The sequence below is a fragment of the Talpa europaea genome (genome assembly GCF_964194135.1).
Source record: "Talpa europaea genome assembly, chromosome: 2".
Lineage (NCBI taxonomy): Eukaryota > Metazoa > Chordata > Mammalia > Eulipotyphla > Talpidae > Talpa > Talpa europaea.
This window is the reverse complement of record NC_140068.1, coordinates 126,884,246-126,956,334: the sequence shown is the minus strand read 5'-3', so window position 1 is coordinate 126,956,334 and position 72,089 is coordinate 126,884,246. Positions and strand designations below refer to the sequence as shown.

Genomic DNA, 72,089 nt, shown 5'->3' with positions numbered 1-72,089 from the left:
TGGTCATCCTACCAAAACCAATTTACAGATTCAATGCCATTCCAATAAAAATCTCAATAAAAATCTTCAAAGAAATGGAACAAATATTGATGAAATTCATATGGAACCACAAAGAAACCCCAAATAGCGAAAGCTCTCCTGACTAGAGGGGAGGAGAATGGAGGCATCACACTCCCAGACTCCAAACTATACTACAAAGTGTTACAATAAAAGCAGCATAGCATTGAAACAACAACAAACACACACACACACACCCCGATAGAATCAAAAGGAAAGCCCAGTAATAAAACTACACTAATCTATAACAAAAGGACAAAGAATATACACTGGAGTAAGGAAAGCCTCGTCAACAAACGGTGCTGGGAAAACTCGACTGCCACATGCAAAAGAATGAAATGAGATTACTATTTCACACCACACAAAAAAATCAACTCAAAATGGATGAGACTTGAATGTTAGTCCTGAAACCGTAAAACTATATAGAAGAAACATTGGCAAAACACTCTGTGACGTAAACTTCAGAAACATCTTTGAGGACTTCTCTCCAAAAACATGGAAAACAAAAGAGAAGAGGAACAGCTGGGACTACATCAAACTAAACGTTTCTGTGCAGCAAAAGAGACAGCAACTAAAATGAGGAGTCACCTATTTAATGGGAGAAAATATTTGCACATCCTACAACTGATGAGGAACTGATATAAAATATCTACAAAGAGCTTACACAACTCAAAAAAACAAAGCAAACAACCATTCAATAAATGGGCAGAAGAGCTAAAAAGACACTTCTCCAAAGAGGAAATACAAATGGCCAACAGGAATAAGAAAAAATGTTCAACATCATTTATAATCAGGGAAATGGAAATCAAAACCACTGTGAGATACCACCTCACACCTGTGAGAAAGGTCCATATTTAAAAAAACAAAACAAAACCTGAAACAACAAATGGTGATGAGGATGTGGAGAAAAAGGTATCTTCTTACACTGCTGGTGGGAATATAACTGGTCCAACCACTACAGAAAGCTGTGTGGACATTCCTCAAATTATTAAACATGGATCTACCATATGACCCAGCAATTCCACTCCCAGGAATCTACCCAAAACACAAAAATTCTAACTCAAAACTAAGCCTGCACCCTTATGTTTATCGCAGCACTATTTACAATGGCTGAGATATGAAAATTACCCAAATGTTCCAAAACAAAGAACTGGATCAAAAAGTTATAGCATATTTATACAATGGAATACTACTCAACTATCAAAAAAGATGAACTCATGCCATTTGTGGCAATGAGGGTGGAGCTAGAAGGGATTATGCTAAGCAAAATAAGTCAGAAGGAAAAAAGATAAATATCATTTGGCTTCACTTGTATGTGGAATACAGAGAAATGGAACAAAGTGTCAGGAAAACAACAGAACTTACAAGCTGGCCATAAATCTAAGGCAATCAGCAGGGTTGGGGGAGAGAGGGTCAAAACAGGGGAAGCAAGCGCACAGGGGAGTGTGATGATGGATCACAGTGGTGGGGAAACTATGGGGACTACACCTGAGAGGAAAAATCAAATACTGTACAAAAATTAATGGTTTAAGAAAATAAATAAATAAATATTTTATCATTTTTTTTAAAAAACGTGCAATTTGTCATTCTAAGACAGACCACCAGCCTCTGCAGATTCTTGCATTTGGGAGGGCCCCTGGCAGGTAGTAGGTTTGTTTGGCATTAAAGTCCTTCTGGCCCCAGTCTTATGTCCAAGTTCTGATCATTCTGCCCCACTGGAAGGCCTGGTGCAGCTGCCACCTATGGGACTCTGGGAACTCCCCCCCTAGGTCAATATTGAAGATCAAAAGTCGATGTGTCCAGTATCACCAGGCCTTTAACTTAAGAGTCAGGAGCCCTGAGGGCATCTCTTAGGCCCAGGAAGGGGGCAAAGAGAGAGGACACCAGGTTCTGGCCCCCATGTACGGAGAGGGGGGGAGGGGCCACTCTCTAGGCTCCAAAAGCTGGGTGGCCTCGCCCTGGGTACTTGCCCTGGAGCATGGGGATGGGGAGATACTTTCCCTTTAAGGGAGAAGTGAGTCAGCAGTCAAGGCCCCTTCCGGTTGATCTTGTGGCCTCCTCAGACTCCAGGCTCCTCCTACCTCCTGCCTCTGTGCTCCAGAACAAGGAGTCCAAGGCCTGGGCCACTCCTCTTGGTGCAGGGGTTCCTGGTGCCAGGACAGTGTCCAGGTGCTGAGGGCTGTGAGCTGTGATGGCCTCAGACTGGGCTGTGAGGTCCCAGCACAGGGAGGGCTGCCCCCAGGAGGAGACACAGTCCTTGTGCTCCCCCTCTCTGGGCTCCTTGCTTCTCCCTGTCACCCCAGCAAAGGGCACTTTGCTCTGGAAGAGGAGGCCCCTAGATGACCCCCTCTATCTTCTTTTCCCTTTCTTCCCTGTGTGTTTGAATTATACCTTATGTCTCTGCCTGGAGAAGGCCTTACACTTAAGTACAGTTTCCCAGCTGATCACAGAGTAACATCTGTGTGGTGACAGCCCAACTGAAAACAGACTATCCCAACCCCAGCCAGAGCCCCTGGGCCTCTCCCACACAGACCATCCCCGCTGCCCAGTGTCCACCAAGCTGACCCTTCTCTGCCCCCACCATCTGGCTCCTCCCCCTCTACTCCTATTGGCCTCCCTCCCCTAAAGCCCCTATTTCCTCCCTCTTCTCCAGGAGCCTCCCCTCTTTCTAGCCCATGACCCTGAGGGTCTCTCCTCCTGCCCCTCTTCCAGCCCATCCTGGGGATGGAGGGATTAGTGTTGATTCCCTGGAGAAGGAACCTCCATCCCTGGAGTCAGCAGCTGGAACAAGTGACAGGGACTCTGGGTCAAGGTGTCATCCCAGGAGACTGAGGGCACCTGGCATGCTGTGGGGCCCACCCTGGTCATTATCCAGCTGTTACGGCCTGGGGATCTGCTCCTGCCTGAACCAAAGTCTGTGGTGATTAGTGGACAGGGGCCATCATGTCAGCGTGTATTAGGAAACAGGTCAGACTGAGAACCGTAAGCTGTATGGGGCTCCCCCTCCTGTGCACAGCCCTGTCCTTCTGGGAGACCCTGAGAACCTAGGAGATCACAGGGTTCTCGCCCTCTGCCCTCAGCCCTGTGGCCACACGGGGGCGCTGCGGCGCTGTCCTAGTCAGGCAGCCAGGGGAGAGGCTGGGTGTGTGTGACTCAGGCTGAGAGGGTGAGCTGGGGCTGAGCATCCCTGGGGGAGGGGGTGAGCTGCCCTGTGAGCAGCCCTGGCACCAGGCTGGGGTGGGGGGGAGTGGGGGAGAGGAGAGGAGGCTCTGGAGCTGCCCTGTGTCTGAGGCGCCATCTTCTCTCCCCACAGCTTCCCTCTGCAGCCCCTTGATGACCACACCCTGGAGACCGCAAAGCAGATGCTTTTCCCTTCCACTCCCTGTGCCTTTCCTGAGGCCTGTTTTAATGTTTTTATTTTAAATAATTTAATTTATATAAAAATTGGTACAAGATTCCTGTGTATCCCACACGCCTTTTCTCTGTTAACGTGGATCTCTCTGTCTTGTCTGTACAGCCAATGGAGCAATAGTCACATGTTATGAATAATCCCCATACCTGACTTGGGTGTCGTTAGTGTTTCTTTTGGCTTCTCCAGGCTCCCATCCTGATACCACATTAAGTCCCAGTCACGTCTCTGAGGCTCCTCTGGCTGAGTCAGTCTCTCAGACTCTCCCTAGTTTTGATGGTCTTGACAAGTTGAGTTTGGCTGCCTGGGGTGATGCGGTTGGGAAAAAAACTGAAACATGAAGGGTCATTCTCAGCACAGAGCCCTGGAAAGTCACTTGCACGTGATCCTCACTGGTGATGTCACCTTCCCTCCCTGACTAAGGTTGGGTTTCCCCTGCCACTGGAGGAGGGCCCCACATGGCGCGCAGACCTCTCCTGCCGCCCGCTGCTCCCCTCAGCAGTGTACTTCGGTCCTTCTGCCTGCTCTGCTCCCCGCTCTGGCTCCGGTGAATTCTCTCACCCTCCCGTGCTTCTGACTGTACCCAGTGCATGTATAAACAAAAAACAAACAAATAAATAAATAAATGAAAACATGCCTCTATATAAAAAAAAATATTTTAATTTTGTTAGTGAATGTCATTCTTCTTGTGGTAGTCACTGAAAATATGCCAGGTAAATTTATGTTTCACCCAACAAAAATTTTGAAAGCAGATTAACATTCAAAAATCAACAAATGCTTCCTTCTCAGAGTATTGCCATTATTGACTACACTGGGAACAATAATAGAGCAAATTAAATTTGATTTCATTTCCAAGATTAGAAAGGCACGAGAATTAAACTACTTGAAGGAGTCACTGATTATTGAATCTTATGCATTCTGATAAGGTATTTTTCTCAAGCCAGGAAAATATGCATACAAATTTGACACTGAGACTTCAAGAAAACACAGATGACCTGGGTAGTTCTATCAGCACCTCAGTAAGTGAGCTGGAAACACCAAGTTTATAGCTCACAGGGACCCCTTAGGTTGAAGGACTAAATCTCTCCAAGGGCAACATCAAAGAATATACTAAACATGAGGAGGGTTGGTTGCCGATGAGAGAAAATCTCCCACAAGTCATATTCTTTTTGTAGTGTATGGGCCTCTTTAACAGAAACTTGATCTGAAATAAAGTAAGTTGGGAGCTGGGTGTTGCCATGATTGAGGTTTCACAGGTTTCACAGGTTTCACAGGTTTCAAAGGCAGGAATGCACTGGAGTTCTGGAAGGAAGTGGAACCTGCAACTAAGCTGACAGATTCCAGGAAGTGCTCTTGGTCCAAATCTGCTTCCCCTTTTTGCATTTCCTCCTGTCTTCTTTCTCCCTGAAGTTTGCCTCTCTCTTGTCTTCACATCACAAAGTGGCCTATAGTGGAAGGCCACATGAAGTGGCAAACTTTATTCTTGTACATAATGTTGAAATTCCTGGATGAGACCATAGTTGGTCAGTTAGTTCATGTTGCCTGAACTTCAACAGTCAGCAGTATTTATGCATACAAGAACTGGGGTACAGGCCAGGGGTGCAGGGTTGGGGGGTGAGAGGATTCACCAGAGACAGAGTGGGGAACAGAACAGGCAGATCAACGGAAATACACTGCTGAGGGGAGCAGTGGGCGAGTCAGGAAAGGGATGCTGTGCTACGTGGGTTGCTCCCTGGCCTGGGATCAAACTCGTGCTTCAGTGGCTGAGGATAGCCTCATAGGTTGCGTCTTAACCCCTTGTGCCACCAGGGAGGCCCCTGAAATATTCAGTTTTGAAACCTACCCTAAATTTCCCAGTGGTCAGTGTTATAACTAAGTATACAAAGTACAAAAAATATGTCTAATATAACAAAAAAAACTAAAAATAAATTTGTTCTACCCTTGCTTCCTTGCTTGCTCAACAGTCAAATTACATTTTTGATAAAGGATTGTGAAATGTGAAATTTCCATAGAAGAGTCATGAGTTTGTTCAATACTCTAGAAATAGATGTTTACTAGATATGCAATTTCGCCATAGCTTGCCGTTAAAATTTATTTCTTTGGGAAATGAAATATCAAATGTCATGAGAATAAGTTGAAGTGAAAGCTAATATGGTCACATTACATTCAAACAAAAATAATAAAATTGCAGGGAATCATAAAAAAGAGAAGCACGTGTAAAATAGTATTAGGTGAAAAAGGCATTATACAAATTTTATGATATCATTTGTAGAAGCTTAAAAACATCATCTCAATTTCAGTGATTCCTGAGTTGTATGATAATGGACAATGCACTTTTTCTTTAATACTGGAACTGTTATTAATGACTACTGCTATTTAATAATTTAAAAAGTTTTTTTTTTAATAAAGAGAAGGTGCTATCCCTGTAGTAGGAATAGTGCTGGAATAGTGGAAATGCTGTCTTGATTGCTGACACGAATCAGTAGTGATACATTACTAATGTGTCACTAGAAAAGGGTAAGAGCAGAGTGTGGTGCTGGATGAGAGCAATGCTGAAGAATATTCAGGCTCCTTTTAAATAAACTTTCCAGTTGAATATCTGATTGTTCCCATACCTTTCATTGAAAAGGTTTTCCTTGACCCAATGCATTACTTTGCTGTGTTTGTTAAAAATTAAGTGATTGCCCAAGTGTATCTATTTCTGGACACTCTAATCTGTTCTGTTGATGCCTGTCAGGACTTAGGCCAGGATCACACTGTCCTGATTAATGCAGCTTTAGTAAATGTTGAATTCAGGTACTGTAAATTTTGCAATTTGTTCTTTCTTAAAAGGAAAAGGTATATATGTCCATTTATTTGTGTATTCTGCAACCAACCTAAGAGAGGAAATGTTTGGAGGCTTTACAAGTAGCTGAGTGATTGAAACTGTTCCCGGTTTTGCTGCTGTCACAGCCTGGCAGGGAAGGCGAGACCTGGAGCCGGGCGCCTCTCTAAGCTTTCAGTGTAGCCATTTGCCAGGCCTTTCGGCCGCTGCAGCAGCTGTTTTGAGTGTCGTTTGTCTGGTGCTGTGCTGGGACATCTCAGCAGCTCCGTTGAGCATCTCCTGTTGTGTCTTCTGCTCTCTTCGTGAGTTGGATCCCGGCCTATGGTCTGGCGGCCACATGCTCCAGGTCCCCAGTGGCAGGAAGACGCTACTTGGGAACATTTGTGTTTAGAACTTTAAAAGACTGGACACTGCTTCAGGTGAGGTAAATGGCCATTTGTGGTCTCAGTAACTCTTTGTTTTTCCCTGGTTTTTAAATAAACCCCATTATTGTTGTCCTCTGAGGCTGAGTGGTTTTGTAATTGTGTGCACGGGGGAAGAACTCAGACTGGTAAACAATTTGAGCAGTGACCTTGGTCAGCTTTCATGCCTCTTTTGCCCTGTATCATTTTTATTTTGCTCTTTTCCTTCCAGACTTGCCTGGCCGCTTCTGCCCCTCTCCTATGGGTCTCCACCAGAAAGTGCCTTATTCTTGTTGTAAGCCCTCAGGCCTCAGCGGTCCTGCTCTGGGCCAACTCTATTTGGCTGGATATTTACATGCAATGGAATGGTAACTCTGGGTGTTTCATTTAGTAACTAACTATAGTCTTTCTGTTCTCTTTATTGCTCACTAAGTGTGTTGAAGTCCTCTTCTATTGGAGATCTTATGCACTAGAGTAAATAAATAAATAAATAGATTAATTAATTAAATCCCAGTTCCAGGCCATCACCTTCCCTTCCAGGCTCTAACAGCAGAAAAGCTGGGAACAGGTGAAGAAGCTGTGATTGCTTCTCAGCCTTGGACTTGTGCCAGAGACTTGGGGGGCATGGAAGGAGACACTGGGAACAGATGTGGGTGAGACACCTATGGGGAGATTACAGTGGCAACATTTATCTTGATTTTGATTTTGCTCTTTTCCTTCCAGACTTGTCTGGCTCTTTCTGCCCCTTTCCTATGGGTCCCCACCAGAAGGTGCCTTAGACTTTTGACAGATTTGGGGGCCTCAGTGTCCCTGTTTTGGATCAAATTGTTTGGCTGAGGTGACCCACAAGGGGATGGGTAAATTGGGGTGCTTGATTGGGAAACATATTCTCTATTCTGTCCCTTCATTCTCTTTCTTACACAGTGATTGTATTAAAGTCCTTCCCATTAAATGTCTTATGCACTAGAGTATGTTTTGTTTTCATGAGGCAGATGGCAGAACCCATTTAGCGTGGGCAGGTTTGGGAGTCTTGGGTTCTCTCACCCTGCCTGGTAACAGAACCTCCTTTACTGTGGATATCACACTGTTACAGTCCTGCCCCTAGGCAAAAAAAAAAAAAAAAAAAAAAATGAAGATTTCTCAAAATACCGAAAATACACCTTCCATATGGTCAAGTATTCCATTCCTTGGTATATATCCAAAGGAGGTAAAAACACTAATTCCAAAGGATATGCGCCTCCTGTGCTTGTTGCAGCCTGAGCACAATAACCAACTATGGAAACACCTCAGTGCCCAATGACAGATGAGTGGGTTAAGAAGAGGTGGTAGACAGACACAATGGAATACTACTCAGCTGTGAAAAAGTTGAATTTGCAGCAACATTGACAGATGTGGAGGGGATTATGCTAAGTGAAATAAGTTAGAATGAGAAAGTCAACTACTGAGTGATGTCACTCATTAGTGGAATATAACGTAACCAAGCAGGGACAGATGAGACTAAACCAAAACATACTCTAGAAATATGAGGCTATGTGGGAGGGGAGGGTGAGGGTGTGATGTAGGAAACAAAGTGAGAAGAGGGCCCAGTGACGGTGGTGAGGACTGTGGGTGCCCTTAGGTGGGTGTGAAGTGGTAACAAACACTTGAAGAGGTATGATCCTGTGCCTCTGCACACATACAGTATGTAAACCTATGTTACCTCAGTAGAAATAATACAATCATGGCTGGGGGGAGAAACTATCTTGAGCAAAAGAAAAATTGTCTTTTCCATCCATCACTGACCTCAGGACATTGCCTTCGCCTCCTCACTGTCATGCAGGGTGAGGGCCTGGTTTCCCACAAGGGCAGAGGCAGGAGATGCAGGGACTCCTGGGGCTGCTCAGATCCGGCTGAGTAGAGACACTGCAGAGAGGGCGGCTCTGAGGAGACCAGAGACAGAGGGTCAGAGTAACCCCAGTGCTGAGTGAGGGTCTGGTTCTCTAGGGGAGGTGAGTGTGTGTGTGTGTATGTTTGTGTGTGTGTGTAACAGGAGAGACAGGGCACACACCATAAGAAAATAGGGGAGAATTATACATCAAGTCCCAGCATAAATAAATTCAAATCTCAGAGAGGGAGAATGTCAGCACAACACCTCAATCAGTACAGTTCCATGAAGAAGCTGTCTTTGAGCAGGACATGAAGAAGAACTGGCTCTCAGAATAGAAGGAAGTTTAGAAATATGTTGTGGTTGGACTGAGCTGAAGGAGCTGGGTAGGACCCACTTGAGACCCCTGCCAGGATGTGGTTGCACCTGACAGCTCCCTCCCCCTGCCCCCAATGTTCACTTCAAGCTCTTCTTCTTTGGGGTCACTGTAGAAAATACACAGGCCTCAGAGTCAGGGAGGTCTACCCTGGCACCCCCTGTTTCCCAGGGGTCACTGCCTCCGTGGGCTACAGCTACTTTCTCTCTAGACCAGAGCTGGAGGGAGTCACACAGTGTGTGTGCCCTGCTGGCCTGGCCCGGGGACAGGATTAGCCCATGTCACACCAGTTACTGAGCTGAGCCTTCATTTAAGGTGCAGGAAGGGAGGGAGAGATGGGGCAGGGTCCTTCAGCTCTTGGAAGATGTAATATTACCCCAGGGTAACCCTCCATGTGCAGTAGGAAAGGATCTCAGATAAACCCAGGCTGGTTCCCCACCTCCCTCCTCACTATAGTGTCAGGATGAATCTCCTTGTATTCATGGCCACACTGGAGAGGAGCACAGACAGATAAGCATTGTTACTGTGTTTGTTACCAGGATTGGAGGTAAGACTTTTTTTTAACTGTAAAAGTTCTTTTATTTTTATTTTTTAAATTAACTTATTTATATATATTTTACACCATTGTTCCTTTTTAAACAATGTTTGTTTTTTCCTCCTCAGGTGTAGTCCCCATAGAAGTTCCTCCACCAACGCAGCCGTGCACCATGCCCACAGCCCCCTGTGCGCCTCCCTCCCTCCTTCCCATCCCTCTCCCTCAGGCTCCCCTGCGGGATGTCTCTGGTTTATAATTGTCTGTTTTTTTGTTTTGCTTTGTTGTGCTTTATACTGTTATTATTTTCCCCCTACATCTTATTTGTTTCCCCTGTATTCCTCCTATATGTGAAACCATCTGTTGTTTTTCTTTTTCCTTCTGACTTATTTCACTGAGCATAATTCCTTCTAGCTCCTTCCACGTTGCTGCAAATGGGATGCGTTTGTCTTTTTTCATCACTTAGTAATATTCTACGGTTTAAATATACCAAAACCTTTTGACTCATTTGTTGATTTGGGGGCATTGGGTTTGTTTCCATATCTTGGCTACTGTAAATATTGCTGAAATAAACATAGCAGTGCAGTTTTCCTTCTGAATTAGTGTTTTTGTGTCCTTTGAGTAGATTTCTAGGAATGGAATTGCTGGATCATTAGGTAGATCATTATGCTATCATTAGGTAGATCCATTTGTAGTAATTTGAGGGTCCTCCTCACAGCTCTGAATAATGGTTGGACCAGTTTGCATTCCCACCAGCCATGCAGGAGAGTTCCTTTTTCTCCACATTCTCTCCAGCATTTGATGTTTCTGTTTTTTTCATTTTTAATGTGGGCATTCTCACTGGACTGAAGTGTACCCCATCTTCTTGATCCATTCAAGATCCCTTGATTTAAAATATAATGAGAAACTACTTCATACCTGTGAGAATGGCCCATATCAAAAAGACCAGACCTAACAAGAGCTGGTAGGACATGGAGACAAGGGACAGTCCTGCACTATTTTGGGGAATATAGACTGGCTCATCCCTGATGGGAAACAGTATGCAGGTTTCTTAGAAAATTAACTGAGCATCTGCCATAGGACCCAGCAGTCCCATTCCAAGGTATCTACCCTGCCTCAGACGGCCCATGAGAAGTTCTCAGCTATGAACTGGATTTGAAGTCTAAATGAATTAGCAGCAGGGGGAGGCTGGGGAGAACCCTCTAGAGCAGCCCTGCCTCTCACTCTCCCAGCCTGAGCTCTTATTAAAGATATGAACAAAGGGATAAGGAAACAGCGTGCATTTGTGTTTATGCTTATACACATGAATAAGTTACTGCTGGAACAAGTTTTTCTAATTAGTAGGGATCATGCACACAAGTCAGCATGTCCTCAGGGAACAGGAGTTCATTTGGGGAAGAAGTTCTGTTTGCAGAATTTCTAACCTCCTGGCACCTCCTGTGCAGAGTAAGCAGGTGCTCTCAGGGACTCCAGCTTCCCTTAGGGCAGCAGGTGCCAGCACACCCGCAGAGGATGTTACACTACTTCAAAGGAAACCTGTACCCCCCGCCCCCCATCACTGCAACACTATTTATAGTAGCTGAGCTGTGTAAGGGGTTGTACATAGATAATAGAATACTACTCATCAAGAAACATAAACTCATGCCATTTGGGGCAACATGGATGGAGCTAATTGAAATAAGCCTAACGGAGAAAGACAAATGTATCACTTAGATATGGATATAGAGAAATTAAATAAAGGGCTAGATTAAGTCAAACTTAAAAGCTATCCTTGAGTCTCCCAGGTGGTACCTGACTGCTGACTGGGGCTGTGGACCAGCCCAGGCTTCTTGGCTCAGCAGTGCTGGGTGGACTGACCCTCTGTAGTTTGGCATCAAACTCATTTGACGACAAAGCCTGACTTCCGCTGACTGAGTCCCCCATAGTGTCTTGTAGCACCTGTACCACCACTGGGTCCCCAGTCTCTGCTGTTTGCTGGGTCTGAGATGGATCTTATACCTGATGCTGCAGGGTATTCTTTTGTTCGTTTTTTTAAGATTTATTTATTTATTTATTTATTTATTTATATAAGATCTGGGGTGTAGGCCAGAGGTGCAGAGGGTGAGAGGATTCACCAGAGACAGTGTGGGGAGCAGAACAGGCCGATCCACTGAAATCCACTGCTGAGGGGAGCGGTGGGTGAGACAGAAGAGGTCTGCTCTGCCATGCCTGGCAGGGGGTCAAACTCAGTCCCACACAGTGATAACACTGATATTTAACCCTGATGCCACCAGGGAGGCCCAGTTTTTAATTTATTTTTTACATCTTTTGATATTATTTAAAATAACAGAAGGGGGCCAGTTAGTGCTCCTGCTTCTCTGCTTTCATAATATACACACTCCATCCTGCCAGGGGCTCAGGTTGGGTTTACACGTGTGTTTGTCACCTTTGCTCAGTGTCCATCTCACCTGACAGTGCAAGCTCCACATCTCCAGGGTCCTCTCTCTGCTCTCCATTGTGTCTGCAGGGGAGGCAGCTTAGGGAGGCAGAAGCCAGCCAGGGAGAGGGATGTTGGGAAGTGATGAGGAGGCAAAGGCAGAGAACACTTGGGAGATGCTCCCTGGTTCCCTGAGAAAAGCATTTCTCGAAGTGTGGTTGTGGAATCCTTGAAGTCACCCAGAACTTTCCACAAGGTCCATGAGGTTAAAACTATTTTCAAAACATCGCTTAGACACCATTTGTATTTTCACTATTTTGACATCTGCTGAGGTAAAACTTAGTAAAAATGGAGCTTATATTACTAACTGTAGTAGTAGTTATTCTTCACCACTTCTTACCTCAGAAACACAACTCCAAGCCAGTTTCATTTCAAAGTGTCTTGGCTGAAACATTGAAAATTATCTTCATTATTTTATTATCCTCAAATGCACATTTTACAGCACCTGATGTGATAACACGCAAGTGCACACAGAGCACTTCTGCTGCGTTCTCAACTACCATGTGCCAAGGAACATATTTGCAATACCATCTTCACATGAAGGGCTGAATGACAAAAACTGTGGCTATTTGATTTGGTTAATTAGCAGACATCGTCCTGAAAATGAGTGTGTGCTCCTTTAAGAAAATCAACTGACAAATGATAACTGACAGTAACTTCGCCTTGACAAAATGTAAGTGCTCAGAAAAAAACAGAATACGGAAAATTGTGTCCCATCACTAACTTGACAATTTCCAGTACTACTTTTACTTTTGGGATTTGTGGTGAAAAATAAAATGACTTTTTAAAAATAATTTGATTCCAGTGTAAAGAACACTGAAGAGCTTTTTAACTTAGTGAAACAATATATTACTTAAAAAAAAAATCACACATTAGGGCCTCCCCTGATGGCACAGAGGTTGAGTGCTGGGCTGCGAAGCTGCCCACAGCCTCTGCAGCACTGGTTCATCCCCCTCCGCCACCGAGGTGCGCAGCTCAACCGCTGCGCCACCGGGGAGGCCCAAGTTATTTTTCTTAAAAGCTGAAAGCAATTCCATTAAGATCTGGAACAAGACAAGGATGTCCACTCTCACCATTGCTTTTCAATATAATACTGGAAGTCCTAGCCAGGGCAATAAGACAAGAGAAAGACATCCAAGGAATCCAAATAGGAAAAGAAGAAGTCAAACTATCACTATTTGCAGACGATATGATATTATACATAGAGAACCCCAAAAACTCCACAGAAAAGCTAATTCAACTCATCAATCAGTTCAGTAAAGTGGCAGGATACAAAATCAACACGCAAAAGTCAGTAGCCTTCCTATACACAAACAATAAATCTGAAGAAGAAGAAATCAAAAAGACCATCCCTTTTGTTATTGAAACAAAAAAAATCAAATATTTGGGAATAAATCTAACAAAAGAGGTAAAGGACCTATACAAAGAAAACTATAAAACACTGTTAAAAGAAATAGAAGAAGACACAAAGAAATGGAGAGACATCCCCTGCTCATGGATTGGAAGAATAAACATTATTAAAATGGCCATCCTACCAAAAGCAATATACCGATTCAATGCTATTCCAATCAAAATTTCAATGTCATTCTTCAAAGAAATAGAACAATTATTGATGAAATTCATATGGAATCACAAAAAACCCCGAATAGCCAAAGCTCTCCTGAAAAAAAAAGAAGGGAATGGAGGCATCAGACTCCCAGACTTCAAACTATACTACAAAGCCATAATCATCAAAACTGCATGGTATTGGAACAAGAACAGACATACAGACCAATGGAATCGAATAGAAAATCCAGAAATAAACCCACAGATTTATGGTCAACTAATCTTTGACAAAGGAGCAAAGACTATGCATTGGAGCAAAGAAAGTTTGTTCAATAAATGGTGCTGGGAAAACTGGGTCGCTACATGCAAAAGAATAAAGCTTGACCACCACCTCACACCATACACAAAAATCAACTCAAAATGGATTAAAGAACTAGACATAAGACCTGAAACCATAAAATATATAGAAGGAAATATAGGCAAAACACTACGTGATTTGCACATCAAAGACATCTTTACAGACACATCACCCAAAGCAGTGATAGTGAAGGCAAAGATAAACAGCTGGGACTATATCAAATTAAAGAGCTTTTGCACAGCAAAAGAGACAATAACAAAAACAAAGAGAAACCCCACCAACTGGGAGAACATTTTTGCACCCAACACTAATGATAAAGGACTGATCACAAAAATCTGCAAAGAGCTGATGAGACTCAACAACAACAAAGAAAATAATCCAGTCAAAAAATGGGCAGAAGAGCTTAAAAGAAACTTCTCTGAAGAGGAAATGCAAATGGCCAACAGGCATATGAAAAAATGTTCAACATCACTTGTCATCAGGGAAATGCAAATCAAAACTACCATGAGATACCATCTTACACCAGTGAGAATGGCACATATTAAAAAAACTAGCAACAACAAATGTTGGCGAGGGTGTGGAGAAAAAGGAACTCTTCTGCACTGTTGGTGGGAGTGCAAACTGGTCCAACCACTGTGGAAAGCTGTGTGGAGATTTCTGGACCTACTAAACATAGAGCTTCCATATGACCCAGCAATTCCACTCCTTGGTATTTACCCAAAGGACACAGAAACATCAATTCCAAAGAACACCTGCACCCCTATGTTTATAGCAGCACTGTTTACAATAGCTAAGCTTTGGAAACAACCCAAATGCCCAAAAATAGATGACTGGATCAAGAAGATGTGGTACATATATACCATGGAATATTACTCAGCATTCAAAAAAGATAAACACATGCAATTTGCTGCAACATGGATGGCGCTGGAAGGGATCATGCTCAGCGAAATAAGCCAAAAAGAAAAAGAAAAATACCGGATGGTCTCACTCATAGCAGGAATCTAGAAAACTTAAATAAGGGACCAGGAAAATTAATAACTATAAGAAAGTGAAAATCAAAATCAACAAAAAACTATGAACCAGAGACACTTTTAGGGGGGCGGGGGCGGGAGGGGAGGGATTGGGTTCAGAATGGGGGGCTGCAATTGTATGGGGAATATAACAATAAAATTTATAAAAAAAAAAAACATACATACACAAGGGTACAGATCATAAGTATGCAAAGAAATGTCACAAGTGAAGAAATTTAGGTCCATAAGAGAATATTACCAGGAGCCAGAAATTTCCCTCTGTCCCTCTCCCACTACTGTCCCCTTTCCTCCGCCAAATTAACCACTATCTTGACACCTTAATTTTGTCTTTTTTTAAACTTTATAAATATAGGGAGCATATAGTATCATTAATTTTTCTCATGCTTTATTCATTTAAAATTACATCTTCGAGATGCAAGAATGATGTTACCTGAAGCCTATAGTTTAGCTTTATTGGTATATAGTATTCCATTGTTTACAACCACCACTTAGTCATCCATTTCAATGTGATGGACCTAGTGGCCCCCAGTTTTAGCTATTAACATAAACTAGAGTAACAGGCACCCTCAAACCTTGGTGGTGGGACTATTCAGAGGTTTAACCACTTTGTGAAACAGTTTGGCCTTATCTTTCGAAATTGAACATAGTGTTTCTCATGTTCCAACAATTTCCAGCTATATACCCAAAAGAAATGCCTGTGTTTGCTTATCAAAATAAAGATACAAGAGCATTTCTAACAAAAAAAAAAAAAAAAAAGAACATTTCTATTGGGCCTCCCCGGTGGCGCAGCGGTTGAGCACTGGGTTGCGAAGTTGCGCGCAGCTTCTGCAGCACCGGTTCGATCCCCGGCTGCTCCCCGGCCACCTGAGGAGGGTCCCACATGGCACGCAGACCTCTCCTGCCGCCCGCTGCTCCCCTTAGCAGTGTACTTCAGTCTGCCTGCTCTGCTCCCTGCTCTGGCTCTGGTGAATTCTCTCACCCTCCCGCGCTTCTGACTGTACCCAGTGCTTGTATAAATAAATAAATAAATCTTAAAAAAAAAGAACACTTCTATTAACATGCATTGGATTATTACTATTATTCTAAATAAATAGCTACATGATTAAACTCAGCTTTATTCCAAGTGTGGTAAATATGGGGAGCGATACCTCCTAAACAAGATTACACTTGGCGTCCTCCCTAATTTGTGAGACTGGATGCAGATCCCGGAAGGAAAATGACTGAGAATCGCAGACCCAGCGCTTGGGTCATGGAGACAGGGTGAGGAAGCTTTGGGTGAGGAAATGAGGGGGCAGAGCAAAGCTCCAGGACCCTTAGTCTGGTTCTCATAGTTCCAGGCCCCAGGGCTGTGTCTGTTAGGGGGAAAAGGATGCCCTAAAGCTAATTCCATACAGGCTTTGTGGACTCCACCCCCCACTCCAAATCCCATCACCACCAAAGGGAAGGTGGCTGGGACCTGAGGGTGGGGTTAAGCAGCCAGGTTGGTATAAAGCTAGACACATGGGCTTTGGAGGGGATCCCCATTTTGGCGCTCCGCCAGCTCGCAGCGTCCAGCCAGCTCTGAGAGTGCCTTTGGGTTTCCAGGTCGGCGGATCGGGTAGGACACATTAAAGACTTTATTTCCCTATTTTCTCCCTGAGTTGTACATTTCCTTAATTCCCTTTCCCTTGTAAATAAACCTTTTATTAACCTTTTGTGTGTGCCTGTAGTGGAGTATTAATAAGTCCCTTTTAAGCGCCCGGGTGAGGACCCACAACCAGGCAACCCGTTTTATATCGGGGCTGCCCTGTAACATGTCTAGGGCAGGAAGGTTACTGTTGGGGATACCCCACTGCCCCCTTAGCCTCACTTCTGTCTCCACCACCTGTGCTGGGCCCTGGACACTTGTGACTCCTCCCCAGTTCTCAGGCCCCAGTGCCTGGAGGTTCCCAGAGAACCAGTCAGCATCACTGCCTGCCCAGGTAAGTCTCCACCCACCAGCCTAGAGTCAGAGGCTCCCCAGACCCCAGCAGTGCTGGTCATGGGGCCCTCAACCCTCCTCCTGCTGCTTCTCTCCAGGGCTCTGGCCCAGACAGACACCTGGGCTGGTGAGAGCAGGGTGGAGGGAAAAGGCTTCTGCAGCGGAAACTGCTGCCTTAGGCCCCTCTGTCACCCCGTGGCGCCCCTCAGTCCTGGTCCCTTTCTGACCCCCCACCCTGCCTCCTCCTTTTGTGCCCCCGAGTCTTGCCCCTTCTGGACCCGCTGCCCATTTTCAGTCTCTGGAGCTCCCTCCCTCCTTGACACTTTTGATACCGGAATTGTCAGGCCTAGTCTCCCAGCCAGGAATGGATCCCAGGCTGCAGGGCAGCGCTGAGTCCCAGCCACCAGATCACCACGGGTTGGTGTCTCAGGAAGCCGCAGCAGGAACTTTGCAGACGCTCAGGCAAGCAAGCGAGAAGAGGCAGGTTTGTTTAGAGAAAGAAAAAGTTTATTGAGGAGAAAAAGAGCAGAAATAAAGTGGGACTCCCAGGCCAGGAAACCAGGCCTGGGAGGGGCAAGGAAGCCAAAGTGGAGTCCTGTCTCAGGGAATATAGACCTTCTTTCCCTCATTATTCTAAAGCTCCACCAGTCTCTCTGTGATTGGTTAGTTCTGGCTGTCTCAATTTGCTACTGAGTGGGGGATCTTCACATCCCTTATCTAACAGCTTTCTCTTTCCCCATTTGTTGCATCTTTATCTTTATGGCCCAGTCCTCTGGATGGGCATCCCTGCATTGAAGTTAAACAGCTGCCCTTCTAAGGTGTCCATAAATTAAACCACTCTCCATTTCTCCAATCTCCGCCTCCCTTTACCACCTGAAGGAAACCAGGACCAGCGTTAACAATGTTGTCCTTGATCCTGGGATGTTTGTTTTCCCTAGTGGAATTGGTTATACTCCTCTTGCTGCCCTTATCTCTGAAGCCTTCCTCAATTCTCCGAGGTCCCCTCCTGCAGTGTCCCCCTGTGTCTTATTTTCTTCCCCTGCCCCACCTCCCTGGGACTCAGGACCTGCTCCAGGAGGAGGGTCCACCCGGCTTTCACCCCTCCCCGCCCCAAGACTCCCGCTCTCTGAGGCTTTTAGAAACCGCTGTGTCCCGCCTGGCCTTGGGGAGCCCCGGTGCATCGCGGGGGGCCACGTGGACGACGCGCATTTCGGGGGTTCGACAGAGACACCCGGGCCAGAGCGCGGAGCCGCGGGCGGGGCGGGAGGTCGGGCGAGACGCGGCTCCGCAGACACTGGGCACGGAGGCTCCAAGCGCTCCTGGAGGCCCCGCGCGGCTGCCACAGCCAGAGCCGGGCCGGGGAGCAGCGCGGGCCGGGGCGGGTCACCGCTCCCGCCCCACCCCCCGCCCGTGTCTCGGGGCCCCGTGACCCCCGAGGCCGTGGCCCCTGCCCGGCCCCTTGACCAGGGAGGAGCCCGCGGGACTTTCACCCGCGAGATTTTAAGTTTACATTTTTTCTGCGCTGGAAGTAGGGGTGCGGGTGGGGTGACCAGGGGACTGACCTCAGGGCCGGGCTCAGGGTCTCCCACGATCCAGAGGACTCTCGGCTGCGCCGCGGGGCCCGACGGCGCCTCCCCCGCGGGCACGACCAGCTCCCCACGACGGCGCCGGGGACGCGCCCTGGGCGGGGACCTGCGCGCCTGGACCCGGCGGGCCCGCGGCTCAGCTCCCCGGCGCGAGGGGGAGGGGGAAGGTCGGGCAGAGCAGGACGGGAGCAGCCTGGGGGGCGGGTGCGGGGAGGGGCCCCCAGACTCCTGGGGATGGGGAAGGAGGCGCCGCAGCTCAGAGGTGAGAGGGCTGCGGGGCTTTGATCTCCCTGAGGCGCGCACCCCGCAGGGAAATGGAATCATGGTGAGGAAGCGCCCCCTTCTGGCCAGAGAGGGAGCTGTCGGCCACGTTTTCCAGCTCTGGGATGGAGACTGGCCCAGAGGCTCCTACTTTTTCTGAAGGACAGTTAAGGAATCCAGTTTCTCCTGAGAAAGAGGGGAGACCACCCCTGAAATCACCCTTCGCAGGATCTTTTTGACCGGCAGCCATCGTAGGAACAGAGTTCTTCTCTCGAGATCTTGTTTTTTGGTCAGAGAGCATTTTTGGAGATGTCACTCCTGCCTGTCTGTGTCATCACCCTCCACCCAAGTCAGCAACAAAATGCTCAGAGACCTGCATCCCTCCCTGGGCTCTCACCTGCTATCCCAGACTCCCAGACCAGGCTGGTTTCTGGGATTTGTGCTCCTCCCTCCAAGCACACTGTTCTGTCCACTGCAGGATGGTCACATGAGGCTGCTTCAGTGTCCATGGAGGAAACACAAAGCATGAAATTTCCGATTCTTCCTACTGAGGCCCCCAATCGCCATATGTGACCCATCACCCCATCTCTGAGCATGAGGTCACCCTGAGGTGCTGGGCCCTGGGCTTCTACCCTGCGGACATCACCCTGATCTGGCAGCGAGATGGGGAGGACCTGGCCCAGGAAACGAAGCTGGTGAACACCAGGCCCAGGGGCGGAGGGGGGATGGAAACTTCCAGAAGTGGGCAGCTATAGAGGTGCCTTCTGGAGAGGAGAAGAGATACACGTGCCATGTGCAGCATGAGGGGCTGATTGCACCCCGAGTCCTGAGATGGGGTATTGAGGGGGATGTGGGCACAGAGGCTGACTCAGGTGTATCAGAAGCCCTTCTCAAGACCTTCAGAAGATCAGACTGAGGCCTCAGGTTCAGGGTCTGACCTTCCCTTCCCTTCCAGTGCCACCTCCTCAGTTCTCCATCCTTGCTGTGGTCCTCATTTCCGGCTCTGTTTTCTTTGTTGGTGTGCTCATTGGACACAAGGTGGCTTCATGTGTGAGGGGGTAGAAGAAGCGCTCAGGTAGGGAAGGGAGTGGGGGATCTTGTCCACTGGGGGCTTTCATGTCCCAGGGAGAACTTGCCCTGCCTGGTTAATGGGAAGTACCATCCACACACACGGGTGTTGCCCAGAGGGCATTTGGTCCAGTCCCACTCACCTCCTTTCTTCATTTTTCCCAGTCCTGACCTGGGTCTTTACTCACAGTTCTGGAAACTTCCCTGTTCTGCAGGATTAAAAGATTCCATTAGGTCTTCTGACCTGGCTGCTCCCTGGTCTCACATGATGCTTCTTCCCATGGGAGGACAAGGGGGAAACTACACTCAGGTTGCAAGTAAGTGTGTTCAAGGGTTGGATCTGAGCCCCTGGGGACAATGAAGATGGAGCCCATGGGGGAGTCACTCTCATCAGTTCCTCCTGTGGTCTCAACTCTGACCAAGTTTTGTTGTGTTTTCCCCCAAGCAGCCACAGTCCCAGTGCTCTGAAGTGTATCCCTATAGGTGAGACCCTTGAGGCCTGCCGTGGGGGTGGGGTTTGAGGCAGAGAGCCTGGGTCTAGGTGATGGGGATGCTTTCAGGAAGACATCTTGAGAATGCAGTGGACCATTATATTGTTAAAACTCAGGTAATTCACCTGAATTTCTTCACGATTATTTTTTTTCACAGTGAGAGACAGCCTTGTGTTGGCCTGAGTGTTACAGGATTTCTTTTTGCCCACATTTTCTGGCTTTATGATCTCCTGGTTTAAACCTTCACACCTGCGAGAACGGCCCATATCCAAAAGACCAGAAACTCAAGTGTTGGCAAGGATGTGGAAAAAAGGGGACAGTCCTGCATTGTTTTTGGATAAAGACTGAGCCAGCCCTTCTGGAAACAGTATTGAGGTTTCTTAAAAGAGTAAATGTGGTTCTGCCATTGGACCCAGCAATTCTACACTGAGGATCTCCTCACAGAGGATAAACGCTCTCCTGTGAAGGGACCTGCACTCCCGTCACCACTGCAGCACTATTTACAGTAGCCAACCTATGGACACCACCCGAATGCCCCAGACAGGTGACAAATGAAGAAGAAGCTGGGATTACACGTATACATATATGTACATATACAGGTGACTCCAAAGGAGATGAATGTTGGGGACTGGGGAAGGGAACTGTCAGGGATGAAGATGACACCACATCCTAGCAGAGGCCAGGGCGGAGGGAGGGGTCCTGTCCAGCTCCTCACACCTCAAGCCAACCATGAGATATTTCTAAATCTCCTCCTCTTCTTCAGGTCCAATGCTTTTTAAGTCCTGCTTAGAAGCTGCTTCTTCACAAAACCGAATTTAATGAGATGTTGTATTGATGCTCTTTACTCTGTGAGATTGAATTCATTTATTCTGGGGCTTGATGTTAATTGTTTTTACATCATCTTGTGTTGTGCATCCTGACATTGTTGTTACACACACACACACACACACACACACACTCCCATCTCCTTGGAAACCAGATCCTCACTCAGCACTGGGGTTACTCTGACCCTCTGTCTCTGGTCCCCTCAGAGCCGCCCTCTCTGCAGTGTCTCTACTCAGCGGGGTCTGAGCAGCCCCAGGAGTCCCTGCACCTCCTGCCTCTGTCCTTGTGGGAAACCAGCCCCTCACCCTGCATGACAGTGAGGAGGCGAAGGCAAAGTCCTGAGATCAGTGATGGATGGAGGAGACAATTTACTTTATTCTCTTCTTCCCTCCCCATTGTATTATTCAATTGAGGTAACACTGGTTTACACACTGTATGTGTTCAGAGGCACAGGGTTACACCTCTTCAGATGTTTGTTACCGCATCACACCCACCCTAAGGGCACCCACATTCTTCACTACAGTCCATTGGGCTCTTTTCCTACTTTGTTTCCTGCTCTTACCCCCAGCCCATAGCTTCAATTCTGCAGTCATATATATAGACTATGTTTTGGTTTAGTCTGTCCCTGTTTTGTTTCTTTATATTCCAAATATGAATGAAATCATCCAGTATTTAACTTTCTCCTTCAAACTTATTTCACATAGCATAATTCCATCCACATCTACCCACGTTGTTGCAAATTCAATATTTCAACTTTTTCACAGCCGAATAGTATTCCATTGTATATATAGCTTGTGTTCTTTATCCCCTCATCTGCCATTGGGCATTTAGGTTGTCTCCATAGCTTGGTTATGGTAGACAGCGCTGCAGTGACCATCGGAGGTGCATATTCCTTGGAATTAAGTGTTTTTGCCTTCTTTGGATAAATACCACGGAATGGGATGCTTGACCATGGGACAGGTCTATTTTGAGGAACCTTAATATTTTTTTCCATAGGGGCAGGACCAATGTGCTATCCATAGAAAAGAGAGGTTCCAGGTTACCGCCCTGCCCAAGGAAATATAGAGCTGAGCAGGGATGAGAAGCTAAGGAAGAGGAAGAAGACGTGGAGTAAGATGAGGAAAGAAGACTGGAGGAGGCACATGGAGAAGAGAGACATGTGAAGAAGAAGCCAGGCTTCCTCCTTAGACTTGGACTTGTTCCAGGGAGTTGGGGACATGGAAAGAGACACGTGAAAGAGACACATGAAAGAGACAAAGACGTGGGTGAGGGACCCATGGGGAGGCTGACAATGGCAGCTGTTATCTTGATGTGGATTTTGATTTTGCTCTTATCCTTCCAGACTTTCCTGGCCCCTCCTGCACCTTTCCCATGGGTCTCTACCAGTAGGTGCCTTAGATTTGTGGCAGGCCTTCAGGCCTCAGCTGGGCGTTTACCCATGAGGGGTGGGTGACTTTAGGTGCTTCACGTGGGAAATTTTCTAACTATATTCTTTCTCTTTTCTCTCTCTATTGCACACTGATTCTCTATTATATACTAACTGTATTAAAGTTCTTTTCTATTGAAGGTCTTATGCTTTAGAGTATGTTTTGTCTTTACAGCTGATGGGCAATCCCACGTAGACTGTACAGTTTTGAGGGCCCAGGGAACCCCTCATTCTGCCCACTAACAGGACCAGACATCATTCCCACCCAACATGTGCCAGAGTTCCTTTTCCTCCACACCCTTCAATGGGTCATTCTCACAGATGTGAGGTGGTAACTCATTGTGGTTTTAATTGACATTTTCCTGACAGCACATGACAAACATTTATCCATGTACCTATTGGCCACATGTGTGTCTTCTTTAGAAAAGTACCTATTTAGCTCCTCTGTCCCTGTTTTGAGTTGTTTTCTTGGAGTTTTTTTTTTTTTTAAGATTTATTTATTTATACAAGCATTGGGTACAGTCAGAAGCTCGGGAGGGTGAGAGAATTCACCAGAGCCAGAGTGGAGAGCAGAACAGGCAGAAGGACTGAAGTACACTGCTGAGGGGAGCCGTGGGCGGCAGGAGAGGTCTGCGTGCCATGTGGGACCCTCCTCCGGTGGCCGGGGAGCAGCCGGGGATTGAACCAGCGCCGCAGAGGCTGCGGGCAGCTTCGCAACCCAACGCTCAACCTCTGCGCCACCGGGGAGCCCTGTTTTGGGGTTCTTTGTAGATTTTGGATATTATCTCCTTGTTGGATTGATGATGTACAAATAGTTTCTCCAATTCAATATTCTCTTTTCATTTTAACGATAGTTTCCTTCACTATGTAGAAGCTTTTTAGTCTGATGTGATTCCACTGGTTTCTTCTGCTTTTGCTTCCTTGGAGCACAGAAGACACTATGGGCAGTGAAAATACTCTGCATGATATTCTCATGATGGACACAGGTCATTATACATTTGCCCAACACTCCAAGAATGGACAACACCAGAGTGAACCCAAAGGGAAACCATGACTTTGCAACTATGATGTCCGGATCCATCACTTGTAACCCACGTGTCAGTCTGGTCTTAACACGTGATTTGAACATGATGTGTGAAGAGTTTTATAAGTTGAGGAATGAAGTGTAATTTACTTTAGAAAGCATATTTCATGCTCAAACAAGGACATTTAAATAACACTCAAGGATATGCATTAAGTCATTCCACTCCACCCCCAACACCCCAGTCAGCCAGTATCTGCTCAAATCCAGTTAGCAATTTATCTTTTCTCTTTATATACATTACACATATACATATATATGTACCTATATACATATGCATATACATACATGTATACATATACATACATATATACCTACACACACACATATATATACATCTCCATGCTCCTGTCTGGGCAACAGTGTTTGTTTTCCCATCATAAAGGAGTTCAGGCCACAGAGTTGGGGGAAACATTTGCAAATCATGAATCTGATAAAGGACTTTATCTAGAAATAATGCCCAAAACTCAATGATCAGAAAGAAATAACCCAATTTTAATAAAGACAAAAATAGTGTAATAAATGAACAGCACCTCATCTGTAGAAATGTACAAAACTTCCATACAAACAGCAACTATAGTCATAGGAAAGTAAAAATATGAACAAATGTTCAATATCACAATTAAGAACAGTGACAACCAGGAGAGACTGAAAATGCAAACTCTGCACAATACCAGGTGCTGTCCAGGGTGTGAACAATAGGAGCCTCATCACATTCATCATTTTTTTTTATTTTTTATTTATATAAGAGCTGGGGTACAGGCCAGAGTCACAGAAGGGTGAGAGGGTTCACCAGAGACAGAGCAGGAAGCAGAACAGGCAGACGGACTGAAAGTGGAGCAGGGGAGAGACAGGAGAGGTCTGCCTCACCATGTGGGATTCTCCCTGACTGGCTGGTAATCGAACTGGTGCTGCAGTGGCTGCTGACAGCTTCACAGAGATGCGCTCAACCCGCTGCGCCACCGGGGAGGAGCCCTTATCACATTCATTTTAAAAGATGCTTTAGGGGCTGAGAGACACATCAGAGCCCTGGGCACTGTCACTGCCTGGTTGAGAACAAAATAGAACTTGGTCAGAGATGAGACCACAGGAGGGACTGATGAGGGTGACTCCCCCATGGGCTCCATCTACACTGTCCCCAGGGGCGCAGGGATCACACTGCTGATGCACACTTACCTGCAGCCTGAGTGTAGCTTCCTCCTTGTCCTTCTGTGGGAAGAAACATCATGTTAGACCAGGGAGCAGTCAGGTCAGAAGACCTAATGGAATCTTTTAATCCTGCAGAACAGGGAAGATTCCAGAACTGTGAGTAAAGATCCAGGTCAGGACTGGGAGAAATGAAGAAAGCTGGTGAGGGGGGACTGGACCAAATGCCCTCTGGGCAACACCCATGTGTGTGGATGGTACTTCCCATTAACCAGGCAGGGCGGTTTTCCCTGGGACTTGAAAGCTCTCAGTGGACAAGATGCCCCCACTCCCTTCCCTACCTGAGCACTTCTTCCTCCACATCACAGCTGCAGTCACCACAGCTCCAGTGAGCACAGCTCCAAGGAGAAACAGGCCAGCAATGATGGCCACGGTGGGGATGGAAAACTGAGAAGGGGGCACTGGAAAGGAAGGGAAGAGCATACCCTGAGCCCCAGACCTTATCCTGACCCTCTGAAGGGCTCCAGAAAGACTCCTGATGGCCCTGAGACTAGCCTCAGTGCCCACATCCTCCTCCTTACCCCATATCAGGACCTGGGGCTCCAGCAGGCCTTCATGCTGCACGTGGCACGTGTATCTCTGCTCCTCTCCAGAAGGCACCACCACAGCCGCCCACTTCTGGAAGGTTCCGTCTCCCCCAGGCCTGGTCTCCACCAGCTCCATCTCCTGGGTGAGGTCCTCCCCATCTCGCTGCCAGGTCAGGGTGATGTCCGCAGGGTAGAAACCCAGGGCCCAGCACCTCAGGGTGACCTCATGCTCAGAGGTGGGGTGGTGGGTCACATGTGTCCTTGGGGGATCTGAGGTGGTAAATCAGAAAATTCACTTTGTGTTTCCTGCATGGACACTGAGGAATCCTCATGAGACCATCCTCACAATGGACAAGACAACTGGTGTGGCAGGAAGAAGCATAAAATGTAAAAAATAGGCCAGTCTGGGGGAATTTGTGAGATTCTCCTATTCCTTAGAAAGTTCTAGAATGAGGAAGGAAACCCAGGGTAGGATGAAGCAGAGGGAGTGGAACACAGACTTTTTATTCCTGACCTGGGTGGAAGGTGAATGACACAGAAAAAGCAGGAATCACATAACTGACAATGTTCTCAGACCAGAAACAAGACTGAGAGAGAAACTCGTGGTTCTCAAACAGGCCCCTGGTCAAAAGGACCCGGTGACGTGTGGTGTCAGGGACTGTCTGTCTTTCTCAGGAGAGACGGGATCCCTTCACTGTCCTTCAGGAGAAGCCGGAGTCTCTGGGAGTCTCTCTAGCGCAGAACATGAAACCCAGGGGAGTCCCCCTCTCGGGACTAGAGAGAGGACTCATTTCCTGCAGTGACTCCAGGCAGGGGGGGACCGGGAGGCCTCCAGGCCCCTCTTACCCATGCGCTGAAGAGTCTCCTTCCCGTACTCCAGGAATCTGCGCAGCCACCACAAGTACCAGTCCTCCAAATTGTTCCTGAATTTCTCTGCCTCACCCTGCGCCTCCCACTGGCGCTGGGTGATCTGAGCGGCTGTGTCCAGGGCGGTCCAGGAGTGCAGGTCCTCGTTCAGGGCCAGGTAATCCGCGCCGTTGTAGGCGAACTGACTGTATGCGCGGAGGAGGCGCCCCTCGGGCCCCACGTCGCAGCCAGACATCCACTGGAAGGTGTGAGACCCTGTCCCCGCCCGCGTCACCCCGCGTCACCCCCCCGCACCCCCTCCCGCCGGGAATAAACTAAACAGAATGAAACGGGGTGAAAGTCCCCCGGGCTGTTCCCGGGCAGGTTGCAGAGAAGCCTGGAGGGGGAGACCCTGGGCGACCCCAGTCCGTGGGGATGGGGGTGCTGACCCGGCCCGGCCTCCCGCCAGCTCACCGGTCTCGCTCTGGTTGTAGAGGCCGCGCAGGGAGTCCAGGTGCGCTCGGGACCACAGTGCGCTGTGCCTTGCGATCTGCGACCTCCAGTCCCACACCTCCTGCCCCAGCTGCCCCGCCCAGGGCGCCTGCGGCTCCACTCTCTGGCCTGGAGAGTCGCTGTCGAACAGCCCGAACTGCGTGTCGTCCACGTAGCCCACGATGATGCACCGGGACTCCCCGAGGCCGGGCCGGGACATCGCGGTGGAGAAAAACCTCACGGAGTGGGGGCCTGGGGGCGGGAAGGGGAGACCCGGGCTATTCTTCTCCCCTTCGCGGGCTCGAGTCCCAGGGGGCGCCCACGAGACAGAAAGTGGGTGAAAGACGAGTGAGAGTGAAAAGCGGCTGCGGGACGAAAATGGCCGGGACTCGGGGGCCAGAGGAGGCTGGGGTCTCGGGGGACGGAAAGGGGCCAGGGCGGGGCGGGGCCGAGGTGGGGGGAAAACTAGGGCGGCGGCGAGGTCGCGTCTTTCCCACGCCCGCTTACGCCCTCGCTCCCGCCTCTGGGAGCGCCCTGTCCCCTCCCGACCCGCACTCACCCGCCCGGGTCTCCCTCGGGGCCGCGGCCACCGCGAGCAGGAGCAGGAGGGCTGCGCCCCCCATCCCCCAGGACGCGCCTCCACCCGGGCTGGGGAGACGGAGTCCCGGCGGGCGGGCGAGGGCTTTGGAACGGGAGCCGCGGGGCTGCTGATTGGCTGCTCTGGAGCCCTCCAGGCAATGGGGAGTGAGCCCTGGGGTGAGTCACCAGTATCCAGGCAGGAGGACCCGCCCAGGCTGTGAGCCCAGAAGCGGAACCGAGGGGAGAGGGCGAATCCCCAGCAGTCACCTTCCAGCCCTGCACCCCGCGCTGGGGACTGAGACCCAGACAGCCACACCCCGAGACCGGGACTTTGCCGCCCCCTCCTCTTCTGCTCCGAGACCTTTGCCTCACCGTGTCCCTGAGTCCAGGCCCAGGGACTGGGTCCGCAAGTCTCAGACATTTTTCTTTCAGAAACTCTGTTCAGTCTCACAAATTATTACGGATCCCATGTATAATTTTGTTATGTGGGTTACAGCTTTAAATATTTACTTTACTAGAACAAAACCTTTTTAAAAGATGTTATTGCTTCTTTACTTTAGAATATAAATAACCTGGGGCCTCCCTGGTGGCGCAAGGGGTTAAGCATCAGCACTGTGAAGTGACCTGTAGCTGCAGCAGCACCAGTTCAATCCATGGCCAGGGAGCAACCCACATGGCCCAGCAGACCTCTCCTGCCTCACCTGCTGCTCCCCTCAGCAGTGGATTTCTGTAGATCTGCCTGTTCTGCTCCCCACTCTGTCTTTGGTGAATCCTCTCACCCACCAAACCTCTGGCCTACACCCCAGTTCTTGTATGCATAAATAAATAAATCTTTTTTTAAAAAGAATATTAATAGCCTATGGTATGCTAATGATGGAGTTTTTGGAGTCAGTGGGTTTGGAGTGTGGAGTCCTTGGGTTCACTCTGGGAAAGGTTTCACCAGAGTTCCTGTTTCAGCGACACACGAAGAATTCCCCAGGCGAGTTCCTCCACAAGACAGAGACATTAGTTATATTTAAAAAACAGATTTACTAGACAAGGAACAAAAGAGTAAAGGACACTTGCATAGACACAAACGGGCAGGAAGAGCTGACCCCCCCCCCCACCCCAGAGGGACAGGTTTGCTGAGAGAGGCCTGCATGGCTACAGGTGGATGGCCTTGAGGAGAGCTGCTTCCACTGAGGGAGGTCAATGAAGAGAAGTGCAGGCATGATGCAAGTCATGGCCAGGCAGGAGGCTGCTGCCCTGCAGAGAAGAGAATTGGTGAAAAGATGCACCTGCAGAGTCACAGGTGGGCAGAGGGATTGCTGCCCCCAGCCTGTGCAGAGACTGCACTGACATAGTCTTTTTCTGTTTGGAAGGGGTCACTCCTTGTGAGCCTTCTGGTTAGTTGTTGATGTTGGATAACTATGCAGAATCTGAGAGGGACAGGAGAGTCTACAATGGGCTCAATCTCCATATCTTTACCCTTGGGCCTGTGCTCTACACAGCAGTCTGATACCCACTTGGATTTTCTGCTTTGTAATCTAGGCTTTGGAGCCTAAGGATCTTGGTTTCTAGATCTGTATCAATGGCTGTGTTAATCCCTTCTACCCGCTGCTCCTTGTGTGGGCCAGATTTCTGGTCTTGGGGCATCTCCTTTCCAGTCTTTTTCTGTTGCTCTCCTCCATCTTTCACTAACTTGACAACTTCCAGTACTACTTTTACTTTTGGGATTTGTGGTGAAAAATAAAGTGAAAATTTCTTTTTAATAATTTGATTCCAGTGTAAAGAATACTGAAGATCTTTATAACTTAGTGGAATAATATATTACTTTTAAAAAATCACACATTAGCACAAGACCCAACCAGTATGCAAGAAAGTGATGAGAACATATATTATTGAGCAAATGAATATAATAAAGATTCCAGCAGAATTTCCAGTCTTGCTGCAATTGTAACAGGGTGCTGCCCAGGGAAAGGGGAAGTTTCAGGTTCTCTTGCCCCACTCAAAAGTGGGTGGAGCTAAAGAGAAGAGAAGAAGCTGCAGAGGAGACTGAGGAAGGAAGGAAGCAGGATGGAGCCATAAGAAGACCTGGAGGAGGCACATGGAACAGAGAGACACGTGAAGAAACTATGCTTACCTTTTGGTGCTGAAACTGATGTGGGTGAGAGACCCGTGGAGAGGTGACAATGGCAGCTTTTATCTTGATTTTGAATTTGCTCTTTTCCTCCCAATCTTGTCCAGTTATTTCTGATCCTTTTCTGTGGGTCCCCACTAAAAGATGCTTTAGATTTGTGGCAGGCTTTTGGGCCTTGCTCTGGCCCGAAAGACCATTCGGGTGGTCTTTTACCCACAAGGGGATGGGTAACAAGGGTGCTTGATTTAGAAACTATATTCTTTGTCTTTTCTGTATTGTTTACTAATTGTGTTCAAGTTCCTTCCCATTACGGTCTTACATGTTTTGTGTGGATGCAGTGGATGGCAGAGCCTATTTAGAGCAGGCAGGTTTGCGGGGTCTGGGGTGCTCCTCTCCTTGTCCTGTAACACAATGAACACTCCCATGCAGGCATAATTAACAAGTTTGCTTACTCACAGCTCTTTCCCTTTTAAGATGCATGGCCAGGGCCTCAGCACTCTTATCTACAAGGCTGGGCAGTCAACCCGCTGGCCTCTCTCTTAAAGGGCATCCCCAAATGCCTGCATCTTCACCCCCTTGCCGGGCCTCCCTTGTTGGAGGACTTTGCAGCAAATGGTTGTGCCTGCTGAAAATTATGCTATTGATGGAGGACAGGAATGAAAAAAAATAAATAAATAAACTGAAAAAGGAAGCACCACACTACCAGAAACGTGGCTCTCACAAGAAGATGGGGGTAGAAGAGATTAGCATAACCGTCAACACAGTTATGGAAACTAGGATCCTTAGGCACAGACTCCACCTTGTGAAAACTAAGATCTTCAGGCACCAATGCCTGGATACATAACATCCAAGCAGGTATCAGAGCACACATCCACAGGTAAAGATGTGGAGATTGAGCCCATGGTGGAATCTGCTGTCCCTTTCAGATTCTGCTTAGTTATCCAAAATCAGCCACTAACCCTAAATCTCACAAGGAGCGGCCCCTCCCAAACAGCAGAGGACTATATCAGTGCAGTCTCTGCACAGGCTCAGGGCAGCAAGCCCACTGCCCACCTGTGTCTATGCAGATGCCTCTTTTTACCAACCCTCTCCCTCCGCAGGACAGCAGCTTCCTGCCTGCCTGCCCGTGACCTGCACCCTGCCTGGACTTCTCTGCACTGACCTCCTTCAGCGAAGGCCGCTCTCCTCAAGACTGCCCGCCTGCAACCACGCAGGCCTCTCTCAGAAAACCTGTCCCTTTCGGGGCAGCTATTCCTGTCCGCTTGTGTCTATGCAAGTGTCTTTTACTCTTCTGTCCCTTTCCCTAATAAACCTGTCCTTTAAATATAACTAGTGTCTTTGTCTCGTGGAGAAACTCGCTGGGGACCTCACCACGTGTCGCTGAAAGGGGAGCTCTGGTGAAACCTTTCCCAGAGTGACCCCAAGGACCCTGTACTCCAAACCCACAGACTTCACAAAAACCACGTCACTATCAATGTAACAGATATGGACACAGTTGTGTATAAAAGGAACCCTTGGTCTTTAAACTGGTGCTCTGACTTAGGGGGCTACCCAGGTCTGGGACCTCATGCATGAATAATAAAGCTTCTGACCTCACCATTATGAAGTACCCCTTGTTCTTCCTCTGCCTGGGGAAAAGGCCAGAATTTATTTCTACAACAAGAGGACTATGGAAATGTAACAGAATAAGAAATATTCAATGATATTATTTCAGGTTTCACTTTGCAATTAACCTTGGAGAAAATACCAAACTGTAAAGTTAAAACTGTATAGTTTTAATGTAGTATGAAAGTGGGATATTACAAATTGTCTGAAAACACTACTTCAACATATTTGTGTAAGGCAGTGTCTGCATAGTTATAGTAAGGCAGTGTGTATTTTTTCATAGACTTCAACCAGAACAACAGACTAAACGGAGACGAAAATATGAAGAAAATCCAAAGGTCTTCTAATGAGACAGACAAGAAAGACAATTGCAAAAATGTAAAAGATCCACTCTTCTCATTGGCCTGATTATTTTCAGAAATGTTATTTTTGTTAAGAATACTTTCTCGGGCCTCCCTGGTGGTGCAGCAGTTGAGCGCTGCGTTGCGAAGCTGCCCGCAGTCTCTGCAGCGCTGGTTCAATCCCTGGCTGACTGGTGAGTGTCCCACATGGCATGCAGACCTCTCCTGCCGCCCGCTGCTCCCCTCAGCAGTGTACTTCGGTCCTTCTGCCTGTTCTGTTCCCTGCTCCGGCTCTGGTGAATTCTCTCACCCTCATGCGCTTCTGACTGGATCCAGTGCTTGTATAAATAAATAAATAATTTTTTTTTTTTTTTAGAAGAATACTTTCTCATTTAAAGAAAGTTTGCTGAATAAATGGTGCTGGGAAAACTGGGTCGCTACATGCAAAAGAACGAAGCTTGACTACTACCTCACACCATGCACAAAAACCAATTCAAAATGGATTAAAGAACTAGACATAAGACCTGAAACCATAAAACATATAGAAGGAAATATACACAAAACATTACATGACACGCACCTCAAAGACATCTTTACAGACACATCACCCAAAGCAGTGATAGTGAAGGCAAAGATAAACAGCTGGGACTACATCAAATTAAAGAGCTTCTGCACAGCAAAAGAGACAATAACAAAAACAAAGAGAAACCCCACCGACTGAGAGAACATTTTTGCACCCAACACTAATGATAAAGGACTGATCACAAAAATCTACAAAGAGCTGATGAGACTCAACAAAAACAAAGAAAATAATCCAGTCAAAAAATGGGCAGAAGAGATAAAAAGAAACTTCTCCAAAGAGGAAATGCAAATGGCCAACAGGCATATGAAAAAATGTTCAACATCACTTGTAATCAGGGAAATGCAAATCAAAACTACAATGAGATACCACCTTACACCAGTGAGAATGGCACATATTAAAAAAACTAGCAACAACAAATGTTGGCGAGGCTGTGGAGAAAAAGGAACTCTTCTGCACTGCTGGTGGGAGTGTAAACTGGTCCAAGCACTATGAAGAGCTGTGTGGAGATTTCTTAACCTACTAAACACAGAGCTTCCATACGATCCAGCAATTCCACTCCGAGGTATTTACCCAAAGGACACAGAAACATTAATTCAAAAGGGCACCTGTACCCCTATGTTTATGGCAGCACTATTCCCAATAGCTAAGCTTTGGAAACAACCCAAATGCCCAAAATAGATGACTGGATCAAAAAGATGTGGAATATATACACAATGGATTACTACTCAGCAATCAAAAAAGATAAACTCATGCAATTTGCAGCAACGTGGATGGAGCTGGAAGGGATCATGCTCAGCGAAATAAGCCAGAAAGAAAAAGAAAAATACCATATGGTCTCACTCATAGCAGGAATTTAGAAAACCTAAATAAGAGACCAGGATAAAGACTAATTGCAATAAAGTAAAAAATCAAAATCAACAAGCAACTATAGACCAGAGACACACTACAGTGGGGGCGGGGGGAGAAGAAGAGGGATTACGGTCAGAAAAAGGGCTGGGAATTGTGTGGGGAATATAACCAAAATGAAAATGCATACATTATGCAAAAATGAAAAATGATGTAAGAAGTGTATAAAATAAAGTAATTTATTAAAAAAAAGAATACTTTCTGTCAACATGCATTGGGTTATTCATATTATTCCAAATGAAATAGTTACATGATTAAACACAGCTTTATTCCCAGTGTGGTAATATGGGGAGCGATATCTCATACACAAAAGTATACTTGGTGTCCTCACTTATTTACTGGAAGGAAAATAACTGAGAATCGCAGACCCAGTGCTTGGGTCATGGAGACAGGGTGAGGAAGCTTTGGGTGAGGAGAGGAGGGGCCAGAGCAAAGCCCCAGGGCCCTAGTCTGGTTCTCATAGTTCCAGGCCCCAGGGCTGTCTCTAGGGCAGGAAGGTTACTGTTGGGGATACCCCACTGCCCCCCTTTGCTTCACTTCTGTTTCACCACCTGTGTTGGGCCCTGGACCCTTGTGAATGCTCATCCCCAGTTCTCATTCCCCAGTGCCTCGATGGTTCCCAGGGAAGCCAATCAGCATGGCCCCCAGGTAAGTTTTCACCCACCAGCCTAGAGTCAGAAGCTCCCCAGACCTCAGTAGTGCTGGTCATGGGGCCCCAACCCTTGTCCTGCTGCTTCTCTCCAGGGCTGTGGCCCAAACCTGGGCTGGTGAGAGCAGGGAGGAGGGAAAAGGCTTCTCTGATAGAGGATATTGCTTTAGGCTCCTCTGTCCTCCCATGGTTCCTCTCAATCCTAGTCCCTTTCTGTCCCCCCACCCTAGCGCCCTCTTCTGTCCCCCTGAGTCCCACTCCTTCTCCACCTGATGCCCCTTTTCAAGCTCTCGAGCCTCCTCCCTTCCTGAACACTTTCTCCCCTCATGCCCCATCTCCCTGGGACTCAGGACCAGTGCAGGAAGGAGGTTCAGCCTGACTTTCACCGTCCTGCCCCCAGGCTCCCACTCTTTAAGGCTTTTAGAAATCAAGACCTCCCAGCCCAGCCTCCAGGAGCCCTGGTACATCGCAGTGGGCTACATGGACCACGCACAGTTCAGGTGGTTTGACAGCAACTCTCTAGGTCAGTGCGGAGGTGCTGGAGCCCAGGGTGGAGCAGGTGGAGCAGGAGGACCTGAACAAGGAGACAGAACCAAAGACAATAGGCACAGAGGTTCAAAGCTGCCCTAATGGCTCCTGGAGGACCTGCATGGCTGCTACAACCAGAGCTAGGACAGTGAACAATGCTTGCCCAGGGCCCGGTCACAGCTCCCATTCCCCAGACCTTTGCCCCTAGTCAGGGTTGCAGTGATTCCCAGAGGCTATGGCACCTGCCATAGTGGAGGAGGGAGTTTGGGTAAAGCACGAAATGAACAACCCGGAGGGCAGGTACTTGGAGTGGATCCCAAGTCTCCTGGAGATGGGGAAGGAGGCGCTGCAGCTCAGAGGTAAGAGGGGCTACAGGGCCTTTGATCTCCCTGAGGCTCACACCCCACAGGGAAAATGAATGGTCAGAAATCGCCCCCTTCTGGTCAAAGAGAGAACTGTCTCTCAAGTTTTCAAGCTCTGTATAGAGACTGGCCCAGAGGGTCCTATTGTTTCTGAAGGACAGTTAAGGAATCCAGTTTCTCCTGAGAAAGAGGGGAGACCATCCCTGAAATCGCCCTGCGCAGGACCCTTTTCACCAGCAGCCATCTTAGGAACAATGAGTTTCTCTTTTGAGATCTTGTTTTTTGGTCAGAGAGCATTTTTGGAGATCTCACTCCCACCTGTCTGTGTCATCACCCTCCACCCAAGTCAGCAACAAAATGTTTAGAGACCTGCATCCCACCCTGGGCTCTCACCTGCTATCCCGGACTCCCAGACCAGGCTGGTTTCTGAGGTTTGTGCTTCTTCCCTCCAAGCATGTTTTCCTGTCCATTCTGAGGATGGTCATGAGGCTGCTTCAGTGACCATAGAGGAAATAGAAACCATAAAATGTCCGATTCTAACCACTCAGGCCCCCAAAGGGCATGTGTGACCCAGCACCCCATCTCTGAGCATGACATCACCCTGAGGTGCTGGGCCCTGGGCTTCTACCCTGTGAACATTACCCTGACTTGGCCCAGTACACGGAGCTGGTGGAGACCAGGCTTGGGGGATGGAAACTTCCGGAAGTGGGTGGCTGTGGTGGTGCCTTCTGTAGAGGAGCAGAGATACATGTGTTATGTGCAGCATGAGGGGCTGCTGGAGTCCCTTATCTTGAGATAGGGTAACTAGGGGGACTTGGGCATGGAGCCTATTCTCAGGAGAATCAGAAGCCCTCTGAGAACTTCTAAGGGTCAGACTAAGGACTGGGGTCTCCCCTTACCTTCCCTTCCAGTGCCCCCTCCTCAGCCCTCCATCCCCACTGCGGGCATCACTGCTGGCCTGGTTCTCCTTGGAGCTGTGCTCACTGGAGCTGCGGTGGCTGCAGCTGTGATGTGGAGGAAGAAGCGCTGAGGTGGGGAAGGGAGTGGGGGATCTTGTCCACTGGGGGCTTCCATGTCCCAGGGAGAACTTGCCCTGCCTGGTTAATGGGAAGTACCATCCACACACGTGTGTTGCCCAGAGGGCATTTGGTTCAGTCCCCCCTCACCTCCTTTCTTCATTTTTCCCAGTCCTGACCTGGGTCTTTAGTCACAGTATTCCAGGATTAGAAGATTCCTTAAAGAGTGCGTGGGCTGACTCCTCCCTTGTCTCACATGATGATTCTTCCCACAGGAAGACAAGGAGGAAGCTACACTCAGGTTGCGGGTAAGTGTGGATCAGGGGTTTGATCCCTGAGGCCCTGGGGATAGTGTTGATGAAGCCATTCAGTTTCCATTCATGATGATGATTTTCATGTCTTCAAATCTTAAGGCCACTTATTAATGGCTCAGCTCACCATACAGACATTCACCTCTTTGACTTCAACTGTGGACAATAATTTACATTGTGGGGTAGAAATGGAGGGGCTTTCTTCCTTTGAAGGAAAGAGACCACAGTTATGTGAAGAAGGTGACGAAGGAAAGCACAGCAGCAAGCAGGAAATGGTTGTAAAAATGAGAAATTAGGGCATTGCTGGTGGTGCAGGCAGTTGAGTGCAGTGCTGTGAAGCTGTCCGCACCCTCTGCAGTGGCACGGCAGACCTCTCCTGTCTTGCCCGCTGCTCCCCTCAGCAGTGTATTTCAGTCAGTCTGCCTGTTCTGTTCCCCACTCTGTCCCTGGTGAATCCTCTCACCCTCCTGCACATCTGGCCTGCACCCCAGTTCTTGTATGAATAAATCTTTTAAAAAAAGGAGAGAGAGAGAGAAATGACTCAACGCTGACTTTACGAAGACTGAGCACATTATTTTTTTTTTTTGGTATGTCATGGCGCATTCTGTCCTTGTTGTCTTCCATGGATTTTATGGTTTCTGGTCTTAAGTCCAGCCTATTATCCATTTTGAGTTGAGTTTTGTGTGAGGTGGGAGACAGTGGTCTAGTTTCATTCTTTTGCACGTGGCTGTCCAGTGTCCCCAGCACCGTTTATCGAAGAGCCTTTCCTTGTGATCCCCTCATCTTAACCTTGTCTACATAAACTTCACTGGATGGCACGTTGGAGAAAGGGGTTTACTTCTTCCCATCAGTAGTTGTATTTTAAAATCACAATTCATTTTATGTTCTCCATTGTCTTTCAGCAACCTTAGGTGTTTACCTGGAACTATTTCAAAGCTCTTGAAAGGATCGAAAGATTAGCGGCATATGTCCATTAAAGAGGAAAGTAAATGATGAACCCATCTGGATCAGGACAATTAATATCTGACAAGACAGAACAGGGAACAGTGTGGGCTGACAGAACAGCAGGAACAGGCCCTGAAAGGCTGGGAGAGGCAGTGAGGGGGTGAGTGTCCTTCCTGCAGGGTGTCCAGAATCCCCTAGTGTTGTCCAGGGACACCTGCCCTGTGCTCTGTACCCCCCTCTTTTCCCTCTCCACTTGGAACAAAAGGAAGCATTAATGGGGAGACATGTGTCCTCCTGGGGCAGTTTTGAGTCCCAGTCACTTCCTGCTCCCCTCCCCATGAGGTGGGTGGATTTAGGGCCTGCACTGTGCTGAGAGCTGGGGTGGGGATGGTTTACATCCTGCAGCTGCAGCCCACCCCCCAGGAAGTCTGGCTGGTCATCTACCCTTGGGAGAGGGGGCTTGGTAGTGCCAGAAAGGCACAGAGCTGATTCTGTATGAGCTGAGCAAACGTGTAAAGAAAAGCCCTGGAGCCCTCGGTGGTTTTCTCAGGCTTTTATTGATCTTTTGCATGTAGTGCGACAACCAGGTACACAGCAGACAGGGGTGCTGGGGTGCCAGGAGGCTGGCACTCTTTACTGGGCTCTCTGGCAGTTGTCCCTCTCCTGTGTTCTCTGCTTCTCTCCGCCAATATAAATACTGCAGCCCTGGCCCACAGAAGTAAACAAGCAACTGAATATAACAATGTAACAAAATGCAGGTGTTCCATCAGGCATGGGATGCTTATGGCGGGAGGGCAGAAAAGCCTGACAATCATTTGCCCTGCAGGGTGGGTAACGTTCAGTGTTTTGTTGGGAAACTGTTATCCCATTGTAACAGGATGGTCTCCAGGAAAGGGGGAGCTTCCAGGTTTCCTGCCCCACCCAAAAGGAGGGTGGAGCTGAGCTGGGAGAGAAGAAGCTACAGAGGAGACTGAGGAAGGAGGATGGAGCCAGAGGAGACCTGGAAGAGGCACATGGAGCAGAGAGACATGTGAAGAAACTGCGCTTGCCTTTTGGTCGTGGACTGGGTGACACAGATGTGGGTGAGAGACCCGTGGGGAGGTGACAATGGCAGCTTATCCCTTGATTTTGATTTTGCTCTTTTCCTCCCATACTTGTCTGGTTGTTTCTGATCCTTTTTTGTGGGTCCCCACTGGAGGATGCTTTAGACTTGTGGCAGGCTTTGGGGCCTTGCTCTGGGCCAATCCCATTTGGGTAGACTTTTACCCACGAGGGGATGGATAACTTTGGGTGCTTGATTTAGAAACTATATTCTTTGTCTCTTCTGTATTGTTCCCTAATTGTATTAAATTTACTTTTCATTAAAGTCTCGTATGTTTTGTGTTGATGGGGCAGATGGCAGAACCTATTTAGAGCAGGCAGGTTTGTGGGGTCAGGGTGCCCGTCTCCCTGCCCTGTAACACCATCTTCCCTTCCCCTCTGGCGCTCCTCTGGTGTGTTCTTTCACACTCAGAGTGTGCTCTGCCTTTATGAGGCAGATGGCAGAAGCCATTTGGAGCATACAGATTTGGGTGTCCCGGGTACCCCTCATTCTGCCTGCTGATTGAGGGTGTTTTCTCTGATCAGGACTCATTTCCCTTCTCTACTGCTCTGCCTCCACTGGATCCTCACCCAGAGGCAGAGGTCCCCCAGGAGGAGGACTAAGCCCTCAGTGGGGATCTGACCAGGTTCCTTCTGTCTGAGGCAGGACCTTGTCTTCGGCCCTGGCAGGTCAGGGCTTGGGAGGGACTGACCTTCAGGTGAACTAAAGGAGCAGACAGAGCAGAATAGAACAGGGGCCTGTGGGGGGGACCCACAGGCCTTGGGGACAATATTGTGTGTCCTGATGCTTCTCCATGACACCTGCTCACACTGAGGGGGGCAGGACCACAAGCAGGCGCTGGCCTGTCCTTCATGGGGGGCCTGGGTCTGGGCCTCTGACCTGGGAAGTCACTGGGTGATGAGGAGGAGGGAAGAGCAGTTTGCACCCGGGACCAGGTGCTGGCAATGGAGGGGTCCAGTGTTTTGAGCAGAGTGGGTCTGGGGTGTGGGTTCCACGGGGTGGGAAGGGAAGGGAGGATGTTTTTTTCCAATAAACCTCTTGGTCTCTAGCAGCACAGAGGCTCAGCAGCCCTGAGAGGAGCCAGGTGTGTCCTTGGTCTCAGGGCCTAAGGAGTCACCAGGAAGGGCCCTGCTCCTGCTGGTGGGGGTCCCTGGGCCCTTCTCCCCCCTGAGCCCAGAGCTCCTGGCTGCCCTGCTCCTCTGTGTGGGCCTGGCTGCCTCTTGCCCTGTCTCTCCCCAGACTTGAGGAGATGGCGCCTGCTCCTGTCCCAGCTCTGTGCTCTGCCTCGTCCCCTCCCTGCTGCTCCTCCTCCAGCTGCTCCCCGGGGTCCGAAGGTGAGTGTGATGACCGAAGGGCATGATGGCTCAGAGTAGGATCTCTATGAACCCATGCAGAAGTGTGAAGGAGTCCTCGAGCCCTCAGTGGCTTTTTCAGGCTTTTATTGGGATTTTCAGGCTCTTATTGGGCACACCCCTGCCTGCCATGTGCCTGGGGGCCAGGAGGCTGGCAGGCCTCCTAGCCCCGGGTGAATCTTCACTTTTTTTTTTTTTGCTCCCCCAGCAGTGTATTTCAGTCAATCTGCCACTCTGTCTCTGGTGGATCCTCTTACCCCCCACCCCTTCCCTCATCGCAGGCTTTACCCCAGCCCTTGTATGCATAAATAAATAAATCTTTAAAAAAAAAAAAAAAGAATCTTCACTCTTTCTGGGAGCGCCAGCATTCTCTCATGGTCTCGTTCTCTTCTGGTCGTTTTCCATTCTGCGACGCTGCCCTTATAAGCCCCGTCTCAGCCCTGGTGCACCCACCTATGCATGCCCACACCCTTCTCAGGTGCCCGCCATCAGACATGCATTCAGGACCGCAGGGATCCATCATCAATCCTAATGGCGGAAGAGCAGAAAAGCCTGACAATCATTTACCCTACAGTGTCCTCCCTGTTCTGTGGAAGTGGAAACTGTCCAAAGTAATGTTGAAACTGATGGTGAAGGGGAAAGCAATGAAACAACTGATGCAGTAAAAGGGCCCATCACACCCGCCTGGCACAATTAGCACATTTACCATCTTAGCATTTGCAAGTTCCCCTCTATCATTTTTTTTTTTAAAGATTTTTATTTTATTTATGTAAGAACTGGGGTACAGGCCAGATGAGCGGGAGGGTGAGAGGATTCACCAGAGACAGAGCGCGGAACAGAACAGGCAGACTGACGAAATACACTGCTGAGGGGAGCAGGGGGCGAGACAGGAGAGGTCTGCTTGCCAGGTGGGTTGCTCAGAGGCCGGCGTGGATCGAACTGGCACTGCAGAGGCTGTGGACAGCTTCACAGCGCTGTGCTCAACTGCCTGAGCCACCAGGGAGGCCCTGGTCTCTACCTTAACAGGGCCTCATTCCAAAAGAAAGGAGTCAAGTGGCTGGCTCCTTCCCCCTCCCATAGCACAGATCCTTGTCTAACCACCCCTCCCCCGCCTTTGTCTAAACAGCCCTGTGCTCTACCAAATGGTCTGCGCACTACAAAAAAAAGGAAATCTGTCAAATTTATCAGCGTAACAAATGCTGAAATTTCTGAGTATAAATGGAAATCTTTGTGTATGTTCGTGGCCCAGGTATTAGAAGGGAGACTCTCTTGTTTGGTGCCCACTAGTGTGATAATAATGAAACCTGTACCCACTTGTCCTTGGAGTGCCCTTTGGTCCTTTCTAGCCTGGCAAAATAGTTTTCGAGTAGGTAGGGCCCTGGGGTCTGGAGCTCTTCCTTCAGGAAGGATGGCTATGTGGGGGGACCCTGGCTCTAGAAAAATTGGGGTACTTCCCAGGGGAGAGAGAGGGATCGAAACAGAAGAGGGAAGAACACAAAGGACAATGCTGATGGTGCGTGGGTGAACTGGTGGTGGGAATTTTAAGGGGACTACACCTGAGAGTGTTACAGGGCAGGGAGAGGGGCACCCCAGAACCCCCAAACCTGCCTGCTCTAAATAGGTTCTGCCATCTGCCTCATCAACACAAAACATATAAGACTTTAATGGAAAGGAACTTTAATACAATTAGTAAACAATACAGAAAAGACAAAGACTATAGTTTTTAAATCAAGCACCTAAAGTTACCCGCCCTCTCGTGGGTAAAAGTTCACCCAAACAGGATTGGCCTCGAGCAAGGCCTGAAAGCCTGCCCCAAGTCTAAAGCACCTTCTGGTGGGGACCCACAGAAAAGGATCAGAAACAACCAAACAAGTCTGGGAGGAAAAGAGCAAAATCAAATCAAGACAAAAAACACCATTGCCACCTCCCCATGAGTCACCCACATCTGTTTCAACCAGTCCACGACCAAAAGGCAAGCACAGTTTTTTCACAGTTCTCTCTGCTCCATGTGCCTCTTCCAGGTCTCCTTCTGGCTCTCTGTCCTGCTTCCTTCCTTCTCCAGTTTCCTCCTCCAGCTTCTGCTCCTCCCTGATCAGCAATACCCTACCTTGGGTGGGGCAGGGAACCTGGAACTTCCCCTTTTCGTGGGAACTACCCTGTTACAAGAGGAGAAAGCATACATTCCACAAAAATGAAGAATGATGTGATAGATAGATAGATAGATAGATAGATAGATAGATAGACAGATAGACAGATACATAGATATAAATGATGGGGGTGCTCCCCAAAAACTATTGTGATGACACAGTTAAGAGCAGTCTCTGAGCTGTAACAAGAGGGGGAGGGATGACAATTGCTCAGTCAGGGGTTATGATGTTTCAAAAAGTGAACTAACAAAAATGTGAAAATACCTATCCCCTCATTTTTTACTTTTGATTTATTTGTATCATACACTTGTCAGTTAACTTAGGGGGAAGAAACAGACACCTTATAAGGGAAAACCAATCAGGTTAACTTCAGACTTCTCTGAAGAAACAATAACAACAGTACAAAACACAATAAAGCAAAAACAGACAATTATAAATGAGAGACACACTGGAGGGGAGGAGGAGGGAGAGGGATCAGAAGGAGGAAGTGAGGAGCACAAGGGTCTGTGGTGCTGGTGCACAGATACATTGGTGACAGAAATTCTATGGGGACTACACCCGAGGGTGGGGGAGCAATTATTGTTTAAAAATGAACAATGATGTAAAAAATAAAAATTTTTAAAAATTAAAAAAAAGAAACACTTGTCAGTTACTAATTCATTTAACTCCACCAATATTTATATGTTATGTGCTTGGTGCTGTGTACAAAACAGAGACATTCCTAACTTCAGAGAGCTGCTTTCATGCAGGAGACAGTGAATAATAAAGACAAGAAACCCACCCCATCCTGTAGAGGGGCTGAGAGGAGGGACAGGCAGGGAGCAGGTGGGGCAATAAGAAAGGGGGTTGTGGGGGCAGCTGTGTCCATCAAGGGGGTCAGTGCAGATGGTGGGATGGAAGCAAAGCCCTGGGAAGGGGATGTTTGGGAGTGAGGTTCCCATGGAGGGAACAGCCTGTGGTGGGCTGGCTGGTGCCAGGGGTGCAAGGGCAGAGGGGGTGAGGATCAGCTAGAGCAGAGGGAGAGGGAGGGACACAGGAGTGGGTGTCAGAGGCCTGGGAAGGGGCCACCCTGTGAGGCTGGGGGTAACTGTGGGGATGGGGCGCCCCTGGCAGGCTGTGAGCAGACCAGGGCCTGAATCAGCTCCCAGGTGGCAGAAGAGACTAGCCTGTGTGTCTCCAGGTGAGACAGGAGGGGCTCAGACCAAGCTGGGGCAGCACAGGTGAGAAGTGGCTCTTTGGAGGTTCAGGGGGCTCCTGAGGACAGTACAGTCCTGTCCTGTCTTCCCAGGCCTCATCAGGTGGAGGGCTCTGAGTGGGGAGCAGGCTGGGTGAAGCTTTTTCTTCTTTTTTCAATTGAGGTAACATTAATTTACACACTGCACAGATGTGAGGTGTAGAGCTTCTCAGCAGGCAACTGTATATTTCACACACACCCACCAGCAAAAGTCCAATCACAATCCTTCACCAAGATATTCCCTCTACCCTCCGTCTCCTCTGGTGACTGCCATTTTGTTGTGGTTGTTGATTGCTTTTTTCCCTTCATATTCCACAAATGAGTACAATCCTATGGTATTTGTCTTTCTCAATTTGACATAGCATAATTCCCTGAAATTCTATCCACATTGCTGAAAATGGCGAGATTTCTTCTTTTTGCAGTATCTGAGTACTATTCCATTATGTGTGTGTATGATATATGTAAATCACATTTTGTTAATCCTTTCATCTGTTCTTTAGAACTTGGGTTGTTCCCTATTTTGGCAATTGTAAATAGCACTGCAATGAAAATAGGGGCCCTGTCTCGTTTTGAATAAGTGTTTTCTTATTCATCAGGTCAATATCCAGAGGTGGAAATACTGGATCATATTGCAATTCTTTTTTATTTTTTTGAGAACCACCGTATTGTTTTCCCAAATGGCTGCACCAGTTACATCCAGCCAATAGTGCACAAGGGACCTTTAATCGTTGTTCCTCACAGAATTTATTTCTTGACTTTTGATAATAGACATTTTTACTGGTGTGAGTGGAAATCTAATTGATTTTTTTCAAATGTTGACCCATCCTTGTGTTGCTGAGATAAACCCCACTCAGTCATGACGTGTGATCCTTTTTCATGTATAATTGAATTTGGCTTGCTAAGGTCTTGTTGAGGATGTTTGCATCTATGTTCATCAGGGATTGGTCTGTAGCTTTCTTTTTTGTGTGATGTCCTTCTCTGCTTTTGGCATCAAGGGAATGTTGGGCTCATGAGATGTGATGGCAGCATTCCCTCTTCCACACTGATCACAGCCCTTCAGATCCGCCAATATCTCGTCCCCATAGCAGCCTTGTGGGACCCGGAGCTGGAGCCTCTGAGTGAGGCCCCTCCTACTGCCTCCCCCTCAGAGACTGTGGAGATGCCAGATCTTTGTTTTAGGTGCAAAGTATGAAGTGATTTGGTACAGACCATTAAAAAAATTAAGGCGATAAAGTGATTAGTGGCTATTTTCTCAAAAGAAACAGGTGCTCCAGACTAGCTCACGTGACAGTCAAGGTCCTGATAACTATGAGCTGTCAGGCCAGGATTCCATGTCCCTTGAAGTGTCCTTCAAAATAAATGTGATTGTAAAAACTATTTCTACTGCTTTTAGATTCCATTTAATTTTGCTGTTCATTTATTTTTCACACTATCCCCGAGCAGTGTCTGCAGAGTCATGGCACAGAGGGGCTCTCTGGCTTCCTGCAGATGTGAGCGGGGCTGACTCTGACCCACCTGCAGGGAGTGGAGCCCTGGAGCCCCAGAATCAGCCTCCAGGGTTGGTCTTCCAGGGTGGCCCAGGCCTTGCTCTGCTCTCCTCTTGGAACCCTGAATCTCCCTGGCACCCCAGCATTCATGCACTGAGGGGGGATATTCTGCATTGGGGGCTTCCCTTATACATCTATATCCCCCATCTCTCTGCCATCTGCAGCATTAAAACAAAACATCTAAGTTCCTTTAATGGAAAGGAACTTCACTACAATTAGTGTGCAACAAAGAGAAAGGAAAGAATAAAGTTTCCAAATCAAGCACCAAAGTCACCACCCCCTCGTGGGTAAATGTTCGGCCAAACGGGGTTGGCCCAAAGCAGGGCCTGAAAGCCTGTCACAGTCTAAAGCACCTCCTGGTGTGGATCATAGAAAAGGGTGGACGGGGCTGACAAGTCTGAAAGGAAAAACCAAAATCAAGATAGAAGCTGCCATTGTCACCTCCACATGGATTTCTCACCCACATCTGTGTCACCCAGTCCAAGGCCAAGAAGCAAGTGCAGCTTCTCTGCCCCATGTGCCTCCCCCAGGTCTCCTTCTGCCTCCATCCTGCTTCCTTCCTCCTCAGCCTCCTCTCCAGCTGCTTCTCCCTGCTCAGCTCCACCCTCCTTGGGTGGGGCAGGAGCCTGGATCCTCCCCTGGGGAACCCCCTGTTACAGTCCTCTCCATCACCAGAATGTGCCTGTGTGTGGGTGACACCAGCCCTGCAAGGATGGGCAAGGCCCCAGATGTGCGCAGTCCTCTGGGCAGTTACAGGCCAGCACTGCTGCATCCCCCCAGGTGAGACAGACGCTCCAGCCCCCCAGTGAGAGCCCATGTCACCCACACCGACCTTCCCCCTCAGTGGCCCCTGTGCTGCCCCTTCCCTGCCCGGTCCTCTCTGGCTCCCCCTGCACCCCTTTCCACCTGTGTCCCCTAAAGTCCCCATTTCCATCCTCTGCTCTCTTTTCCAGGAGCCTCCCCATCCTCCTAGCCAGTGCCCTGGGGGCTCTCCTAGGCCCTCCCCTGATCCAAAGGATAGGAAATATCAGGCAATTCCCAGGAGGAGGGGCTTTCGTCCTTGGAAGCGAAGCAGAAACAAATTACAGGGACACTGGAATCTAAGTTTTCATCCCAACAGACTGAGGCAATCTTTATATTTGGGGATTTGCCCAGAACCTAGGAACCAGTTATATCCTGGAGACCACTGGAAACTAAAAATAAGGACACTGATCTTTGCCTTCACTATCACTGCTTTGGGTGATGTGCTTGTAAAGATGTCTTTGATGTGCATATCACGTAGTGTTTCGCCTATATTTCCTTCTATGTATTTTATGGTTTCAGATCTTATGTCTAGTTCTTTAATCCATTTTGAGTTGATTTTTGTGTATGGTGTGAGGTAGTGGTCAAGCTTCATTCTTTTACATGTAGTGACCCAGTTTTCCCAGCACCATTTATTGAACAAAATTTCTTTGCTCCAATGCATATTCTTTGCTCCTTTGTCAAAGATTAGTTGACCATAAATCTGTGGGTTTATTTCTGGATTTTCTATTTGATTCCATTGGTCTGTGTGTCTGTTCTTGTTCCAATACCATGCAGTTTTGATGATTATGGCTTTGCAGTATAGTTTGAAATCTGGGAGTGTGATGCCTCCATTCCCTTCTTCTTTTTTTTTTTTTTTTTCAGAAGAGCTTTGGCTATTCGGGGTTTTTGGTGATTCCATATAAGTCTCATCAATAATTGTTCGATTTCTTTGAAGAATGACATTGAAAATTTTATTGGAATAGCATTGAATCTGTATATTGCTTTTGGTGGGATGGCCATTTTAATAATGTTTATTCTTCCAATCCATGAGTAAGGGACTACATCAAATTAAAGAGCTTCAGCACAGCAAAAGAGACAATAACAAAAACAAAGAGAAATCCCACCGAATGGAGAATATTTTTGCACACAACACTAATGATAAAGGACTGATCACAAAAATCTGCAAAGAGCTAATGATACTCAACAACAACAAAGAAAATAATCCAGTCAAAAAATGGGCAGAAGAGGTAAAAAGAAACTTCTCTGAAGAGGAAATGCAAATGGCCAACAGGCACATGAAAAAATGTTCAACATCACTTGTAATGAGGGAAATGCAAATCAAAACTACCATGAGATACCATCTTACACCAGTGAGAATGGTACATATTAAAAAAACTAGCAACAACAAATGTTGGGGGAGGTTGTGGAGAAAAAGGAACTCTCCTGCACTGCTGGTGGGAGAGCAAACTGGTCCAACCACTATGGAGCTGTGTGGAGATTTCTTGACCTACTAAACATAGAGCTCCCATGTGATCCAGCAATTCCACTCCTAGGTATTTACCCAAAGGATACAGAAACATCAATTCCAAATGGCACCTGCACCCCTAAGTTTATAGCAGCACTGTTTACAATAGCTAAGCTTTGGAAACAACCCAAATGCCCAAAAATAGATGACTGGATCAAGAAGATGTGGTACATATACACCATGGAATATTACTCAGCATTCAAAAAAGATAAACACATGCAATTTGCAGCAACATGGATGGCGCTGGAAGGGATCATGCTCAGCGAAATAAGCCAGAAAGAAAAAGAAAAATACCGCATGGCCTCACTCATAGCAGGAATCTAGAAAACTTAAATAAGGGACCAGGAAAATGAATAACTCTAAGAAAGTGAAAATCAAAATCAACAAACAAGTATGAACCAGAGACACTCTGTGAGGAGTGGGGTGAGGGGAGGGGAGGGATTGGGGTCAAAATAAGGGGGTGGCAATTGTATGGGGAATATAAAAATAAAATTTATAAAAAAAAAAAAAAAAAAGGACTTCTGACCTGACACTGGACTTGGGCGCCCCCTTGTGTGCAGATCCCTGTCCTGCCGCCGGGAGCCCAGGGAGCCTGGGGAGGGCCTGGCTGAGCAGGAGAAAGGGCGGCTCTGGGCTCCTGTGCTCAGCCCTGTGGCCACACGGGGGCGCTGCCGCGCTGCTCCGGATTCTGGTGGAGCCGCCAGGACGGGACGGGGGCTGAGGTGGGCAGAGTTGGGGGTCCTGGGGGGCGGCGTCCTGGGGAGAGATGCTCTGTGAGGAGTCAGAGAAGCAGAGCTCAGAGGAGAGGAGACACCGGAGCCTGCCCTTGTGTGAAGTTTCCGTCTTTTCTCCCAGAACCCCTCTCTCCAGTCCCTGGATGGTGATACCTGGGAGAACTGGAAAAGAAAATTTTTTTCTTCCACAACCTATTCAATATTGAGGGCATTTAAAAAATATATTTAGGGCCTCCCTGGCAGAGCAAGGAGCTAAGACACAGCAGTTTGAAGCTCTCCGCAGCCACTAAGGCATGAATTTGATCCCCAGCCAGGGAGCTGCCCATATGGCACGTCAGACCTCCCCTGTTTTGACCGCTCCTCCCCTCAGCAGTGCATTTCAGTACATCTGCCTGTTCTGCTCCCCACCCTATCTGTGGTGAGTCCTCTCACCTCCACATTTCTGGCCTGCACCCCAGTTCTTGTATGCATAAATAAATCGTTATAAAAAAATAAATTGATCTTAAAAAATAACATTTAAAGAATACTGCTAGATTTATAGAAAAGTTGCAAAGGCAGTACAGGTCTTGTTTATCCCACACCATTTCCATTTTGTTAACATCCTACATGAATACTTTTATTTTTTTACAACTAATGCAGCAATGTTGACATAATTACTAAACGTCATACTTTCATTAATTTTTGCTACTGTCCTTTTGATGCTCCATAATCCCATCCAGTTTGCCTGGATGACAGTTTCTCAGACTTTCCTTGTTTTTATAACATTGACACTGGTGAGTGATGTTTGGGAGAGGTGTTGGGGTCACAGATGGGGGTTCTTGGGTCACCTCTAAGAAAAGCGTCACCAGAGGCCTCCTTTCAGTGGCGTGTGGGCACACACACACACACACAAACACGGAAAAAAGAAGACGATGCTTGTGCAGACACCAGCAGGCAGGAGGAGCTGCCCCTGGAGTGAGCGGGTGTGTGAGGAGAAGCCTGCAGGCCCCAGGCAGAGCCTTGGGAGCAGAGCTGCGTCTTCCTGGGGCAGAAAGCGCACTGAGGTAGTGTTCTAGTTGGGAGGGCTCATTCCTTTGTGGGATTGTCATCTGTTGTTAAATTAATTACTTCTATGGTGTGACTAGGCTGATTTGTCAGGAGCAGCGAGTCTCTGCAATGGCTCCATCCCCACATCCCAGCTCTGGTCTGCGCCTCCTTATACTTCCTGTAGCATCTGATACTTGCTATGGCAGTTGGCCCGAAGCGATTTTCATTTCTATAGTTTGTTTAATAACTGTGCAAATAATCACTTCTACCCCCACCTCTAGTTTCTGGTCATGTGACCCCTCCACCCTAAATTTTCTACTCTTAGCCTCCATCAAGGAAAACTACTCAGGACTATTGTCCCTCAACTTAGGTTTTTTTTTTTTTTTTCATTGGGACACTGGGTTTATGGAAGCAGACCCCAGGGGTGCAGGGCCATTGTCCACTCAACACGTGAGTGCTCATCATGTCCACCTGACTCATCACTGATGGTGTTAACCTTCAATGCCAGCCTAAGGCAGTGTTACCCAGATACCACCTTACACTTGTGAGAATGACCCACTGAAGAGTGTGGAGAAAAAGGAACTCTGGTACATGGTGGGTCAGAATGGAGACTGGTCCTGTTAGCCAGCAGAATGAGGGGTTCCCTGGCCCCTCAAACCTGCGCACTTGACATGAGTTGTGTCATCAGCTGCATAAAGAAAAAACATACTCTAATGCATAACACCTTCATTAGAAAAGAAAATTAATACAAATTAGTGTTCAATGGAGAATGAGTGTGCAATAGCAAAAGAGAAGAGAAAGAATATAGTTAGAATAGTTCCCAAGTGAAGCACCCAAAGTTACCCGTCCCCTCATGGGTGAGGCCCAGCCAAACAGGCTTGCCCAAAGCAGGCCCGCTGAGGCCCGGAGGCCTGCCACAAGGCTAAGGCACCTACTGTAGAGACCCATGGGAAAGGCGCAGGAGGGGCCAGGCAAGTCTGGAAGGAAAAGAGCAAAGTCAAAATCCACAACAAGATAACAGCGGCCATTGTCAGCCTCCCCTTGAGTCTCTCATGCACGTCTTTGTCTCTTTCACGTGTCTCTTTCCATGTCCCCAACTCCCTGGCACAAGTCCAAGCCTGAGCAGCGAGAGTGGCTTCTTCTTTGAATGTCTCTCTGCTCCATGCGCCTCCTCCAGTCTCCTCTCCCCATCTTGCTCCACGTCTTCCTCCTCTTCCTTAGCTTCTCCTCCCTGCTCAGCCCCACCTTTCCTCGGGCAGGGCAGGACACCTGGAACCTCCCTTTTCTATGGAGAGCACATGGTACAGTCCTGCCCCTGTGGAGAACAAACGAAGGTTCCTCAAAATATTCAAAATAGACCTGTCCCCTGGTCAGGGATCCATTCCTTGGTATTTATCCAAAGAAGGTAAAACACTAATTCCGAGGAATATGCACCTCCTATGGTCACTGCAGCGCTGTCCACCATAACCAAGCTATGGACACAACCTAAGTGCCCAACGGCAGAGGAGGGGATAAAGAACACAAGCTTTATACCCCGTGGAATACTACCCAGCCGTGAAGAAGATGAAATATTGAATTTGCAACAACATGGATAGAGGTGGATGGGATGACGCTAAGTGAAAAAATTTGAAAGAGAAAGTTAAATACTGGATGATTTCATTCATATGTGGAATATAAGGAGACAAAGCAGGCACAGATGAGACTAAACCAAAACAAACTCTAGAAATATGAGTGCAAAATTGAAGCTATGGGGTGGGGTGAGAGCAGGAAACAAGGTAGGAAGAGGGTCCAATGGACTGTGGTGGAGGACTATGGGGGCCCTTAGGTGGGTGGGAAGTGATAATGAACATCTGAAGAGGGTGACCCTGTGCCTCTGCACACATGCAGTTTGTAAATCAATGTTACCTCAACTCAGTAATACAACGAGGGGAAAAAGAAAAGTTCTTAAGCAAAAGAAAAAAAGTAACTTGTCCTCTCCATCAATCACCGGCCTCAGGACTTTGCCTTCGCCTCCTCACTGTCATGCAGGCTGAGGGGCTGGTTTCCCACAAGGTCAGAGGCAGGAGGTGCAGGGACTCCTGGGGCTGCTCAGACCCCGCTGAGTAGAGACACTGCAGAGAGGGCGGCTCTGAGGGGACCAGAGACAGAGGGTCAGAGTAACCCCAGTGCTGAGCGAGGATCTGGTTCCCAAGGAGAGGGGAGTGTGTGTGTGTGTGTGTGTGTGTGTGTGTGTGTGTAACAGCAGAGACAGGATACACAACATAAGTTGATGGGAAGTCAATTAACATCAAGCTCCAGAATAAATTAATTCAAATCACACACAGAGTAGAGAGTGTCAGAACAACACCTCAGTAAATATAGTTCCATGGAGGAGCAGTTTTTGAACAGGACTGAAGAAGCATTAGACCTGAAGAAGAGGAGGAGGTTTAGAAATATCTCATGGTTGGCTTGAGGTGTAAGGAGCTGGGCAGGACCCTCCTCCAGGCCCCGCCTGCAATATGGTGGCACCTTCACCCTGACAGCTCCCTCCCCCAAACCCCAATTTTTTTCTCCTTTGGAGTCACCATAGAAAACCCACTGGCCTCAGAGTCAGGGAGCACCATGGGCTGCAGCTACTTTCTCTCTAGACCAGAGCTGGAGGGAGCCACACAGGGGGAGGGAGGAGTGTGTGCCCTGCTGGCCTGGCCCAGGGGCAGGATTAGCCCAGGTCACCCCAGTTCCTGAGCTGAGCCTTTGTACACAGTCCAGGAAGGGAGGGAGAGATGGAGCAGGGTCTCCCTCAGCTCCTGGAGGAAGGTGTAACGTTAGGTGGGTGAACTTAGGTTTCTTTCTCATTCTGGGCTCCCCCATCTCCCCAGATATACCCCTCCATGGGCAGCAGGGAGAGGATCTCAGAGAAACCCAGGCTGGATCCCGCACCTCCCTCCCCACTATAGTGTTCAGGATGAATCCCCTTGTATTCATGGCTACACTGGAGGAGAGCACAGAAAGGTAAGTATTATTATTGTATTTGCAAGTGATTAGAAGTAAGATTTTTTACTGTAAATGCTCTTTTATTTTTGTTGTTGCTGTAACAGTGCTGTGCAATCAGAAAAAAAACCTGGGAGAGGGAGAAAGTGTGGAATTGAGTTTTCATGATGCAAACAAAAAAAAAAAAAAAAAAAGGAAAAAAAGCCAAAAATGAAAATACGACAAACATGGATTATTCAGTTTAACCCATGACACCCTGGAAGTTGCCAGATATCATGATCCCAGAGCAATTAATGACTGTGGGGAGTGAGACTCAAAAGCCCAGCCCAGGAAACACAGCAGGGGATGCAGGGCTCTTACCAGCCCAGGGCCCCCCTGCTGTGGCAGCCGCAGTGGGGAAGGGTCTCTGAGCTGAGGAGTCTGGGAACTCAGTGTGGTCACATCCACTGGAAACATCCAGAGTGAGGTTGGGTCATCCTAGTGACAGCTGCCTCACTACCAGCCCAGGCCGTCCTACTATTGATAAGTCGAATTTAAAAAATTCCTCCCTGGAGGGAAAGTGTCAGGGAAAGGTGGTGGTGTCCATGCAGGCCCTTCCCTCACAGCCCGGCCCAAGGAGAGTCCCCGAGTGTCTCCTCAGGGGCCTCTGCTGCCTCCTCTAGTGAGCAGAGGACTCATGTCACGGGGGAGGGAGACCTGCTCTGTCATGTCTTCCCTCCTGGGGATCATGTGGGGAGTGAGCCCCCGAGCACGTGTGCAGACAGCTCGGGACCCAGCGCAGGGAGTGCTTGATCCTGAGGGCTCCTAGGGCCTTTGTGGGAAGGAACTTGAAACATAATTAGGTCTCCCCAGCTTCTCATGGAGCTCCCAGAGGGACAGGGCTATGCACACAAGGGGGAGCCGCATCCAGAGTGAGGTTCTGTGTCTTAATTGTCTCCCCAAGAGGACATTGCCTGCTCCCTAGAAGCTTCCTGGAGTGCTTGGATATCTAAATGACATTAAAATATTACGAAAATCGAAGCCTCCACCATCTGGGTGGCTAGCTCATCCCAAACCTGGCATTTATCCTAAAGACAGGCCTCCTAAGACATTCAGGCACCCGAGCTCAGAACGCCCCACCCACTGCCTTCTCAAAACAGCACCATGCCTTGAGAACATCTTACTGACAAGGTAAAGGAAGGCTAAGGCCTAGGGTAAGGCAAAACTTTATTCTTTGCTCCCTCTAAGGAGCCATGTGGAATGGGGGATGGTGAGAACCTGAGGTTTAAGGAAAACCCGGCGTTTGGGGATGACCTGACAGTTTGACTTATAAGTTATGGTTTCCAATAGAGAATAATTGAACTTAAAAGGGTGTTCATAAGTTTGTTTAATCGCCACTGGGTGGTAAAAACATCCATCGTGATGTTGGAAAACGACGCCTCTGGTGTGTTTCAGTCCCTAAACTGATGTTTGCAGGAAGTTTGCCTTTTCTTTCTTCTGGATTGTAGAATCAAGTGCCAGGTATCAACTTTCATTCCATTTTTTTCCCAGTGGGAAATTTTCTTCAATTCTCAAGTCAGAATTTACTGATATTTGAAGCTGCTGTCACCTGATGATTTTGGAACTGATTTTCCCAACCTTCTTCATTCCAGTACACATTTCAAAATCCTTCATACTTAGAATCTTCACCCTGAAGATTTCCTCTGTGAGGGCTGTGATAACTGACTCTTTGAAATAGAAAGTTGCGGGCCTCCCTGGTGGTGCAGCGGGCGGAGCACTGCGCTGTGAAGCTGTCCGCAGCCTCTGCAGTGTGGGTTCGATTCCCGGCCGCCCAGGGAGAAACCCACGTGGCATGGCACACCTCTCCTGCCTCTCCCGCTGCTCCCCTCAGCAGTGTCTTCTGTCTGTCTGCCTGTTCTGCTCCCCACTCTGTCTCTGGTGATTTCTTTCACCCTCCCAAGCCTCTGACTATACTCCAGTTCTTATATAAATAAATAAATCTTTAAAAAGAAATAGAAAGTTGCCTATATTTTCCAAAATTCAAATCCTAATTCATAAAAGGGCTTCAATCACTTCCCCCACCTCTCAAAAACACTGTCTCAATTCCTTCCCACTGCACGTTCTGGTTAGGAACTGAACCAAACTACATTAAGGACAATTATAAATGAAAGACTTGAAACAGTAGATCAGGGGGAGGGATAGTGACGGAAAGAAAATTCTGAATAAACGGCATCATTCCTCATAGGGCCCAAATCAGCCTTTGGAACACATAAGCCAATTTAATTCCTCTTGTTATCTCTCATAAGTAAGAATTTTGAGGAAATACCAAATGCCTAAGAGTTTAGGACATTTTTTTTTCTTTTTCTCCAAGTGGGAGTTGGAGTTATGTGATTTCAGCAAGGTTGGAGGATGGTGTGTGAAGATAGCAAGAGGTTCCAGTGGAGCTCAGATTGAAGTCCAGCCCTTGCTATGCAACTAGTGGGCTCTGCTCATGCCTTGACACTTGTTTTGACAAGGTAAAACTTCCATTTACTTCTATAGGGAAGGGTTTGCTTTCTGGCTTCAGGAAAAAAAGACTTTTATGTGTAGATGTCTAAAGTGAGAAATACCACCTTGTCTCATTATTTGTGCTCCCATTTTTACTGTGTTTCTCTAATTATATTATGTAAATATCACACATTCATTGTGAACAACTCAAACCATTTATAAAATATGAAACTTCTGAAATATAAAAATGTAATAAAAAATATCTTGTCATCTTACCATAATAATAAACATTAGTATTTTGGTGACATTTTTGCATGCATCTCTTTACATATCTATGTGTTTTTAATGAACAGCATTTAGCATAAATGATAATTTTCCTGTGGATACCTTTCCACACCCATCTCAGCAGCTTTATCTCCATCTCCATTTTCCCCAAGTAACACACATATCTTAGCCAGAAAAAAAACTTGAGATTTTGCATGCAAATAGTTTATTTGGGTTCATTACTGTGGGAACAGGAAGCATAAAGCAGGGAGTGGAAGAAAAGTTGATACCAGGGAGCTTTACTGACCTGGGTACTGCCATGGGCAACTGGGGTTCAATCTCCCTGACAAATAAGGTGCAACTGGACTAAGGTGGTGGAAGTTGATACCTGCATGAAACTGCTTACTATGAAACAATAAACTATAGCAGTAAAAAGGTGAACTGAAGGGATAGAAGACATGAGGACTGAGAAATGTCCAATACAGTCTACTCCTTACACCACTGAGATCTTTTCATGGGCTCTGTGGAGTCCAGTCAGTCACAGGGTCTTTGATGTGGTGGCCAGTGACAAGCTCTACAAAAGACTCAGTTAATGGGCCAAGCCTCCACAGATGCATTTGGTCACAACACCATTATTAATGTGCTTTGTCTCCTTCCCACACAGCCATTCCAGATTCCCCTCCCCCTGGAGCAAACCTACATTCTTCATCCCTGCAGAGTGGGAGGCTGAGTCCCTCACCCCCATCAGGACATGGTTGCTGCATGGCCTCTTTGTATTTCTACTTGCCCAGAAGCCCCAGTTCTCCAGAGTTTCTACACGTGCTCCTTTCTTACTCCATTGTGCAGCAGCAACCCTAGCTCCTCATAGTAATCAGGGTCAATTATTCTGGAAACAATAACAATAGAGTTCATTATGGCTCACTGGCTCAAGGAATATAAATGCTTAGGCAGTAGATATAACATCAAATCCAGCAGAACCTTGCTGGTACAAATATGCCTCCCAACCTCCCACCTCATGTCCCTGGAGAGCCTCTAAACTAATAGGGTGAAGGTGTGGGGTGAGAAGTATAAATTCCTCCAGTGCATCATTAGGAGTAATGGTGAGAGTGGCTGATCCTTCTTCACCTCTTAGTTGCAGGATCCATGCTTTCTCAATATTGGAATACAGATTATATATTGGCCATTACTTCAATGTGTATAACATGTTGAAAGCTGCCTTCCACCATCTCAGAGTGTTTTGCCCAAGATAAAATGTTAAAAGTTTTTAATGTCTCTCATCCTTCAATTATGCTGTCAACTTCCAAGTGACATGCTGTGTGGTAGAATCAGTGATTCCTGCAGACACGCTGCCAATATCATACTTATTTCACCATAAAATGTGCCCCTATTCAGAGGCAATGTTATATAGGCTCTATGCTGTTGAATCAGGCAATCTGTTGGCTCTTGAATGGAGATGCTGGCAGTCAGGGAAGGGAATCTTACATCCGAATGGATGTCAATTCTTGAGAACAAATCACTCTCCATAACAGGGTAAACTGGGTGAAGAAATCCATCTGTTACCATGTAGCTGTCTGGTCTACTTAAGTGATGTTATCACAGCAAGAGCTTGGCTGTGATTTCTTTGACTGAAAATCTGAGCATTCGTGAGTGACAGTGACTGATGAATCACCCATGATGAGAAAGAAACTCATGCTACTGGACTCAGGTATGATCAAATCAGCTTTGATCTCTATTTCTATGACTTTCAGGGACAGTTGAATCAGCCCTGGGGTGACCAAGGAGACAGGCTGACTGTTATCCACACAAAGGGGACATTATCTGTGGTAGGTGCTCTCTGAGGTGAGAACTCACATGAGACACAACGATCTTACACCCTGTGTCCACTCCCATGGACAAAAATGCCTCATTTCCTAACTTCCTTTGATGTTCACCTTCTCATCTTGCTCCTTCTCAGCACTGAATCATTCAGAAAGTCACAAACCACTGCCAGGAGTCTATTTCACAGCCATAATGGAGGGAGGTCAACATTGCCACCATTCAAATTAAGTCATCAGTGCACTGCCTGCAACTCTTACCACTCCTCGCTGTCTCATTGGGCGCTCCTGGGTGAGGCTATTTAATGAATTGTAGCCCTGGATATCCCATTACATCTCTAATCTTAATATCTTCCTCCTAAAACTTATGTTCTTATAAATGGATGTCCTAGCATGGACTGATATAGACATTAATAATGATTTCTTGATTATACTTATGTAATGACATATGGATGATTTGATAAATATTGCTCATTTACAAAACCCTATTGATTAACTTCAATTCAATATCCCCAATTTTTTTATTCTTTCTGCATAGAAGAACTAGAGTATAGGCTTGAAGCATGGGGATAAGAGGATTCACCAGAGACTTATGGGAAAACAGCTGTAGACCACGAGGAGCTGAGCACAGACAATTTCACTGCACAAATGCTCTCAAGGCGACTCATCTGCGTGGTTCTGAGTCACACGATGAGATGCTGACGTCACGCTGCTTCTGTGATGGGAGAGACTTTTAGGGGCTTTGGGTGGGAGGCAGCTTATTTTTCATGTGGGCAGAATGGAAATATTGAGTGTCCAGAAGGTCTACTGTGTTGGTTTTCAATTTTCCTCCAATTCTGGGATACACAGGAGGGGAGACAGTGCCCCCCGTGAGTGTGTCTGACTCCCTGGCTCTTCCTCCTGAGGAGAATGAAGCAGAAGGGACGTGCCACTTCACAGAGTCAGGCTCACAGGGGCTGAGAATTCCCGCCCGGGCTCCCCTCCTGGTCCCTCTCTGGGGTGACTCCCTGCACATGGTGGACGCTCAGCTAAGGGGACGCCCACAGGACAAGGACCTGAGGGTTTTCTCCAGGAGCCACATGCAGGAGCTCTGAGGCAGGTCCTTCCACGCTGATCACGGCCGTTCAGATCCGCCAACATCTTGTCCCCATCGCAGCCTCATGGGACCCAGAGCTGGAGCTTCTGAGTGAGGCCCCTCCTGCCGCCTCCCCCTCAGAGACTGTGGAGACGCCAGATCTTTGTTTTAGGTGCAAAGTAGGAAGTGATTTGGTACAAACCAGTAAAATACTCAGGTGATAAAGTGATCATGGCTGTTTTCTCACAAGAAACAGTGGAGGCCAGAGTAGCTCACGTGACGGTCAAGGTCCTGATTGCAATGAGCTGTCAGACAAGGAATCCATGTCCTCTGAAGTGTCCTTCAAAATATGTGATTTTAAAAAATCATTTCTACCGTTTTTAGATTCCCAATTAATTTTGCTCTTTTGTTTCTTTATACTATCCCCAGAGCGGTGTCTGCAGGGTCACGGCACAGAGGGGCTGTCAGCAGCCTGGAGCTGTGAGCAGGGCTGACTCTGACCCGCCTGCAGGGAGTGGGGCCCTGGAGCCCCAGAATCAGCCCCCAGGGCTGGCCCTCCAGAGCAGCACAGGCCTTTCTCCTCTTGATTCCCTGAATCACCTCCTCTTGATTCCAGGAATCTCCCTGCCACCCCAGCATTGGGGAGTTGGGGAGGATGTTGTGGCTCAGGAAATGGGGGCCTCCTCCTAACCATCTGTCCTCTCCTCCTCTCTCTCCTTCATCAGCCTGAGTGTGCGTGTGTGAGTCACACCAGCCCTGCACGGACAGGAAAGGCCCAGAACCTAAGTGCATCCCTAATCAGTTACAGCTCCAGCCCCTCTGCAGTCCCACCAGGGGAGACAGAGACTCTCCCAGCCCCAGCCAGAGCCGCGTCACCCACACAGACCTTCCCCTCACAGTGTCCCCGATGCTGCCCCTTCCTGGCCCCACCCTTCCTGGTGCCCCCACCACTCCTTTTGGGCCCCATCCCCTAGTCCCCATGTTCATCCTCTGCTCCATTTCCAGGAGCCTCCCCATCTTCCTAGTCATGCCCTGGGGGCTCTCCTCAACCTCCCCTCATTCAGGGATGGAAAATTTTTAAAAGATGTATATTTGTTTATTTATTTCCTTACAGCGTGGGTCATCTTTCTATAGTTATTGTTCCTCTTAGGTGTGGCCCTTCCACCAATGATCCACCACACACCACCACCAGCTCCCCGGGTCTCTCCCGGCTCTGATCACTCCTGCTCCCCCCTGCTGCAAGGCGTGGATGGTGGATGGCCCCGGGTCTTGGCGTTATCCTGGAACCTTGTCCTTTTCCTGGGTGAGGACCTGGGCTCCTGGGTAGAATTGAATGTTAATTCCCAGGAGGAGGCGCTTTCACCCCTGGAAGCAGAAGCAGAAACAAAGTACAGAGACTCTGGAGTCCACGGATCCATCCAAGACTGAAGGAACCTCTATATTTGGGGATCAGCCCATAATCTGGGAATCAGCTATTATGACCTGGAAACCTGCTTTTGTCCTTTGTCCACAGGACTAAGAAAATTTGGGGACTTCTGACATGACACAGCACTTGGGCGCCCCCTTGTGTGCAGATGCCTGTCCTGCCGCTGGGGGCCCAGGGAGCCTGGGGAGGGCCAGGCTGAGCAGGAGAAAGGGCAGCTCTGGGCTCCTGTGCTCAGCCCTGTGGCCACACGGGGGCGCTGCCGCGCTGCTCCGGATTCTGGTGAAGCTGCCAGGTCGGGGTGGGATCTGAGGTGGGCAGAGTTGGGGGTCCTGGAGGGCGGCGTCCAGGGGTGAGATGCTCTGTGAGGAGTCAGAGCAGCAGGGCTATGAGGAGAGGAGACTCTGGAGCCTGCCGTGTGTGTGAGGTTTCCAGCTTTTCTCCCAGAACCCCTCTCTCCAGTCCCTGGATGGTGATACCTGGGAAAACTGGAAAAGAAAAAAATTTTCCTTCTATAACCTATGAAATATTGAGATTATTTTTAAAAATAACATTTTATACTTACCTGGCAGGGGAGATACCATGATCACGAAGGTGGTTTTCCCAGGGCGAGGCTTATCCATTGCACTCCGGATGTGCTGACCCCTGCGATTTCCCCAAATGTGGGAAACTCGACTGCATAATTTGTGGTAGTGGGGGACTGCGTTCGCGCTCTCCCCTGGCTTTATGTTCTCAAAAAAAGGCAGTTGTTATTTTCGGCTTGTTTCACATTGGCGCTTGCTTGTCGTTCCCCGTATAGCCTTTGGAGTCTTATTCTATGTGCTTTTTATTACTAACGTGCAGTTTTCGTTTTGTGGGCTAGCTTACCTTCTTTCACTTTTTGCTTTCTGGCTTTATTCTGGTTTATGACACTCTCTCTAATGAATCTGTGCTAGAGACAAGCACTGTCCACTGTGTGAGGTGTGGGGACTGAGGAATCCACCAGAGTGTGCAGAGCGGACTGACAAAAAAAAAAAAAAAAAAACTAATTTCTAAACAAACAATTTTTCGTGCTATTTACTTACAGTATGCTGATACATATAATTTATTGCCTAATATACTTTCTGATAAATTTTTCTCTCTCTATGACCAAGAACAAAAAGCAAAGGGATGCCAGATCTTCAGCCCCACAGTGTGAGGCCTTTTCTCTTAGCTGCTTGTCAGTATCCTATCTGGCTGGAGCAACAAGGCCTCCTGCAGCAAACTCCTTTTTGGATTGATGATGTGCAAATATTTTCTGCAACTTGATATTGTCTTTTCATTTTAATGAGTTTCCCCCACTATATAGAAGCTTTTTAATCTCATGTGATTCCATTGGTTTCTTTTTTGCTTTTGCTTCCTTGGAGCACAGAAGACATTAGGGACAGTGAAAATACTCTGCATGATATTCTCATGATGGACACAGGTCCAACACCCACAGAACGAACAACACCAGGGTGACCCCTGAGAGAAACCATGACTGTGCAACTATGATGTGCGGGTCCCTCACTTGTAGCCCACATGCCAGTCTGATCTTAATACGTGATTTGGACATGATGTGTGAAGAGTTTTATAAATTGAGGAATGAAGTGTAATTTAGTTTTGAAAGCATATTTCACGCTCATGCAAGAACATTTAAATAACACTCAAGGATACGCATAAGTCAGTCATTCCCTTCCATCCCCCAACATCCCAGTCAGCCAGTATCTGCTCAAAACCAATTAGAAATTTATCTTTTCTTTTCTAAAAAAATATATCCATGCTTCTGTCTGGACAATAATGCTTGCTTTCCCGTCAGTAAAGGAGTTCAGTCACAGAGTGGGGGGAAACATTTGCATATTACAAAACTGATAAAGCACTGTATCAAGAATTTACAAATAATGCTTAAAACTCAATGATCAGCAAGATATAACCCAATTTTAATAAGGACAAAAAAACAGTGTTATAAATATAGCAAAAAAAAAAATTGACTTCCAGGCCTCCCTTGGTGGCGCTGGTGGTTGAGGGCAGCACTGTGAGGCTGTCCGCAGCCTCTGCAGTGTAGGTTAGATCCTGGCCAGCAGGCAAGAATCCCACATGGCGCGGCAGACCTCTCCTGTCTCACCCGCTGCTCCCCTCAGCAGTGTATTTCATCAGTCTGCTTGTTCTGTTCCCCACTCTGTCTCTGGTGAATATTATCACCTCCCGTGCATCTGGCCTGTACCCCATTTCTTGTATGCATGAATAAATAAATTTTTTTATTTATTATATTTTATTTATTATTATTTATAGACATAGCAACTTATGTAGACATAGAAAAATAAATATATGAACAAATGCTCAATATCACAGTTAAGAACAACAGTGACACCATCACCCTGCTGCCCAGGGTGCGCACAACAGGAGCCTCATCAGGTTCATTGTAAAAGATCCTTAGGGGCTGAGAGACACATCAGAGCCATAGGCACTGTCGCTGCCTGGTTGAGAACAAAACAGAACCTGGTCAGAGATGAGACCACAGGAAGGACTGATGAGGGTAACTCCCCCATGGAGTCCATCTACACTGTCCCCAGGGGCTCAGGGATCAAACCCCAGATCCACACTTACCTGCGGCCTCAGTGTAGCGTCCTCCTTGTCCTACTGTGGGAAGAAGCATCATGGGAGACCAGGGAGCAGTCAGGTCAGAAGACCTAAAGGAATCTTTTAATCCTGCACAACAGGAAGTTTTCAGAACTGGGACTAAAGACCCAGGTCAGGACTGAGAAAAATGAAGAAAGGAGGTAGGGGGGACTGGACCAAATGCCCTCTGGGCAACACACATGTGTGTGGATGGTACTTCCCATTAACCAGGCAGGGCAAGTTCTCCCTGGGATATGAAAGCCCCCAGTGGACAAGATCCTCCACTCCCTTCCCTACCTGAGTGCTTCTTCCTCCACATCACAGCTGCAGCCACTGCAGCTCCAGTGAGCACAGCAACAAGGAGAACCAGGCCAGCAATGATGCTCACGGTGAGGATGGAGGACTGAGGAGGGGGCACTGGTAGGGAAGGGAAGATCATACCCTGAGCTCCAGACCTTATCCTGACCCTCTGAAGGGCTCCAGAAGGGCTCCAGAAGGGCTCCAGAAGGGCTCCTGATGGCCCTGAGAACAACATCACTGCCCACATCCTCCTCCTTACCCCATCTCAGGACTTGGGGCTCCAGCAGGCCTTCATGCTGCACGTGGCACGTGTATCTCTGCTCCTCTCCAGAAGGCACCACCACAGCTGCCCACTTCTGGAAGGTTCCATCTCCTCCAGGCCTGGTCTCCACCAGCTCCATCTCCTGGGTGAGGTCCTCCCCATCTCGCTGCCAGGTCAGGGTGATGTCCGCAGGGTAGAAGCCCAGGGCCCAGCACCTCAGGGTGACCGCATACTCAGAGGTGGGGTGGTGGGTCACACGTGTCCTTGGGGGTTCTGAGGTGGTAAATCAGAAAACTCACTTTGTGTTTCCTCCATGGACACTGAAGACTCCTCATGAGACCATCCTCACAATGGACAAGACAACTGGCGTGGCAGGAATGACAGGGGTGAAGGATGTCCTGAGCAAACTCCATACAGGGTTTGTGGACTCCACCCCCACAACACTGGGAACTACAAATCCCATATCACCAAAGGGAAGGTTGGGAGGACCCGAGGGTGGAGTTAAGCAACTGGGCTCTCCATTTGGGTATTTAACTGGTCATGTGGCCAGGAGTCTCTGGCTTGGCCACGAGGCGTGCTAGGTTTTCGCCACCTCTGTGGGTCACTGGGATTCCAGGTCAGCGGAACGGGTAGGACGTATTTACAAACTTATCTCCCTCTTTTTCTCCCTGAGTTATTCATTTCCCATTTCCTCTTACCGTGTAAATAAACCTTTTATCAACCTTTTATGTGTGTCTGCAGTTTAGCATTCATACGTCACCTTTAAGCACACAGGTGAGGACCCACAGTCAGGAAACCCCATTTTTTATCAGGGTTTGCCCTGTAACAGCTAGAAGCATAAAAATGTAAAAAACAGGCTAATCTGGGGAATCTGTGAGAGTCTCCTATTTCTTAGATAGTACTAGAATGAGGAAGGAAACCCAGGGTAGGATGAAGCAGAGGGAGTAGAACACAGACTTTTTATTCCTGACCTGGGTGGAAGGTGAATGACACAGAAAAGCAGGAATCACATAACTGAAAATGTTCTCAGACCAGAAACAGACTGAGAGAGAAACTCGTGGTTCTCAAACAGGCCCCTGGTCAAAAGGACCCGGTGACGTGTGATGTCAGGGACTGTCTGTCTTTCTCAGGAGAGACGGGATCCCTTCACTGTCCTTCAGGAGAAGCCGGAGTCTCTGGGGGTCTCTCTCGTGCAGAACATGAAACCCAGGGGAGTCCCCCTCTCGGGACTAGAGAGAGGACTCATTTCCCGCAGTGACTCCAGGCAGGGGGGGACCGGGAGGCCTCCAGGCCCCTCTTACCCGTGCGCTGCAGAGTCTCCTTCCCGTACTCCAGGCATGTGCGCAGCCACCTCAAGTACCAGTACTCCAAATAGTTTCTGAATCTCTCTGCCTCACCCAGGGCCTCCCACTCTCGCCGGGAGATCTGAGCGGCCATGTCCGCTGCAGTCCAGGAGCGCAGGTCCGGGTTCAGGGCCAGGTAATCGGCGCCATCGTAGGCGAACTGACTGTACCCGCGGAGGACTCGCCAGTCGGGCCCCACGTCACAGCCAGACATCATCTGGAAGGTGTGAGACCCTGTCCCCGCCAGTGTCACCCCGTGGTCACCCCGCCCGCGCCCCCTCCCGCCCTGAATAAACTAAATGGAATGAAACGGGGTGAAAGTCCCGCGGGCTGTTCCCGGGCAATTGCAGAGAAGCGTGGAGGGGGAGATCCTGAGCGACACCCCCGCCCTGTCCGTGGGGATGGAGGTGCTGACCCGGCCCGGACCCGCGCCAGCTCACCGGTCTCGCTCCGGTTGTAGAGGCCGCGCAGGGCGTCCAGTCGCGCTCGGTACCACAGTGCGCGCTCCCTTAGGATCCGCGCGTCCTCGTCCCACTCCTCCTGCTTCTCCTGCTCCACCTGCTCTGCCCAGGGCGCCCGAGGCTCCAAGCTCCGGCCCGGAGAGTCGCTGTCGAACCGCCGGAACTGCGTGTCGTCCACGTAGACCACGGAGATGAAGCGGGGCTCCCCGGGGCCGGGTCGGGACATCGTGGTGTGGAAAATCCTTATGGAGTGGGGGCCTGGGGGCGGGAGGGGAGACCCAGGCTATTCTCCCCTTCGGGGGCTCGAGTCCCAGGGGGCGCCCACGAGACAGAAAGTGGGTGAAAGACGAGCGAGAGTGAAAAGCGGCTGCGGGATGAACATGGCCGGGACTCGGGGGGCCAGAGGAGGCTGGGGTCTCGGGGGGACGGAAAGGGGCCAGGACGGGGCGGGGCCGAGGTGGGGGGACAACTAGGGCGGCGGCGAGGTCGCGCCTTTCCCACCCCCGCCCGCGCTCTCGCTCCCGCCTCTGGGAGCGCCCTGTCCCCTCCCGACCCGCACTCACCCGCCCGGGTCTCCCTCCGGGCCGCGGCCACCGCGAGCAGCAGCAGGAGGGCTGCGCCCCCCATCCCCCAGGACGCGCCTCCACGGAGTCCCAGAGGGTGGGTGGGGGCTTTGGAACTGGAGCCTCGGGGCTGCTGATTGGCTGCTCTGGAGACCTCCAGGCAATGGGGAGTGAGCCCTGGGGTGACTCACCAGTATCCAGGAAGGAGGACCCGCCCAGGTTGTGAGAAGTGAAACTGGGGAGATGAGGAAACCCCAACAGTCAACTTCCAGTCCGGAACAGCGCTCTGGGGACTGAGACCTTGAGAGCCACACCCCGAGACCCTCCTCTCCTGCACCAAGACCTTTGTCACACTATTGCCTCCCTGAATCCAGGCCCAGGAATTGGGTCAGTGATTCTCAAACATTTTTCTTTCAGCATGTCTCTACAGTCTCATAAATCACTACGGATCCCATGTATAATTTTTTCATGTGGGTTATAGCTTAAATATTTACTTTACTAGAATAAAACCTTTCAAAAGATGTTATTATGCTGGGAGCCATGCTACTCCTGTCTTCTTGTTATAGGGCAGCCCGGATACAAAACAGGGTGCCTGACTGTGGGTCCTCACCCGAGCGCTTAAAAGGACTTATCAATACTCTACTGCAGGCACACACGAAAGGTTAATAAAAGGTTTATTTACAAGGGAAGGGTAGATGAGGAAATGTACAGCTCAGGGAGAAAAATGGGAGACAAAGTTTTAAATGCGCCCTACCAATGGCACTCTGAGAGCTGGCCGCGTGCCAGGAGCCCTGAAGCCAGGAGGCAAGTGATAGTGAGCACCCACAGGCCCATGTGTTTGGTTTTTTATACCAACCCTGGCTGATTAACTCCACCCTCAGGTCCCTGCCACCTTCCCTTTGGTGGTGACAGGATTTGTCTTTCCCAATGTCCTGATGCCTTTGGTCTGGAGTGGGGGTGGAGTCCACAAAGCCTGTATGGAATTAGCTCAGGACATCCTTTCCCCCTAACAGTCTGACAAAGGTCCAGGCATGAGGCAGATTCCTGAAAAGTCAGGAATCTCTTTAGCTGACTCCTGCTAGAGTCTCATTTGTTTATGGCTAGTTTCTACCATTGTTAAAATATACATTTAAAAGTAAAACTGCAAATGCTGTTTGATCAATTACTGAATAACCAATTTGACAGCAAATGGCACTGCATAATTCATTGATAACATTAGTTAGTTAGCATACAAATTCTTGACACAGGAAAAGGGGAAGGAGGCAGATCTTTGAGACTGGCCCAGGAGAACAACCAGCCTAGCAGGCTGCCAGTCCTTGTTTAGATATGCCTGTTAAGGAAGCAAGCTTGTCTTTTACTGACATTTCCATGTCTATGGCTCTTTAACAGGGAAAGATTCGCTTTTCCTTAACAGTTCCCTTTCAGTGACAATGGGTATGGTAGCTGTTGGAGTATACATTCACGAATAAGCCAACAACAATTTTGTGACTGGTTAAGCTAATAATCTTGACAGCACAAATAATGCACTTGGGAATAGTCAATGTTACCACTGCTGATGTCACGTATTAACCATTCTGAGAACCAAAAGCTATAACCATCTCCGGCCCTGCCTCTGATGAAATATTTGTAGTTCCTTAAAACAACAATCACCAATCTTACAGAAAAAGGAATTTTCCCTTGATCTTAAAGTTAGATATGAAAACTAGGCTGATTAAATAAGTAGAGGAGTAATAGGTTAGATTCTGTTAGATTAGGAGAATTCCCCCCTTAATTGAGAGCTTGGGGCTAGTGAAGAGTCAGTGCGGCTTGTCTGGCACTGATGCCCTCCATGCCCTTGGTGCCTTAATATTGAATCAGTATCTTATTAAAACAATATATATTAGATGATGATTTCTGTATAAAAGCCTTCTGTTTTTTGCTTTAATCATATTGTTACAAAGCAGCCCCGATATAAAACGGGTTGCCTAGCTGTGGGTCCTCATGTTAGGGGGAATGGATGTCCTGAGCTAATCCCATACAGGCTTTGTGGACTCCACCCCCACTCCAGACCAAAGCCATCAGGACATTGGGAAAGACAAATCCAGTCACCACCTAAGGGAAGGTTGCTGGAACCTGAGGGTGGGGTTAAGCAGCCAGGTTTGGTATAAAAACCTTGGGGCCTTGGGGGGCCTTGGGGTCTCTTGCTCTCTTGCTCCCTCCTGGCTTCACGGCTCCTGGCTCGCGCCAGCTCTCAGAGTGCCATTTGGAATTCCAGATCAGCGAATCGGGTAGGACACATTTAAAATTTTGTCTCCCACTTTTCTCCCTGAGTTGTATATTTCCTCATTTGCTCTTCCATTAAAAATAAACCTTTTATTAACCTTTCATGTGTGTGCCTGCAGTATTTTTTTTTTTTAGATTTTTTAAATTTTTTTATTTATTTATACAAGCACTGGGTACAGTCAGAAGCGTGGGAGGGTGAGAGAATTCACAGAGCCACAGCTGGGAGCAGAGCAGGCAGAAGGACCGAAGTACACTGCTGAGGGGAGCAGCGGGCGGCAGGAGAGGTCTGCGCACCACGTGGGACCCTCCTCAGGTGGCCAGGGAGCAGCCAGGGATTGAACTGGCGCTGCAGAGGCTGGGGGCAGCTTTGCAATCCAGCGCTCAACCGCTGCGCCACCGGGGAGGCCCGCCTGCAGTAGAGTATTGATAAGTCCTTTTAAGTGCGTGGGTGAGGACCCACAGTCAGGCAACCCATTTTGTATCCGGGCTGCCCTGTAACATTCACCTGCACGCTTCTAATGCTCCAGATTTTTTTTTCTTTTGGCTTGGATAATGGACTATTTTCCAGTAATGGAAAACTGTCATACTGGACATTCATGGACAATGCTGCTGACTAATTGTTGCTTCTCTTACACACATTGTAACCCTGAAAAAAGACTGTCTCCTAACACTACACCCTGAGATCTGTGCCACCATAGATATGGTGGAATAAAAATTAAAAGGGGTGATTGTAACAGGGTGGTCCCCAAGAAAGGGGGAGGTTCCAGGCTCCCTGCCCCACCCAAGTGGAGGGTGGAGCTGAGCAGAGAGAGAAGAAGCTGCAGAGGAGACTGAGGAAGGAAGGAAGCCGGATGGAGCCAGAGGAGGCACATGGAGCCGAGAGACACGTGAAGAAATTGCACTTGCCTTTTGGTCGTGGACTGGGTGACACAGATGTGGGTGAGAGACCCGTGGGGAGGTGGCAATGGCTGTTTTTATCTTGATTTTGATTTTGCTCTTTTCCCTCCAGACTTGTCTGGTTATTTCTGATCCTTTTCTGTGGCTCCCCACTGGAAGATGCTTAAGACTTGTGGCAGGCTTTGGGGCCTTGTTCTGGGCCAATCCTGCTTGGGTGGACTTTTACCCATGAGGCGACGGGTAACTTTGGGTGCTTGATTTAGAAACTATATTCTTTGCCTTTTCTGTATTTTTTCCTAATTGTATTAAAGTTCCTTCCCATTAAAGTCTCATATGATTTGTGTTGATGCAGTGGATGGCAGAACCCATTTAGAATAGGCAGGTTTGTGGTGTCTGGGCTGCCCCTTTCCCTGCCCTGTAACAATATGGTTATATGTTAGTCTCAACTTTATAGGTTAGTTAGAAAAAAATCCCTCTGTCTCCCTTCCCCCAGGTAACTTCCTGTCCTTTGTTTCCCCAGCCCTTAGTTAATCCTTCACTATAGTAAACATAGAAATGTTAGTCTCAGTCATGTAAGTTTTTGCTAGTAATAAAATGATTGTTTAAGATAAATGACTATTCTAAGAACACTTTTGTTTAGCAACTGTGCCTTCTTCAAAATAAAGAATGTTACAACCTCTGCTGAAGGGCAAATAAACCCCTGGCTGTTCTAGAGGAAGATGTGATGATTGTTATCTTCCTGCTCTAATACATATGCTTGTGTACTCTGGGTTTGCTTGTAAGGTATAAATAAAGGGCTGCTGAGACCCTCAGCAGGATGATGTCTGCACCTTGATCAAGTGTTTGCATCTCCTCACTCCCTCTCCCCCTAACCCCTCAGATTTGTCCATGCCCTCTCATCCTTACAGGAACCCCTCACAGGACAGTTTGCTGAGGGTGGTCCCTGGCATTATTACTTCTTTACTTTAGAATATTAATAACCATTATATGCTAACAAAGCATATTTAAGAAAATAACTTTCTGTAAATGTAAGGATAATCATACAATTGTATGATTGTTTTTTTTAAAGTTACCTATTGTTTCACTACTGAAAGGTCCATGCAGGAGGCCTGAATACAAAAACCCACCAGAAAGCCCACCTGGGAACAGGAATGCAGAAGCCTGCCTAGAGGATTCAGATAATGAATCTCCCCTGCCCTACAGGACCTACAAACCCAGTCTCACACCTGACCTCTCCTCACCCTATAAAACCCTGCTTCCCCCTGACAATGTGCGCGGCTTCACAGACCCCCACCTTGGGTCCCTGAGGCCATCAGGGGTGCAATAAATTTTCCCTTCCTTTGAGAAATTTAGCCTGGCTCTCCTTTTCTTTACCGCTCTGAACCTTTTATCTGGTGCACTGGCCGGGAACGGGGTTCGATCCCTGCCCTGTCCCAAACCCTCCACTCTCCCTCTCCTTCACTCTCTCTCTTTCTACCTCTCCCCGTGGAACTGGAAGTCTGCAACCCCTCCGAGCTCACTAAGGCTTAAGGGCCGCTGATACACGACCCGGGGCACCCTCCCTGCGGGAGAACGGCCCTCGCTGCCTCTCATGCCACGTGAGCGGAGCAGGGACTTGCTCTAGTCCCTTACTGGGCTTCCTGGTAACTCCAATCCATGTGGCCACTTCCGCTTCAACAACTTCTTCTTCCCATCTCCCTTGGAGGGGCCATCCTCCTCTTCCTCCTGTTGGCCCACCTTCTCTTCCTAGGGCACTTTGCCAAATAATCGCGAATAACGAAAAGACCTGGCCGGCCTGTGGACCACCAGCGCTTGGCTCGTGACTCTCCCCGGGTGAGCTGTTGCCTCTAAGGTCCCTTGGATTGTTAGGGGGAAAGGATGCCCTGAGCTAATTCCATGCAGGCTTTGTGGACTCCACCCCCACTCCAGACCAAAGCCATCAGGACACCAGGAAAGACAAATCCCGTCACCACCAAAGGGAAGGTGGCTGGGACCTGAGGGTGGAGTTAAGCAGCCAGGGTTGGTATAAAAACCAGACATGTGGGCCTTGGGGGGCTCGCTCTCTGGCTCACCTCCTGGCTTCACGGCTCCTGGCTCGCGGCCAGCTCTCAGAGTGCCATTTGGGATTCCAGATCAGCGGATCGGGTAGGACAGATTTAAAACTTTGTCTCCCACTTTTCTCCCTGAGTTGTACATTTCCTCATTTCCCCTTCCCTTGTAAATAAACCTTTTATTAACCTTTTGCGTGTGCCTGCAGTAGAGCACTGATAAGTCCTTTTAAGCGCGCGGGTGAGGACCCACAGTCAGGCACCCGTTTTGTATTGGTGTTATAGGTCCCAGCAACCTTCCCTTTGGTGGTGATGGGATTTGTCTTTCCCGGTGTCCTGATGGCTTTGGTCTGGAGTGCGGGTGGAGTCCACAAAGCCTGTATGGAATTAGCTCAGGACATCCTTTCCCCCTAACATCGGTGCTGCCCTATAACAGGATCACGGGGGTTTCTTCATTTTATTCAGCGATTGCTACCCCCTCCTGATCTGCGCTTTCCATTTGGGGTTCCCTCTGAGGTGAGTTGTCTCCTCAGGGGAACGACCTCTCCTATTTCTTGGAGGTAAAGATGACAGCGGGACGCCGCCTTCCCCTTTCACTCTCCCGCTCGATTCCCTGAGGATCGGGCCAGGGACGCTGGAACCCAGCCTCCCTCCCCGACCCTCCTTTTGAGATCCTAAGAGGGACACTCACTATGGAATCAACGGAATCCCACATTCTGGCAGACACCCCCTTGGGGTGCCTCCTAAAGGCCCTGGGCCCTCTACATTTAAAGCCGGATATGAGACCTAAGCACCTCATTTTTTATTGCACCACGGCCTGGCCCAAATATGAACTGGACAGTGGCTCTAGGTGGCCGGAAATGGGCTCTTTTGACCCCAAAATTCTAACCGACTTAGACAACCTTTGTCGTAGGCAGAAAAAGTGGCCCCAAACTGCCTTAAGCCCAGGCTGTCTTTCTCTTGCACTCCACCCCTTCCCTCCCTCCTGAAAACCTGCCATATTTTTAAAGTCTCGAGACTCCTCTCAGACTCTTTGCCCTCTCCCAACCCCTCTTCGGTGTCCTTTGATCCCCTAAATTCTCTATCTTCTCCTCCTCCAGCTCCCCAATCCAGTCCCCCCCCCCACTTTCTTTTCACCTCCCAGCAGCCACACCCTCTCTCTGCTTATCCTCTTGTCCCTCCCCTCAGGGAAGTGGGTGGGACTGAAGGAGGAGTTAGAGTCCATGTTCCTTTCTCTGTCTGAGCTCTCCCAGATTGAAAAGCGTCTTGGCTCTTTCACTACCTACACCCAAAAATATCGTTTTCTTACCCAAGCCTATGACCTTACAAGTCATGATTACATGTTATCTTCTCTTCCACCCTGACCTCTAATAAAAGGGAATGTGTTTTTAGGTCTGTCCAAGACCATGGAGATCAGGTCCATTTGACTGACACAGCCATGCCCCCAGGCTCTGCAGCAGTTCCCAGGCCAGAGCCAGGGTGGGACTAACAGAGTGACACAGGCAGGACCCCAGGGCTGGGCTCACCTGTCTCCTAGCTGGTCTCCAACGGGTAGCACCTAAACCTATAAGCTTTACTAAGCTCACAAAGATTACCCAGTCTGCCTCAAAAAACCCTGCTGCCAAAAGCAGTAATAAGAGGAAAATATATAGCAATAGAAGCTCACATCAAAAAACAAGAAAGAACTCAAAGAAACAACCTAATCTCGAAGCTCAAAGATCTAGAAAAAGAACAACAAAAAAACCCCAAAACCAGTAGAAGAAAAGAAATAATAAAAACCAAAGCAGAAATAAATGAAATTGAAACTAAAAAAAACAATCCAAAAGATCAATGAAACCAAGAGCTGGTTCTTTGAAAAAAATCAATAAAATAGACAAACCCCTAGCCAGGCTCACAAAGGAAAAAAGGGACAAAGCACAAATAAACAGGATCATAAATGAAAGAGGAGAAATCACAACGGACACAGCAGAAATCAAAAGAATAATCAGTAACTACTATGAACAGTTATATGGAAACAAGTTCAACAATCTAGAGGAGATGGACAAATTCCTACAACTCTACAATCACCCAAAGCTAGATAAAGAAGAAATAGAACACCTAAACAGACCAATTACAAGCAGCGAAATTGAAATGGTAATCAAAAACCTCCCCAAAAACAAAAGCCCAGGACCTGATAGATTTACAAATGAATTCTACCAAACATTCAGAGACGAATTAGTGCCTATCCTTCACAAACTCTTCCAAAAAATTGAGAAGGAAGGGACAATACCAAACACGTTCTATGAAGCCAACATTACACTAATACCAAAACCGAACAAGGACAACACAAAAAAGGAAAACTACAGGCCAATCTCCCTAATGAACACTGATGCAAAAATCCTCAATAAAATTTTAGCTATCAGAATCCAACAATGTATCCATAAGATAATTCACCACGACCAAGTAGGATTCATTCCAGGGACACAGGATGGTTTAACATCTGAAAATCAGTCAACGTTATCCAACACATCAACAAAAAGAAATATAAAAACCACATGATAATATCAAAAGATGCCGAGAAAGCTTTCGACAAAGTGCAACACCCATTCATGATAAAAGCCCTTGAAATTCTTTGGATACAAGGAACATACCTCAACATCATAAAGGCCATCTATGACAAGCCAATAGCCAGTATCATTCTCAATGGTGAAAAGCTGAAAGCAATTCCATTAAGATCTGGAACAAGACAAGGATGTCCACTCTCACTACTGCTTTTCAATATAATACTGGAAGTCCTAGCCAGAGCAATAAGACAAGAGAAAGACATCCAAGGAATCCAAATAGGAAAAGAAGAAGTCAAACTATCACTATTTGCAGATGACATGATAATATACATTGATAATATACCCCAAAAACTCCACAGAAAAACTAATTCAACTCATCAATCAGTTCAGTAAAGTGGCAGGATACAAAATCAACACGCAAAAATCAGTAGCCTTCCTATACACAAGCAATAAATCTGAAGAAGAAGAAATCAAAAAAACTATCCCTTTTATTATCAAAACAAAAAAAAATCAAATATTTGGGAATAAATCTAACAAAAGAGGTAAAGGACCTATACAAAGAAAACTATAAAACACTGTTAAAAGAAATAGAAGAAGACACAAAGAAATGGAAAGACATCCCCTGCACATGGATTGGAAGAATAAGCATTATGAAAATGGCCATCCTACCAAAAGCAATCTACAGATTCAATGCTATTCCAAGAAAAATTTCAATGTCATTTTTCAAACAAATAGAACAATTATTG

At 47.9% G+C, this 72,089-nt stretch overlaps 1 protein-coding gene across 1 annotated transcript; it reads right to left on the bottom strand.

Moving 5' to 3' along the window:
• Positions 1-23,993: 23,993 nt before the first annotated feature.
• LOC311188319 (patr class I histocompatibility antigen, A-126 alpha chain-like) lies at positions 23,994-62,783 on the bottom strand (the record flags this gene model as incomplete). Its single annotated transcript, XM_084259437.1, has 9 exons — positions 23,994-24,613; positions 24,744-24,780; positions 25,059-25,178; positions 25,299-25,574; positions 26,151-26,426; positions 26,625-26,894; positions 60,962-61,081; positions 61,224-61,499; positions 62,528-62,783. 9 exons carry the CDS (start codon positions 62,781-62,783, stop codon positions 24,574-24,576), a joined length of 1,671 nt encoding a protein of 556 aa, XP_084115563.1. The 3' UTR covers positions 23,994-24,573.
• Between the last annotated feature and the right edge of the window lie 9,306 nt (positions 62,784-72,089).